This window comes from Leptosomus discolor, chromosome 3 (genome assembly GCF_034619465.1).
Source record: "Leptosomus discolor isolate bLepDis1 chromosome 3, bLepDis1.hap2, whole genome shotgun sequence".
NCBI classification, from domain to species: domain Eukaryota; kingdom Metazoa; phylum Chordata; class Aves; order Leptosomiformes; family Leptosomidae; genus Leptosomus; species Leptosomus discolor.
Window position 1 is genome coordinate 41898411 of NC_141393.1, and position 72089 is coordinate 41970499.

The window sequence follows — 72089 nt, forward strand, 5'->3', positions numbered from 1 at the left end:
TATTTACAAATTTCCTTGGGCTGGGCTGTGTGATACCTTCTCACCGCTTAGGAAGATGAGCATTGCCCTTTTCCCATGCTTACAGTCCTCCACATCTTCTCAAGGGTTATCGTACCTTGGTGATTTTAATCATCCTCGGTAAGGACTGTATTTTACTCAATATCCTGTGTACTGTTGCTCAACGATGTGTTGAGTTTAAGACCAAAGTATACTTTGCTTGACTTTGAACTGAACAGTAACGCCAAATTGAGTATTAGCAGATCTGTGTTTACAGTACTATTAGTTGTTAGAATTTGGACATTCAAAGTAGTTCATAAATACCATGGAGATCAATTTGCTTATTGCAGGAATTGCTCCAGGATTGTTGAGATATTCTTTTGATGAGAAGAAGGTACAACGTCTCGTCTTCAGCATTTTATCGTGGAAAATACATTTAAATGCATTTTTGCCCAAATAGATTTTCTTATGCACTGTTACAGAACCTGGAGAATATATTCTAGTTCTCGTTTCATCAAGACAGCAGTATCTGCAGTTCATCCAGTTCTGCATTAAGCAGTGTGACTGATACTTGTAAGCGGTGATTCATTCTTTCCTGCACCTTCAGAACAGAGACCTGTTTCATTTTTTGCATCTGTGTCCTTTTACACATGTCTAAATGAGTGCTGCTGAGGTGAGCTGTACGTTCAATGCGATAAGGCTTGCGGTACGTCATAGTTCCCATGGAGGTTCAGTCTGAAGAGTCCGAGTAATGCCAAGGAAAGCCTGGCCCACAGGCAAGATTCACAGAGCTTGAGAACTTTTATCAGCGATGGTCTCCAGAGAGGAGCTTCAGAAAGTCCTTTTGCTGAACCTAGGACATTGATTACCTTGTAGATAAGGACCAAGAATCAAGATGTAGTTTGATGTTATGTGGGAGGCCAACGTAAAGTAGAGAGGCTAGATTTAACGTGGCTATGATAGTCCACATTCAGAAAAGACATGTGAGAGTGTCCACATGAGACTACGGCTTCTCTCCCAGGGATTTTGAATGATTGTATCCTCAGCAGCGGCCAATAAAGTAGTGCTCCAGTGGTAGCCAGAGAAAGTCCACTCACAAATGTTAGTACTGGTGTTTGCATTGTGTTCTGCTATTAAATTGCAAATCTTTTTGAATGCCTCCCTGGCAAAGGTGTTAATCTCTTCCTGTTTGTTCAGGACTAATCTTGACTAACTTCTTTTAAAGACTTGCCTTTAGTTCAAGAATAAAAACTAGACAAAAGGGATCTTGGGTATAACTGTTCCTTGTAAGTCAGATATCTCTGTTCTTAATGCCTTCATTCATTCTTACTCACAGGAAAATTGCTGCAGGCTGCTAGATCAGTTGGGAGTCCTGGAGGACTCCAGTCAGAATATGAGTTCATTTAATTTCACTGTGAAAATAGGATTAGTTGTAGTCTTGTGATAAAAGACGGTCTGGAGGCTGTATGTTTTTCTGTGGCTTACTTTGATGTGAGAGAAACCAATGGTGACATCTTTGTAGAAAAGATGTGTAAAAAGCGAAGACTTGGCTGCCAAAAGCAAAGCGCATGTTGGCAGCACATCCGAGTCATAGTATTTATGTCAGGATAAACCATTGCTGCAACGTAAACTTTTAATCCAGGCTGAATGAACGCTCTGCTTAACAAATAAACCGAAATAATCAAAACGTAATCTTCACCTGCGTGTTATGCCCTGTAGGTCCAGAATTTAATTCAGAAAACGATGGCTGAGGTTTACAGGTTTTGGGCGGAATTCTCAGGCACATGAAGAACCATTTACAGTGTGGTGTAAAAATTCTCTTCCAGTGAGTTGTCCCTGTATGTTATGGAGTTATTGAGCAGCATCAACGTCTTTCCTTCAAATTGGCTGCTGTAAACCATCCTATGAGGGAATGAAGCAACTTACTGCACCCTACTTTTGTTGCTTAGTTATACCAATGTGTTTTATTTCTGTGCCGTTTGCTTAGCCATAACTCTTCCGTCCTCACCATAAAAACAAAGAACCTCTACAGGTATCTGTTTTTATTTAGGTGTATATTTAGGCAGTAAATTTGTACAGATTATCAGTGCTAGCTTCTTCCTGAGAGACAGAGACTTTGGGACATTTTTAACCTTAGTCATCATATTTGCAAATATGGGTTTTGAGACATCAGTCCCAGCGAAAGGAGAACACCTCATGTCAGTCAGCTGACCTTGTCCTCACTATTATATTGAGCTACAGATTTTTGGTAGCTCCCCATTCAGTACCAAAGTTTGCTTGAAAGAAAAGATATCTAGGGCAAGTGTCCCTACCATAAAGTTTAGTTATTCAGTAGCAAAATTTTGGTTTCCAAACTCTGAACCTCAGTTGGAAAATCCAAAACAGAATTACTGCTGCAGTTCACTGTCAGTCCTGCAGCTTAATCTCAGTCTCTCTGCAGATTATATCTCCCATGATGTATTGCTCCTGCTTTTTCAGAAAAATCCTGGAGAAGAATGTGAGAAAAAGTACCATAACTACATAAAAAGCGTGCCAGAGGCATTTCTGAGTCGAAATGCCAATGCTTAAGGTGAGGGAGGGGGAAATAGTTTTAGCTAAACATTAAAACCATTTTTGTTTCTATTCCCCCTTCTATTCACTCTATTCTATTGCGTGCATAACTTTCTTGGGAGCACTTTATAAAGAAAGAAAATCCGTGAGTGTTGATTTGCTGGTTCAGCTGCTTCTGGTATTGCTTTTGTTGTCACTCCCATTTTTCTTTGAAATCTGAGGCACTTGCAGCCTGTTTCGAAGTCTGTTTCCATTATGTTTCCCTCTGATAATGGTTTCGTCAGATGCCCAGCAGTTCTAACTACCCACTGTATCTGCATCAACACTGTCAATGTTTGGCCAAGACTTATTTTCAGCTAGTTTATTTTTAAATGGAAGGGAAGGAACTCTCTAAAAAATATTTTCCAGTGATAGGTGTGAGATTGCACAACATACCACTGCAAGAGAGTCTAAGGTTGAACAAAGGAAGCCTGACCTGTTAATAATACCTCTCAGCCAAATATAAACAGCTTTTTGGTTCCTACTGGCTGACACTCTGAGAGTAGGAACAGTGAAACAGTGGCAATGCTTATGAAAAGTTTAAAAATGGATGTACCTATGGAAATACAAGTTTTCTAGTTCCACTCTGCTGAAAGAGAGCATATGTAAAGGTGATCTAATGACATCTGCGCCTCTGTTAGCATGTGACAATCTTGCAAGAACAGCTACATGTACCCAAAATGCCTCTTAGGCTACATAATTTATCCTTTGTTTCTTTACAGAGGAGCTGGGGTGGATGGGAGAAGTTGTAGCACAGCTGTCTGTGGGCTTCTCTGCATTATATTGTTTCCGTTTGATGATTGTATTGGGATGGTACGCAGAGGCTCTAGGTATGCGTTTAGGACTTGTTACTTGGACTTTGTATGTGTTTGGAAAGGAAAGGCGTCAACTTTTCTGATGAACTTACAGTCTCACTTTATACGCGTCGAAGAAGGAGGTTTGAAGTTGTTTTGGAGACAGTGCCCAGATATCTGGGAATTGATCTTTTGGGCTGATGTACAACATAAGGATGTCCTATCGCTTCCTTCCAAGACAGTCAGGGTTGGAAGGGAAACCGGTTAGTTGATTTCCATGCAATATAATTGATGATACGTGATTACCCTGTTTATTTCCTTCCAGCATAAACATAGGCATCACGTGGCGGCAATTCCACATGACACCTTGTAGGCTCACCTGGGCTGCTGCTCTTCTCCTGAAGGAGGACCAAGTTTACCTTGTTTGTCCCTCTTTGATACGTATCTGGGTATCAATACCGTCTGAAACGAGTTACCTAGAAAATTTATAAAATATTTCTCATTAGAGCTAACTCTCTTAGAGCTGGAACAGTTTCCCTAATATTCCTCTTTGTTTATTTCCCTCCGACCAGGCAGAGCCACAGATCATTGTCCTGTTTGTATCGAGCATTGGGACATTACAGAACCGTCGTTTGACAGTCTTTTTTGTTGTTGTTGTTGAAGCAGCAAACTCAATTCTTTCAGCTCTTTCTCATATGCCAGGCTAAGTAAATACTCTTCAATCTGGACCTGTTTCATTTTAACAGCTGTTAACAGTTAAAGCCTTTTATGGTGGAGGGAGGAAGGCAGTGGAAGAGGACTGCAACGTAGAAGACACTGAGCATCCACTTGTTCCTGCCCAGGGCTGGGACTGTATGCAAAGAGATCTCAGTGCTAAATATAATCACCTGCACTTACTTTTAACATTGTGTATTTGGGATCTGGTCCAAAATTTATCTAAATTTGTGCTGTATATATAAGTTATGGTAAGTCCTGCAACATAGTAGTTCTGGAGCATAGTTTCTTATTCTTCCTGCAGTGGTCTGGCTGCAATTGCTTGTTTTCAGATTCAAATATCTTTGCCTCTGCATTCTTGTCTTGGGCTATGTTGAGACTGAGGCCTCACTGGTTGCTAACTAAGCTGGCATTAGATATGGATTAGCAGGTTGCAGGACTTTGGTTTTGCTCTTATTAAGGATGAGCAGCCTTGCTAAAGACTGGACTAACGTCTTAAGTTGGCTATGGGTCTATTGTGTTCAGAGAGGGTGAAGGACTGAACGAAGATCCCACCACAGCTCTCTCTAGACACAAGATTGTAAGTCGCAAGTTTAGAGCTTCTTTAATACTCTGAAAATACTGAATGCCTGTCTTCTAAATCAGGATTCATAGGTAGTATGTACAACAAAGAGATATCCCAGAATGAACAAATTCCCTAAACTACACATGTATCAGTAGTCCATTAGTGACAGACACGGTTGCTGAAGAAACATATTCTTACTCTTACCTGCTTCTCTGGTGTCATCGGAGGAAGTCAATATTATCTTTTTCAAATGTTAAAAATCAATGGAATAATTGTTGAAAATATCGTGGGAGAGAGAGCTAAAGAAACGTTTTTATCACCTCCTTTAACAATAAATTGTTATCTACAGTTACATTGCACATATTCTGCATGTTATAATTGCAGTAGTAAGTCTAAAAATATCCTAATATTACTTGCAAAAATTATAGACATCTGCATTTGCGATGCTGAAGTAATTTCTTCCTTGCTATGGACAGTAACGGAGAAACTATCAAATGCATGCTGGAAAAACTTGGAGATGTTTCATGTTCAGACAAGATCAGAAGATGTGGCAGATAAATTATACATGACCTGATTGCACAGATTGCTTTAAGCAACAGCTATTCATTGCCACACGGGTTACACCACAAGTTTAAATGAAGTGTGGAATGAGAACCAAGAGACTGGTAGAGAAAGAATAACATAATTACTGATAAGGCACTCTCTTCTTGTGGGTCATGTGGAAATACGACCAACAGTAGTTATTTTTTGCATAATGTTTTTAATCATGGGATGTCAAAGCAGATTACAAAAGAGGAAAGGATCTTTATCACTGTTTTATTGATGGGGAAATGCAGACAGAGAAGCAAGATAAATTTTAATGGAAGCAATTGCCCAGAGTCACTTAGCAGCCTGGAGCAGACCCGAGTAGACCCGAGACCGGAGCCAGCACGTCATGAGACCTTTTCCAGCAGTTTACCCACTTGGTCAAGCTGCCTCTCAGCATGCATCCCGCAGTACCAAACTGTCTGTTATGAAACCCAAATCTCACCTGTTACTGTTTCTTCCCTGTCAAGGCTCAGAGTTTAAATCAGTAAGATGAAAGTGCATTGCTCCTTTTTGCATTTTTATTGATGGTGAAGCGCTGTGATCACATGTTGGGTGAGACTGTTGGCTAATTACATAGGCTACAGCTACGTGGAGGCAACAGAGCAGAGAGCAAAGATCCTTCATACCCAGACTCTCTTTAGCACTTCTGTTCCACTCTCAAGAGAAAAGGACAAAGTTAGCCCCGTGTCCAAATGCTCAAAGAATTAAATAAGTATTTTACCCTTTAAGAAGGTTGTCTTAAACTTTAAATCTTTTGCTTCTCCGTTACAGAAATCTGTTGATTTGCAACAAAGAGGGGACATACAAATAATGGGTTTTGTTAAATAACACTAGCTCTGCATATTTTTTTCTTACCAGTTGTACTTAATGCAGTAGCTTCTTTGACTCTCTGTTAACAACCAGAGCTCCCACCTGCAGGAGAGAAGCTGTAGTAGTGAGTGCTATTGAATAAGGACCTGTAAGAAAAGTAACAGAAATAATCTCTCCTTTTTGCAGCTTGCTGTCTATACAGTGATGTTAAGGCTGTGCTCTAATGTATTTATGGTAATTTGTTAATTACAATATACCTTTTCAAATACAGTTAGCCAAACTGATTGCTATGTAAGCCTGTCCTTGCCCACTGCTTCCTCTGAGACTGTCCGGACCAAAACCATCAAGAACTGCAAAGATCCGGTGTGGAATGAAACATTTTGTTTCAGGATACAGAGACAAGTAAAAGTAAGATGCAGAGTGCATTTGTTTTTCTTTGGGGGGGGCAGAGATATCATTGTGTGATTGGTTTGTAGGGCACCATAAAAATAAATACGTGTGAGGGGCTACAAGGCTGAGAGTTAGGCTATAGCATGAATTATGGCATAGCATAAAAGATAGCCAAGGTATTTCACAACTATTCATAGAATGTTCTGTCACTTTTCACTTTCTCTTCTTCCTTTTCAAGAGTAAAGGTGAGAATTTCAGAGTAATTTGAACAGCGTAAAAGAAATGTACGAGCTAAGCAGTGGAAGCATCACAGTGCTGTACTTTTTTTACTATTCCTTTGGAATGACCTGCGACAACAACAACAAAAAGCTAAAGTTTGCAAAAGATTACCAGCTGAGCTTTTATGATGAAGATAAACGTTAGCGCTTAATATTTGCAAGTCCCACCACCCACTCCCTCCAAAACTCAGCATCAACATCAGAGCCCAGAAATCCACAAAGATCAACGACAGGCCAAGTAAGCCAAGCTTACTTCACACCTGGGGCAATCAAACTCTGCTTTAACCTCACACCCTTCGTTTCCTAGTGTTGGTGGCAGAGCAGGACAAGAACACTTCTACCTGGTGCCAGATCAGCAGGCTGGTCCCCTGGCTCTCTTGAGCGTTGATAAACTCCTCCAAAGAGCGTTCAGAATAGCTCAAAGTATTGCTACACCACAGGATCTCCAGTGGAAAAAAAAAATCCCTCTTGCCTTTGTCTGCACAAGTTGCCCATGATACAACTTCTTGGGCTTTCTTCCACAGTGTTAGGCTGTACTGGTGCTCTGGTATGGCTTTCGGCATTAATACGTCTGCGCATCTGTGGCCTACATCCAGCGCTTTCCCTGCACCGGACCTAAAAAAATTCTGACTTCGTTCAAAATATGAGTGAGGCACAATTTCACTGACCCCTGCAGGTTTATCAGTGAGGCAAAAGCCAAGTGACAAACATTGCAGCACGGGAACAAACCCCCACTATTCGGCCACTCTTGCACCGGAACACCTGCTCCTTGCAACGGTTTGTGGCTGACAGGTCTTTCAGAACTGCAATACCACAAGTAAGAGATGAAAACAATCTCTTGGCCACAGGAAGCTGCTTCAACTAGTCCCTCACAGAGTAGTATTTGGGAGGACCTTACACTTACTTTTTTGTGTCATTTCACATCATCTATAATTGGAAAGGTATCGAGGGTAGATTCCTAATCCTAAAACGATGGATGACTAAGGTAATTTTCGTTCAGTGAAAAGCTGTAAGGCCAGAATTAACTCTCTCCAGTGTGTTTTCTGGGGGGGGGGGGGTGTGTGTGTGTAAAGGGAAGACAGGTTGCATGTACTGTGAGTATATAGTATCACCTCCTGCAGTTCTCAAGTGGTCATTTCACATCAGACATCTGGGCTTGTTAGTAGCTGGACCTGTGCAAGGGCTATTCACCTGCATATCTGCTGCTGCACAGTGTTCTGCCAGAAAATGGAAAAGTTCGGTGTCATATCACAATTTGATGACACTGCATCATTTTTAATACTCCTAGATGTTAGCACTTAAGATGAATAAATGTATGCCCTAATTTCGAGGAGAATTTATTCTTTTTGTCTTCGTTTACTCAGTTTTGTGTTTGTGGAAGGGTTCTGAAAGTAGGAAAACATATATCAACCTGACAAGAATACGAATGAAATTGGGGAAACATCTACTGGCAAACAGCACAACCCCCTCTACCTCCAAGAAAAGGAAAACAAATAAAATTTTGTTGAAATAGAAGTTTTAAAGTCATTTCATCCACAATACTTTTGGTTGTTGGTTGGGGTTCTGTCGAGCTGTTGTCCTCCAGCCTACACATAGCTGCTACTATCTTAACTGATCCACGCATTGCTTAGGCTGCCAGATCATAGGTAGCCATGTATAAGTGCTGTGCGTTATCATGCCCTTATCTTGAATTGCTAATAACTCTTGGCACAGCCTTGGTGTGTACAGCCTTCCCCCAACACACCCCTCTGGTGTTTAGCTATCAAATAAACTCAGCATATTCCCTCCCCTTCCCTCTTGATGCTCTCGGGCAAAGAGGAAGGTGGGGCAAGGATAAGCCACTTGCTCCTCAGGAGGTGCCTCCTTAAAGTTTGCAGAGGCACTTTGGGCGTCACTGCCAGCTATTGCCTCTAATAGTGAAGTTGCATCCACACCTGTCTGCAGCTGGGAGCACGATGGGATCATACTGGAGTGTTCGTGAGGTAAGAATGCAAAAATTCAGACCATTAGAAGCTGAAGATGAGCGGAGGTGAGATTGTGGCTGGGATTCTGGTGCCTAAAAGAGGACTTGGGAGCTGTTAGTCCAAATTCACATATGTATTTAGTTATTTATGTCAGGAAGACTGACAGCTTTGCTGGTATTGGCCGTCCTGTGGAGGCACTTTTGGCAGTGGGGGAAGGAAGGCCAGCCGCAGTGGGTGATCCTCGTGGAGGCTGGGAAGCAGTCTGAGGTGCCTCACAGGAGCTTGCTGCGGATTTGAGCTGAGTCTGTGGTTTGATGCAAGCATTAGGTAAGTTTGGGTCTTCCACAGGGCAGCATCTGCCAGCTATGAGTATAGTCACATGCTGTGCCCAGGTAGCTGTGCTAGCAGCCACCTGTTAGTGCTGTACACAGGAGGGTCACTGACTAAAACCAGCTATTATCATGGACACGAAGATGGTCCTAGTTTGGTATTTGTGCATAACTTCACAACCTTTCACCTGTTTGCACTTTGCTATTTCTAGGAAAAGCTCCTGATAAAGATTTTAAAAGGAAAGTTGGAATTTTCACTAAATAAAATTATCTGAAGAAAATATCTGCTTTCTGTGTGAAATTTCAACTGTTCAAGAGAATGAAACATATTTTGCCTTTGTCTACAGGTGTTTAATGGAGGAACTTCTCAAGCATGTTACACTTAAGCTTAATTGTTGATAAAGATTTCTTTTAAATTCAAATGTCCTGTCATGTGATGCAAGAATTAATGTTATTCAAAACTATTTTACTGTGTTATCAATTTCACTGTTATTTCTTCCATCAATGACATATTTACACAGATGACTATTTCTTTCATTTCTTCTTCTTTTTTTAACTCTACGTAGACGTGGTTTTAATTTCCAAAGCAGTGCAAGTAGTTCATCTTCCAATTTTACTGCACAGCTTTGAAAATTGCAACACGCGCTTATGTGAGGTCATTTTTTATGAAGTATGAGCAATTTAATATTAATGTGGGTAATAACTTTGTCATTTTTCTGCAGAGTGAAGAATGCCCATGCTGCTCACTGTCTGTGAAAATCATAAGAATGAGAAATCTGAGAAAGGCAGATCAGTGTGAGTATCACAGTCTTTCCTTGCAGATCCCAGTAGTTCAGTTCTGAAAGCAGAGATCATAAGCAAGCTCTGTAACTTCTATTTGTGTATGAAGTGTCACCATGGTTTCAAATATTGATGTGTATTTGAATTTGGACTATTCTTAGAATATATTTTGGTATAAAAAATATCTTTCAGTTCATAGAATGTTACTATTAGTGAAAATATCAAAGGTCTACAGCAGTATACTGTAACGTATCTTAACTGCTAACAAGCTTCAGAGACAGTTTTGCTGGCTGTTAATTTTCAGTTGCTATTTTTGATGAACTGGGATGCAGGCTGCATTTCTGCTTCTCAACGAAAATGTCAGCACTGATGCAGAGTGGCTGCCAGAGCCTGTAGGGTAACATGGGAGATTTGGTATCATCTTCTGCACCTGTGTGGTTTTTTGTGCACAGTAGAAATACATACAGGCACCTCTGAATTTCTATTTGCTTACGTTAAAAAAAAAAAAGGAGCATTTCTTGACAAACAACTTTTTTTTTTCTGTTAAATGTTAAATGAAATATATTTGAAATACCAGACTTTCAAGGCAAACCAGTACCGTTGAAGTGTCTCTGGGGACTTGGAATGGGTGGAAGTGGAAGTGAAGAGAGGGAAAAAAAAAAAAATCTCAATAATTACTCAGGTAGAAGAAAGCAAGCTGAAGGTCAACTCAAATATCTGCCTCGGATAGAAAGAACAAGGTAGGAATGCAATGGAAAGGAAGTGACTACAAACCCTTGCATATTAAGTGAATTCAGCAAGAGTATTTACCTCCATGGAGATTAGTATGCAATTCTTGCTTTCCTGCTGTGGAGCATAGCACAGGAATATTGCCTTTTCTTGAAAACAGCACGTCTTCAGGTGGGGATGGTTCAGTTCCCTCTCTGCCTTTTTAATCTAAGCTGACCTGTTTTTTGGCATAAATGATACCAGCCCTAGGGAATGCCTAAGTTGTCCTGACAGCCGATAGCATTAATATAAATAACAACCTACAGAGTTGCTAGCCAAGTATCTGCCTCTGGACTTAAAATCGGGAATGTTTATTTCTTTCTCAGCATTTTATGAATGGAATGATTGTAAATGACAGTCTTTACATCCTTAGGACTGAAGACCTTCCAGAAGTCTAGAGCTCTTAGCTATATCTTAGCTCTTTATCTTTTATTAGTCTTTGTCCTGTATCTCAATTTTGAGCAGATGTTTGACTGTCTGATTGCAGGTATGAAGCTATATCACTGGAGATGTGCTTCCAAAGCCGGATGTGGAAGAAGGTCTTTGCTGGCAAGAGCCAAAAGAAACAGGGCTAGGTGCCAGGGTCTGAGAGAAGCAGTCTTGTCCATTCCCCGTCCCAGTCGCCTTTCTTTATTGTGCACCAGAGCACCATATTTTGTTTTCCCTCCCAGAATCAGGAGCAAGATACCTGTGGTACAGCAGCGAGCCAGTGAGATTTTATCTGCACCATACCTGTATGCTCTTTGAGAGTGGAGTCATGCCAGTTGGTGTGATACATATCACAACAAATGAGACTGTGTCAAAAAGTATTAACTGAATTGGCAAAGCGGTGTGAGAGTGCAGTGGGAACCTGTACCTGTTGGCCCTTCCATTCTTGACGAAAACATTGTGCAGAGAGGTTTTAATACCTAAACAATGAGAGAAGTCCTCAAAGGAAGAGATCCAAAGGCACAGGTTAAAAGCCTCTGCCATGGAAGAAGTAGATGTTGGCACGTTCAGCAAAGTTCACTTTGTAGTCTACAGCAACTTTAGAGCGGTTTAGGCTGGAGAGCATTTGTGGGCAGTGAGACAAGTGGAGACTTTGAAAGCAGCTTTGAGACTCCCAACCTACCCATTTCACTGTACGTAGAGGCGCCTGAACATAGCCCAATGATTTAAGAAGAAAGTAAGGATAACTAGTCAGGCTTACATAGCTGTATTTCTGCAGATACTTTCCTAAAATTAGTCTTTGCTCAAAAATTATTTTTTTAAAAATATTTTTGTAGGATTATATTTGGCATGTCATTCATGTATTTATTCAAATATTTCTAAATATTTGAAATATATTTAGCTCAAAATATATTTTAGTGTAAGAATCAGTTGTATTTCCCACTCACAGTTATTTGATTTAGTTAATAGTTCTGTAAAACCTAAAGTTGTTAAGAGAACCAGAGAGCTTAAAGATGGACCAGAAACGATTCAAACTGCAAAGAGCCATCATCGTTTCTCGGCCTTTTGGCTAAGATCAAGTGTAGTGTCTGTTCTTATCAGTTTGATATCTGATACGTCCTCGATGAGGGGACTTTATTTTTGAGGTGGGGTTCAGTCTGCTCTCCCTAGTAACAAGTGATAGAACAAGGGGAAATGGCCTTAAGCTGCACCAGGTGTGGTTCAGGCTGGATATTAGGAAGAATTGCTTGACTGAAAGGGTTGCCAGGCACTGGAACAGCCTGCCCAGGGAGATGCTGGAGCCACTATCCCTAGAGGTGTTTAAGAGAGGGGTAGATGTTGTACTTAGGGACATGGTTTAGTGGTGTTGATAGAGCTAGGACAAAGGTTGGCCTCGATGATCTTGAAGGTCTCTTCCAACCAAAACTCTTCTAGGATTCTATGATCTTTGCTGGAGTCAGCGTCTGATTAGACCAAGACGTGGAAGACTGCCTGTCATAGATGAGCATGCTTTGCTTTTCTTCAGCTGTGTCACTGAGTAGCTAAAGTGTCCTCCTTGTGCAGGAGGACTGCTACCTGCAACCCACAGCATCCATGTCTCTTGGCAGATGTCACATAATACAGGACTTGGTTTTTTCTTGTTAAAGGATAGCTGTGGCAATCATCTATAATCATGGTCTTTTCCCTTTGTGTCAGACAAAAGAGTGTATTTGCACATGATGTGAGCCTAAGAACAAGAATTAGGCTGCTAATGTGTGTTGTAATCTGATACGAAAAAGGCTTACTCATGAATCAGAAGGATTTGTTCCTACATTATGCAGGTTATCAGACAACTTCAATCTGAGTAGTGTATATTATTCTAAAGACACTGCTGTTGCAATTTCCAGGCAAGTTTGAGTTCGGCTAAATTTTCCCTGTCAGAAGTCGTGAGAATAGTGATGCCAGACTGGTCAAAAGGTTCGTCCAGATTGACAGTATATCCCCAGAACTGACCAATAATAAATACTCCCAGGCAAGGCAAACACCAAGTCATGCTTTTCCCTGCCCCGCTCTCCCAGGAGATCTGCAGTTCATGAGGTATGTGGCTGAGAGATCCTGAGTCAAAAAGTCATGTTTGCATTTTATTGCCGTACCTAAAATGCTTGACACTTGGAGGCCACTAAGAGATTTTACTTTGATATCTTCCAGCTCACTTTGCACTGGACAGGAACCCAGATAGTCTTTCTCAGTGTCATAGGAAAACACAAAGCCCAGTTTTAGGGTCTTATTCTTCAGGGCGGTCTATATACTTACATTGCTAATTAAATAGCTACAGATATTTCTTTTTTCTCGTCTTTGACTCGCATGGGCAGCAGAAATGCCCACTTGAGAAGATTTGGCCCTTTTCAGGATGGTGTGAGGAGGCCTTTTCTGCACAATAGTTAGGGTTAGCCCTTGCACAAAGGCAACTGTGCCCTTATATTTAGTCCAAAAGCAGCAGAAAACTTATTATTAACAGCTGCATGACTGCAGCTGTCTCTTGCTTTAAAACCGGAAGCTTTGTGGCTGCCACAAATCATGAATGCATCCACCAGTCCTGAAAAATCTGGATTCATGGCCTGGATGGTGCTGTTTCTCTGCAACTGTACAGGATGGTATGAGGAGATTTTTGGAGAGAAGTGTTTAATGGCCCGTAGTCTGAATGTTGGTTATCCAACCAGACTGCTTTGAGGCATAGACAAAATCGGGAGCTATTGGCAGCCTCACAAGCAAGAGTCACAAGCAGAGGTGACTGGGCTCCCCATGTTCCTGCGTCCCCATTGCAGTGCCCAGGGAAACAAGAATGGCTGTGCTTCATCAGACCAAAGGTCTGTCCTGCCCTGTGCTTGAGAGTGGCCAGAGGCAGGTGCTTGGGGGGAGGAGTATGACAGTAGGGCAAAAACATAAAGTGCTCGCTGCATGATGTGCTCTCCCAGCATTTGATCACTTCAGAGCTGGTAACTTCCCAGGGCAAACAGAGTTTTTCTATGAATGCAGCAACACTTCCAGTCTACTCTGGAACCTACATAAACTGTGCATCAGCAGCAGTCTTCGTCCAGCCTCTGGTTTTCATGTCACAAAAACCTTTGCTGGAACTTCAAGGTCTCATCCTTGTAGTGGCAGAAATCAGTTTTGCCTTCACTGCTGAAAGGCTTTGAATCTATTCTGCCATCCAGTGACTTCCCATGATCTTCCCTTACTTTCCTTGTCAGCTGATGTAGTGGAGATTGACTTTCAGAAGGCTTCCCATATGTGGGAAGAGACTGGTTGTTGCAAGACTCTTGTTTGCTAAGGGCTGGTCCACCAGCCAAGTTCACCGAGAGAGAGAGACTAATTTTTATCTTCAGGGCTCCCCACCCACTTCTTCACAGCTCCCCTTGAAGCCATGGTCATGCAGGGCTCTGCATTTCCACCATTTAACCATGGGAGAATTTCTTTCCTGAGGGACTGCTCTGCTGGCCAAGTACCACGGCGTTTCACCCCCGCCGTGTGCCAATTATGACAAGAACTAGACCAATGCTGTGTAAATTCCCCAGAGCTCCTGTTTTCAACGTGGCTGCCTGGACCTGCCTCGCTGTGCACCCGGCGCTTGCTCTTCCCAGAGGCCGCTGTTGCAGTCACAGAAGGGCGCGGGCTGCCTCACACAGCTGGCAAATCTGGTTTAGCACGGCCCTTTTCTTGATGGCACAGTTCACTGGTCTTGCAGGAGGGAAAATAAGTATCTTCTGCAAATTGGCACCTATGGGAAAGAAACCTGTTTTTTTTCATGGGCTGCAAGTGAAATATAAAGTAACATTTTTCTCCATGCATGTATGTTCACTTCAGGAGACAAAAAAAAAAAAAAAAAGTCTTTAAAAATATTGACTTGCCCTACTTTGTATTTAGCAAAGTCCAAGGCTCCAGAAAGTTTTTCCTCGAATGGCCTACAGCTACTTGTTTGTTTTCTTTAGTATGACAAGCTAGTCTCAATCAACATTCTCATCAGATAAAACCTTAGGCTTGTCTTTAATTACAGTATTAAATATGGTACTTGTTAAATCTGGGCCTTGTTGCTATGTAATTTCATAGCAAACTCCCAGTATTACACTGCCCACTGATTTTAAAGGTTGGAAGGCAGAATTACTGTTTTCCTTGTGTCCCCCTAAATCCTGTGCAACACCATCATAATAATGAATTCCCTTTCATTGCCTTGTTCGCCAAAGGAAACTGTTGTGTGTGGAAAGGACTGATTGAAGAGGGCACACACAGGAAGCCAGGTGTACTTCGCTTCACCTTTGTCACTGACTGTAGCACCAATGTGAGGGATGGCAGGCAGGTAGCATGGGCAGTCCCATCAGGCAGCTGCCGGGGCTGGCTAGGGCTAATGGCATGTTTGCTTTAGGGTGAAAACTTTTCCCTGTTAAAATGACTATGGCCGCTGACTTCTGCCGTGGTTGAGAGAAATCCTGGGACACAGTCCTTCGAAAAAGAGGATCGATGTCTTTTCAGGACATCTCGTCTACTTTCGTGATGCCGTTGGCTGCTCAGGGAGGCTGCCTTTACATTAACGGAGAGAAATTCTGAAAGCAGCCCAGGGCACATGCTTGGCAACACGAATCTGCAGAAGGACAGAGAAGCAGCTATGTGGATAGCTGCCAAGTTGCAACAAGACCTGTAAACAAAGATTTCCTAACTGGTTAAGAAACTGAAACAAACATGTATAAAAGCAACTGTTAATCACCAAAAGCGCCTCCCTGTGATTTCATATCCTGAAATGAGGCTTTTCTTACTCCAATTGTAAGCCGATTAACTCAAGATCTAGTTGCACAACTACTAATATACCTGTCAAAATGGAGCCCTGGTTCTGACCAATGTTTGTTATCACAGTCATAACCGCAGTTAATAATACGAGTAACAAATGAATGGATAAACTCAGTGAATATTATGTGAATCAACTTCACAGCTGCAGTTCTTAACAACCTCTGTTCCTTCCTATTCAATCTTCTTTTTGATTTCATCTACTCATGTTATCCAAGTCTGTCCCTGCTCTTCCTCAGTTCATTGCTACCATCTAAACACACGCCAAAACCTATTTTCCTTCAGGTTGCCCATTTTCTGTTCTCTAGACTAAGAGATTATTTCCAGGGTTTTTTTTCCCCTCTCTCAAGTCTTTGATAGCCATGATGGAGTGCAGTTTACAGAGCATAGTGTAAAGTGTGTTGTATCGCATTATATAGTAGTGGTAAGAAATGTGGAGACGAAAAGCTTATTCTGTGCCTTCATAGCCGCATAAGCCACCACTGAAAAAGACAATGCTACGTCTATCCAAGGAGCTCATTAGTATGTTATTTGCTTAGAGTTCTTGGTCAGGACACCTCCTTACAGCTGTGGAAATAGTTGCATCTCTACCGCTAGGTATCAGTGATTGTATGTAAGTACACCATGCATCTTCTTGCAGCCATGCTGTCTTCTGTGTACAAGAACAGAAAGCTGTTCTGGTGGTGAAAGTTATGATGTGCTATGTCCCCTCATGACTTCCTTCAGATTCTTGGTGTAACCTTGAGGAAGATGAGTTTCCTCAAAACCTTAGCTCCTCATCTCTAAAAGAAGGACTTCAACAAGGTCACTAGGAGCCTCGCAGGGGCATTAGGAGAATGAAGTCATTACGGGCTGAAGGGTTGATAAAAGGAGAAACCAACCTTAGGTAAACGTTAGGCTTATCTCTGCCTCATAGGCAAAGCACAGGTAGTATTGCAGCTATTGTCCTTCATTGAACAGGGATGATGTTTAAAGCCTTTTATGATGGTACTACGTGTTCCTAGCAGACTTCATTAGCCTCTTGTTTGGAGGCTTCCACCTAACAAGTGCTTGAAACAGCTTTTAAAATGTTTCACGATTTTTGAAAATGTCACAACCTGTTTTAAAACAGGTTTGAAAGGATAGAGACAGTGGAAATAACAAGGGAGAAGACGGACTGGAATGAATAGGTGACAATGGCAGCGATGTGGAACCACATGGTGCTTTGAAAGGAGACACGTCCATGTACTAATTCACGATCCTTCACTCCTCTGCCATTTGGCTTGCAGAGTTAAATGGCGGTGACAGCCTCTGCTCAGAGCTGGATGGATGTTTCTGCAAGAGCTGAGATGTGTTTCATGAAGTGCTGTGCCAATAAATAACACAGCACAAGAGTAGCATGCGGTTTTTTCAAATGTATATATAAGCAACTTCAGCAGTTGTCAACAGATAATGATGATGAAGTATGTGTGTTGATTTCTCAATAGGCTTTCTGTATTTACAAATTTCCTTGGGCTGGGCTGTGTGATACCTTCTCACCGCTTAGGAAGATGAGCATTGCCCTTTTCCCATGCTTACAGTCCTCCACATCTTCTCAAGGGTTATCGTACCTTGGTGATTTTAATCATCCTCGGTAAGGACTGTATTTTACTCAATATCCTGTGTACTGTTGCTCAACGATGTGTTGAGTTTAAGACCAAAGTATACTTTGCTTGACTTTGAACTGAACAGTAACGCCAAATTGAGTATTAGCAGATCTGTGTTTACAGTACTATTAGTTGTTAGAATTTGGACATTCAAAGTACTTCATAAATACCATGGAGATCAATTTGCTTATTGCAGGAATTGCTCCAGGATTGTTGAGATATTCTTTTGATGAGAAGAAGGTACAACGTCTCGTCTTCAGCATTTTATCGTGGAAAATACATTTAAATGCATTTTTGCCCAAATAGATTTTCTTATGCACTGTTACAGAACCTGGAGAATATATTCTAGTTCTCGTTTCATCAAGACAGCAGTATCTGCAGTTCATCCAGTTCTGCATTAAGCAGTGTGACTGATACTTGTAAGCGGTGATTCATTCTTTCCTGCACCTTCAGAACAGAGACCTGTTTCATTTTTTGCATCTGTGTCCTTTTACACATGTCTAAATGAGTGCTGCTGAGGTGAGCTGTACGTTCAATGCGATAAGGCTTGCGGTACGTCATAGTTCCCATGGAGGTTCAGTCTGAAGAGTCCGAGTAATGCCAAGGAAAGCCTGGCCCACAGGCAAGATTCACAGAGCTTGAGAACTTTTATCAGCGATGGTCTCCAGAGAGGAGCTTCAGAAAGTCCTTTTGCTGAACCTAGGACATTGATTACCTTGTAGATAAGGACCAAGAATCAAGATGTAGTTTGATGTTATGTGGGAGGCCAACGTAAAGTAGAGAGGCTAGATTTAACGTGGCTATGATAGTCCACATTCAGAAAAGACATGTGAGAGTGTCCACATGAGACTACGGCTTCTCTCCCAGGGATTTTGAATGATTGTATCCTCAGCAGCGGCCAATAAAGTAGTGCTCCAGTGGTAGCCAGAGAAAGTCCACTCACAAATGTTAGTACTGGTGTTTGCATTGTGTTCTGCTATTAAATTGCAAATCTTTTTGAATGCCTCCCTGGCAAAGGTGTTAATCTCTTCCTGTTTGTTCAGGACTAATCTTGACTAACTTCTTTTAAAGACTTGCCTTTAGTTCAAGAATAAAAACTAGACAAAAGGGATCTTGGGTATAACTGTTCCTTGTAAGTCAGATATCTCTGTTCTTAATGCCTTCATTCATTCTTACTCACAGGAAAATTGCTGCAGGCTGCTAGATCAGTTGGGAGTCCTGGAGGACTCCAGTCAGAATATGAGTTCATTTAATTTCACTGTGAAAATAGGATTAGTTGTAGTCTTGTGATAAAAGACGGTCTGGAGGCTGTATGTTTTTCTGTGGCTTACTTTGATGTGAGAGAAACCAATGGTGACATCTTTGTAGAAAAGATGTGTAAAAAGCGAAGACTTGGCTGCCAAAAGCAAAGCGCATGTTGGCAGCACATCCGAGTCATAGTATTTATGTCAGGATAAACCATTGCTGCAATGTAAACTTTTAATCCAGGCTGAATGAACGCTCTGCTTAACAAATAAACCGAAATAATCAAAACGTAATCTTCACCTGCGTGTTATGCCCTGTAGGTCCAGAATTTAATTCAGAAAACGATGGCTGAGGTTTACAGGTTTTGGGCGGAATTCTCAGGCACATGAAGAACCATTTACAGTGTGGTGTAAAAATTCTCTTCCAGTGAGTTGTCCCTGTATGTTATGGAGTTATTGAGCAGCATCAACGTCTTTCCTTCAAATTGGCTGCTGTAAACCATCCTATGAGGGAATGAAGCAACTTACTGCACCCTACTTTTGTTACTTAGTTATACCAATGTGTTTTATTTCTGTGCCGTTTGCTTAGCCATAACTCTTCCGTCCTCACCATAAAAACAAAGAACCTCTACAGGTATCTGTTTTTATTTAGGTGTATATTTAGGCAGTAAATTTGTACAGATTATCAGTGCTAGCTTCTTCCTGAGAGACAGAGACTTTGGGACATTTTTAACCTTAGTCATCATATTTGCAAATATGGGTTTTGAGACATCAGTCCCAGCGAAAGGAGAACACCTCATGTCAGTCAGCTGACCTTGTCCTCACTATTATATTGAGCTACAGATTTTTGGTAGCTCCCCATTCAGTACCAAAGTTTGCTTGAAAGAAAAGATATCTAGGGCAAGTGTCCCTACCATAAAGTTTAGTTATTCAGTAGCAAAATTTTGGTTTCCAAACTCTGAACCTCAGTTGGAAAATCCAAAACAGAATTACTGCTGCAGTTCACTGTCAGTCCTGCAGCTTAATCTCAGTCTCTCTGCAGATTATATCTCCCATGATGTATTGCTCCTGCTTTTTCAGAAAAATCCTGGAGAAGAATGTGAGAAAAAGTACCATAACTACATAAAAAGCGTGCCAGAGGCATTTCTGAGTCGAAATGCCAATGCTTAAGGTGAGGGAGGGGGAAATAGTTTTAGCTAAACATTAAAACCATTTTTGTTTCTATTCCCCCTTCTATTCACTCTATTCTATTGCGTGCATAACTTTCTTGGGAGCACTTTATAAAGAAAGAAAATCCGTGAGTGTTGATTTGCTGGTTCAGCTGCTTCTGGTATTGCTTTTGTTGTCACTCCCATTTTTCTTTGAAATCTGAGGCACTTGCAGCCTGTTTCGAAGTCTGTTTCCATTATGTTTCCCTCTGATAATGGTTTCGTCAGATGCCCAGCAGTTCTAACTACCCACTGTATCTGCATCAACACTGTCAATGTTTGGCCAAGACTTATTTTCAGCTAGTTTATTTTTAAATGGAAGGGAAGGAACTCTCTAAAAAATATTTTCCAGTGATAGGTGTGAGATTGCACAACATACCACTGCAAGAGAGTCTAAGGTTGAACAAAGGAAGCCTGACCTGTTAATAATACCTCTCAGCCAAATATAAACAGCTTTTTGGTTCCTACTGGCTGACACTCTGAGAGTAGGAACAGTGAAACAGTGGCAATGCTTATGAAAAGTTTAAAAATGGATGTACCTATGGAAATACAAGTTTTCTAGTTCCACTCTGCTGAAAGAGAGCATATGTAAAGGTGATCTAATGACATCTGCGCCTCTGTTAGCATGTGACAATCTTGCAAGAACAGCTACATGTACCCAAAATGCCTCTTAGGCTACATAATTTATCCTTTGTTTCTTTACAGAGGAGCTGGGGTGGATGGGAGAAGTTGTAGCACAGCTGTCTGTGGGCTTCTCTGCATTATATTGTTTCCGTTTGATGATTGTATTGGGATGGTACGCAGAGGCTCTAGGTATGCGTTTAGGACTTGTTACTTGGACTTTGTATGTGTTTGGAAAGGAAAGGCGTCAACTTTTCTGATGAACTTACAGTCTCACTTTATACGCGTCGAAGAAGGAGGTTTGAAGTTGTTTTGGAGACAGTGCCCAGATATCTGGGAATTGATCTTTTGGGCTGATGTACAACATAAGGATGTCCTATCGCTTCCTTCCAAGACAGTCAGGGTTGGAAGGGAAACCGGTTAGTTGATTTCCATGCAATATAATTGATGATACGTGATTACCCTGTTTATTTCCTTCCAGCATAAACATAGGCATCACGTGGCGGCAATTCCACATGACACCTTGTAGGCTCACCTGGGCTGCTGCTCTTCTCCTGAAGGAGGACCAAGTTTACCTTGTTTGTCCCTCTTTGATACGTATCTGGGTATCAATACCGTCTGAAACGAGTTACCTAGAAAATTTATAAAATATTTCTCATTAGAGCTAACTCTCTTAGAGCTGGAACAGTTTCCCTAATATTCCTCTTTGTTTATTTCCCTCCGACCAGGCAGAGCCACAGATCATTGTCCTGTTTGTATCGAGCATTGGGACATTACAGAACCGTCGTTTGACAGTCTTTTTTGTTGTTGTTGTTGAAGCAGCAAACTCAATTCTTTCAGCTCTTTCTCATATGCCAGGCTAAGTAAATACTCTTCAATCTGGACCTGTTTCATTTTAACAGCTGTTAACAGTTAAAGCCTTTTATGGTGGAGGGAGGAAGGCAGTGGAAGAGGACTGCAACGTAGAAGACACTGAGCATCCACTTGTTCCTGCCCAGGGCTGGGACTGTATGCAAAGAGATCTCAGTGCTAAATATAATCACCTGCACTTACTTTTAACATTGTGTATTTGGGATCTGGTCCAAAATTTATCTAAATTTGTGCTGTATATATAAGTTATGATAAGTCCTGCAACATAGTAGTTCTGGAGCATAGTTTCTTATTCTTCCTGCAGTGGTCTGGCTGCAATTGCTTGTTTTCAGATTCAAATATCTTTGCCTCTGCATTCTTGTCTTGGGCTATGTTGAGACTGAGGCCTCACTGGTTGCTAACTAAGCTGGCATTAGATATGGATTAGCAGGTTGCAGGACTTTGGTTTTGCTCTTATTAAGGATGAGCAGCCTTGCTAAAGACTGGACTAACGTCTTAAGTTGGCTATGGGTCTATTGTGTTCAGAGAGGGTGAAGGACTGAACGAAGATCCCACCACAGCTCTCTCTAGACACAAGATTATAAGTCGCAAGTTTAGAGCTTCTTTAATACTCTGAAAATACTGAATGCCTGTCTTCTAAATCAGGATTCATAGGTAGTATGTACAACAAAGAGATATCCCAGAATGAACAAATTCCCTAAACTACACATGTATCAGTAGTCCATTAGTGACAGACACGGTTGCTGAAGAAACATATTCTTACTCTCACCTGCTTCTCTGGTATCATCGGAGGAAGTCAATATTATCTTTTTCAAATGTTAAAAATCAATGGAATAATTGTTGAAAATATCGTGGGAGAGAGAGCTAAAGAAACGTTTTTATCACCTCCTTTAACAATAAATTGTTATCTACAGTTACATTGCACATATTCTGCATGTTATAATTGCAGTAGTAAGTCTAAAAATATCCTAATATTACTTGCAAAAATTATAGACATCTGCATTTGCGATGCTGAAGTAATTTCTTCCTTGCTATGGACAGTAACGGAGAAACTATCAAATGCATGCTGGAAAAACTTGGAGATGTTTCATGTTCAGACAAGATCAGAAGATGTGGCAGATAAATTATACATGACCTGATTGCACAGATTGCTTTAAGCAACAGCTATTCATTGCCACACGGGTTACACCACAAGTTTAAATGAAGTGTGGAATGAGAACCAAGAGACTGGTAGAGAAAGAATAACATAATTACTGATAAGGCACTCTCTTCTTGTGGGTCATGTGGAAATACGACCAACAGTAGTTATTTTTTGCATAATGTTTTTAATCATGGGATGTCAAAGCAGATTACAAAAGAGGAAAGGATCTTTATCACTGTTTTATTGATGGGGAAATGCAGACAGAGAAGCAAGATAAATTTTAATGGAAGCAATTGCCCAGAGTCACTTAGCAGCCTGGAGCAGACCCGAGTAGACCCGAGACCGGAGCCAGCACGTCATGAGACCTTTTCCAGCAGTTTACCCACTTGGTCAAGCTGCCTCTCAGCATGCATCCCGCAGTACCAAACTGTCTGTTATGAAACCCAAATCTCACCTGTTACTGTTTCTTCCCTGTCAAGGCTCAGAGTTTAAATCAGTAAGATGAAAGTGCATTGCTCCTTTTTGCATTTTTATTGATGGTGAAGCGCTGTGATCACATGTTGGGTGAGACTGTTGGCTAATTACATAGGCTACAGCTACGTGGAGGCAACAGAGCAGAGAGCAAAGATCCTTCATACCCAGACTCTCTTTAGCACTTCTGTTCCACTCTCAAGAGAAAAGGACAAAGTTAGCCCCGTGTCCAAATGCTCAAAGAATTAAATATTTTACCCTTTAAGAAGGTTGTCTTAAACTTTAAATCTTTTGCTTCTCCGTTACAGAAATCTGTTGATTTGCAACAAAGAGGGGACATACAAATAATGGGTTTTGTTAAATAACACTAGCTCTGCATATTTTTTTCTTACCAGTTGTACTTAATGCAGTAGCTTCTTTGACTCTCTGTTAACAACCAGAGCTCCCACCTGCAGGAGAGAAGCTGTAGTAGTGAGTGCTATTGAATAAGGACCTGTAAGAAAAGTAACAGAAATAATCTCTCCTTTTTGCAGCTTGCTGTCTATACAGTGATGTTAAGGCTGTGCTCTAATGTATTTATGGTAATTTGTTAATTACAATATACCTTTTCAAATACAGTTAGCCAAACTGATTGCTATGTAAGCCTGTCCTTGCCCACTGCTTCCTCTGAGACTGTCCGGACCAAAACCATCAAGAACTGCAAAGATCCGGTGTGGAATGAAACATTTTGTTTCAGGATACAGAGACAAGTAAAAGTAAGATGCAGAGTGCATTTGTTTTTCTTTGGGGGGGGCAGAGATATCATTGTGTGATTGGTTTGTAGGGCACCATAAAAATAAATACGTGTGAGGGGCTACAAGGCTGAGAGTTAGGCTATAGCATGAATTATGGCATAGCATAAAAGATAGCCAAGGTATTTCACAACTATTCATAGAATGTTCTGTCACTTTTCACTTTCTCTTCTTCCTTTTCAAGAGTAAAGGTGAGAATTTCAGAGTAATTTGAACAGCGTAAAAGAAATGTACGAGCTAAGCAGTGGAAGCATCACAGTGCTGTACTTTTTTTACTATTCCTTTGGAATGACCTGCGACAACAACAACAAAAAGCTAAAGTTTGCAAAAGATTACCAGCTGAGCTTTTATGATGAAGATAAACGTTAGCGCTTAATATTTGCAAGTCCCACCACCCACTCCCTCCAAAACTCAGCATCAACATCAGAGCCCAGAAATCCACAAAGATCAACGACAGGCCAAGTAAGCCAAGCTTACTTCACACCTGGGGCAATCAAACTCTGCTTTAACCTCACACCCTTCGTTTCCTAGTGTTGGTGGCAGAGCAGGACAAGAACACTTCTACCTGGTGCCAGATCAGGAGGCTGGTCCCCTGGCTCTCTTGAGCGTTGATAAACTCCTCCAAAGAGCGTTCAGAATAGCTCAAAGTATTGCTACACCACAGGGTCTCCAGTGAAAAAAAAAAAATCCCTCTTGCCTTTGTCTGCACAAGTTGCCCATGATACAACTTCTTGGGCTTTCTTCCACAGTGTTAGGCTGTACTGGTGCTCTGGTATGGCTTTCGGCATTAATACGTCTGCGCATCTGTGGCCTACATCCAGCGCTTTCCCTGCACCGGACCTAAAAAAATTCTGACTTCGTTCAAAATATGAGTGAGGCACAATTTCACTGACCCCTGCAGGTTTATCAGTGAGGCAAAAGCCAAGTGACAAACATTACAGCACGGGAACAAACCCCCACTATTCGGCCACTCTTGCACCGGAACACCTGCTCCTTGCAACGGTTTGTGGCTGACAGGTCTTTCAGAACTGCAATACCACAAGTAAGAGATGAAAACAATCTCTTGGCCACAGGAAGCTGCTTCAACTAGTCCCTCACAGAGTAGTATTTGGGAGGACCTTACACTTACTTTGCAGTAAGTTTGCAGCAGGAGACAAGGCACATGACACTAGCCCAAATAATTTTCACTATGTGGCAATAGCAGCACGGTGGTGGTCACTGTGGCTTCAGTGTGGGCTGCATGAAATGTGCCCCGGGTATCTGGGACAACCAAAGTGCTCTGGCATGTCTGCCACCGCTGTCTCACTGCTGTCTGGGCTCAACAGACTAGGTTAAGGCTCTCACAGGTTTCTCTGCATACTGCTCAGCTCATTGCCATCTGAGCAGAGCCAGAGTCTGCTGGTCTGGTTATTTTCTCCTCAGCTGATCTTATGTATCATTGAGGTATCCATCTTCCCAAATCATGGGAGCCAGAGCTCAGCAAAATATATAATATACACTGTCACTGTGGAAGAGAAAAACTTGCTTGGGTATGTTGGGCTGGTTCCCATCAGGAATGGGAGTGTTTACTGAAAGGCGTCTGTTTCGATGAAGGTTTGACAAAGCAGAGTCGATGAGGAAGGACTTCCCGGGTTGGTGCTGTGGGTAGCATTCTCCTGGCTCCAGGAGAGCCACCCTGCCTGGAGTTGATGACATGCAGCACTGCCGAGGGTCGACTCTGCTCAGCTCTTGGCTCCCAGAGATGCTGCCCTCGTATCCTCTGTCAGGAGCAGATAGAAATGGTGAACTGCCCAGAAAGCCCTGGCTACTTCCCACATAGCATCCCAGTGGTGCAGTCAGAGATACCCCTTAGCCAGCAAGTCCTGACAACTCAGGCAAAAGTGGTAACCTCAAACCAAATTAGAGGTCAAACATATTTTCTAATATGGGAGCTACATATTCAATGTTTCTACTAGCCTTTGTCATTTAAATTACTCGGCAGGGGAAAACAAACCCAACTATGTTAGGTTCAGAGTATCTTTCTTCAGCTCTGTGTGGATGAAAGTGTTGTGCATGCTCTCTCACCTCCCTCCATCCTTTCTCTGTCTTCCTTAACACGCTGAACGCATCATCTTGTTCCTCCGCAAGATCTCAAAATAGAGATGTTCCTAATCCTGTACCTCTGTTCACAGAATATTCTTGAGCTGAAAGTCTATGATGAAAACACCATCACTAAAGACGATCTCCTCTTCACTGTCCTCTTTGATGTTGCTAAAATCCAGCTTGGAGAAATTGTTTGCTTGACTTTTCAGCTAAATCCAAAGGTGAGCAATAAAACTGCCTTAGGCATAGGAAGGAAATACATTTTTTGGTATTACCTCCTACATAACTTCTTAAAAACCAATTGTAGGTGGGAAGGTTTATTTCCTACTAGTTTGCACATGTATCCTGTAAAAATACCTTCCAAACCTTGTTCAATAAAGCAGACGAAGTTTACTTTCCTACCTTGGGCATAATCCTGAAGGTTTTTACTAGCTCCTCAAACCCCCTAGCAGGGGGTTTTCTGACACCAGAGTTTGGTGGGTTTTTTTTCTTTCTTGACTCTGTTTTCCAAATAGGGTTTTTTTGAGACAAAAATACTTCAGCACTGTTGCACGAAATGTATCTGTTAGAATGTCTTTTCCTGGGACCAGTACTTGTGAGTTTGGGCATACTTTGGCACAGCTGTTGGAGTGTTCATTTAAAAACTGATACCCTGCCCTGTAATTCTTTTATGCCTGCCTAAATATAACACAAAGATCCATGCTGAGGTGCTTAAAACCTGTTGCTGGCCAATTACTGTAACTGTCTCATTATTTCAGTGTGACTAAACTTGATGATTTCAACATGGAATTTGGGTGTCCGATCTAGATACTTTTATAGATTTGCTCTTTCACTGACTTTGTTTTTATAGGATATGTACCAGTATTCAGTTCTATGGTGATGTTGGCAGGCAGTCTATATTAACTCGTGTGGTGACTGGTCAATGTATTGTCCATGTTATAAGAGTCCTTTCAATCAGAAGACTTGAAAATGCCTTCTGCTATTCAACAGTATCAATCTTCTGATAATGTTACCCAGTGTGGTGGTTTGGCCCTGGCCAGATGTCAGGTACCCCCCCAAAGCCGCTCTATCACTCTCACCCCCTCAGCTGGACGGGGAGACAAAAATATAACAACAGGCACTTGGGTCAGATAAACACAGTTTAATGAAGAAAAAGCTGCGTGCGGAAGCAAAAGCAAAGCAAAAGATCTTATTCTCTGCTTCCCATCAGCAGGCGATGTCCAGCCACTTGATGGGAAGTAGGGCTCCGGTAAGCGTAGCGGTTGCTCTGGACGACAAACGCGAAACGAATGTGTGTGTGTGTCCCCCCCCTTCCTGTTTTCCCCAGCTTATATTGCTGAGCAGACGTCGTGTGGTATGGAATATCCCTTTGGACAGTCTGGGTCAGCTGTCCTGGCTATATCCCCTCCCAAGTTTTTACCCACCCCCAGCCTACTGGGGAAATGTTGGGGAAGCAGCCTTGGTGCTGTGTGAGCCCGGCTCAGCAGTAGCCAAAACACTGGTGTGTTATCTAGCTACCACTGCACAGCACGGTGAGGGCTGCATCTCAGGCAGACCCATTACACCCAGGAAAAAACAAGGCTTTAGAAAGTTTTAAGCCAACAGTTACTGCAGGTTTAGGAGTGGGGCTTGTCTATGTGACCATTTTACTCTGCCTCACCACTGAACGGACAAGTGCAGTCAGCCTGGGAACTGATCGTCAACAAAAGAGGGAGAATACTTTCCAAAATCCAGTTCAGTCACTTTCACCAATCTGAGCATACCCTAGAGCAGGAGGGAAATTTGATTTTAAGAGCTCTTTCAAGAGCCAGAGTAATCACAACGGTAGCTAGTGAAGAAAGAAACCGAATTCAAAGGCTTATAATGAATTAATCTTTTACAGACACAAGAGACACTGGAGGTTGAGTTTGCATCAGAGAGCATGTGAGTAAAACTGGAGTTTCCCAAGTTAGTTGCATATTGGCTAAAACACTGTATTCCTTATCTACCAAGAATCATCCTGGATACTATTTTATCGTTGAAGACAGAGAAGAATAATAAGAACTGCAGCCACTGTGCTTGTTACTACTATTGTATACCATTAGCATTAAAAAAAAATAAGGAAGACACATTGCAGGCATCTTCCAAAATTAAAAATCAGTGACCTATTTGAGACTACACTGGACAAGGCAACCTTTACGGAAAGTGTTATTCCTTGGTGTTCATTTAAGGACGTATTTAGGTCATATTAGTGCTGATTACACTTTTTTTTTCCCCCCTCTGTTTCAGACCAGTCCCTCCTGAAAAGCTTGTCACTAACGGTGTATTTGTGGTAATTTTAAACTATTTTTGCTTCTACGTGTGTTTTCGTGCTACTGATGGCAGTGGTGAATCTGGCAGGTGCCCCAACACCTCCCTGCAGGCAGGGCTGAAGGCGAGGGAGATAGGGGGCTTGGAGACTGGCAGCCATCCTGTTGTGCTGCTTGCTGTGGGAGGATGTATTAGGAAAGGAGTGAACATAGACTTCAGGGATACCCAGAGGCCTGCCCACCACCACCAGCTAACAGTAAGCCTCTTGATGAAGCCCGAAGGGCTCTTTCCTTGACTTAGTGGCTCTATGCCATTCCTTCTGGGGACTTCTCTTGGGACCCTCTCACAGCCATCCTATTTTCCCTACCTGCATAGGATGACAGGGCAGTTACTTTCTCGACTGCCCCTAAATCACTCTTTAGAGGAGGTAGCACTTGGCTGTCCAACTTCACCAAAGCAGGACTTCAAGGGCAGCCCTGTGGTTTGGCCAGACCCATCAGGCTACCCTCAGGAGGCCTCAGCACACTCTTATTCCCTCCCTTGTTATTTCCCCTCCCTTCCCAGCCCTGTCCCCATGGAGGGACCGCAGCACCACGGCTGTTTTTCTTTCAGCTGAAACCTGGCACATCTTCAGAGTGCCAAGGGCTTCGTCTTATCGGCCTAACAAACACAGGTGGACAGTTTTACAGATCCCAGGGACCCAGGTGACCAGAGACAGGTAGCAGCGAAGTCACTCAGCTATGGCATGTTTTGTACACTTAATTCTCTCATTGTCCATTCCTGCTCCAGTCTCGTGAAATTTCCTGCTTGGAAGTCCTGGTGGACAATCGACGGATGAAGAAAGAACCTTCAGGTTAGACTTTAAACTGAAAACAATAAATATTATTTTATGGTAAACTGAAAATTTATCATTTTTTTGTCATTTTCTTCTCCGGTAATTTTCCTACTTTGTTCTTGCAATTTGAACACAGGAACTGGATTGTTAGGATCGTAGATCCAGCAATTGTTGTGTACCTTTGCTAACTAACTATAAAAACTGGACTTTGAAATTAGCGTGAATGATTACAGTGATAACAAGTCTACTGCTGTTCTAGAAGCTTTTTTTTTTTTTTTTTTTTTTTTTTTTTTTTTTTCCCTCTCCTTCTTCTTCCTATACTGGTTGATAAATAGAGTCTGGGAGCTTTTAAGTATTGTTGAATGTTTTGTATATGAAAATGACAACTTCCGAATGACCATTTAATGGTCTCTTGCTGAGATCATAGTCATTAACGTCTTTGTATGCTTTTCATCTTTTTTTTTTTTTTAGAAAAAGACTTCTTGTTTTCAGTGAAGGGATCCTATGAAGAGACCCAGATCCTGTCAGTGGGCTCTTCCTGGCAACCTGCAGAGCCCCTGGACTTCCATTACATCAAGTACAGCCTGTCAGAGCTGCACGTGGCTCTAACAGACAAGAAGCCTCATTTCCATTCGGTGTGTGATCATTAGCTTGAGTAAGCACAGTAAATGAATGATTTTTTTCCATACTTGCCTGAGGCAAATGGAAAGAATTCCTACTTGTCATTAAAAGAAAACGTCTTTTGCGATCTTCTGCTCTGAAAGAGCACTATACCCCCTAATCACTAAATATTAGAAGTCAACTTGGAAACTGCTTGACAGTGCCCCCCCATCTGAAAAAAATAAGCTGATGACAGGGCTTTTTTGTGGTGTATACACTAAATATTTTTCTACATTATAATTTATTTTTCAGTGTACCTCAGGTGAAGATAAAAAAGACTGCCATGCATCCCTTACTATTCCTCTGGATTCACTTCCCTTCAAGGAGAAAGTAGCAGTAGCAAAGGTGATTTATACCAACTTTTAGAATAAATGTGAAGTTATGCGCAGAAGATCAATGGGCATGAGTTATTTAGATCAGTGTGAGGTAGGAGTTTAGATATATAACTGCTAGTGCCCTTACATTCCTAACAGAGAGTGTTATGAGCCTGTACATTTTCATATGACCCGAGCGGAACCAAAAAGCACTGCCAAACATTTGACAGGGGGAATTTCTGTGACCAGCTGGGGGACTAATGCAGGTCAGAGAAAATGTAACGGGCCACACTGGTAGAGCTGGTGCTGGTTTTTTACTGTATACTGCTCTTTGTATCTTCAGTATAAAACAACCGAAAGAAAACATAGTGGTCTTGGAGGAGTTTTAAAAGTTAGATGGATTTTCTGATTGTTATGGCTTTGTGGCTCCAACATGGCTCTTAGAAAAAGTGAAGGTCTTCAAAGCCGACTGAAAGGAAAAGAAAGGACAAACAAAATCATCTCCAGCGCTTATATTGTGGGTTTTTTTTTTTCTAGGATGAAACAATCAATTTACATGTGACATCAAATAGTTGGTAAGAAATTCTGTCTTTGGGTTTGTGGTTGTAAAAAAAAAAATGCTGTCCATCTTTTTTGCTTTCTTACCTTTTCCTGTAACTAAGGAAGAAAGTATTTAGTCAATGATTATATTTACCCCTATTTATCCCACATTAGTCACCCATGTCCAGAAAGTGAACGTTGTCAACGTGCTGGGTGAAATTTCCTGTTATGCTACTATGCAGGAGGTTCAGTTTGGATGGGGAGAATAATCTTTTCTGGCTGCAAAATCCATGGAGCTATAACTTTAAAAAAAAATGTGTGTTGATACTCCACTTTCCTTACTTGCGAAGAATCCAGAGTATTTGATTTATAAAACCTGGAGGTCTTCAGGCAACAAATCCTAAATATCGCACTGTTTATAGTATCTGTATATGGATTGCAGTATTTATGTTAGACACTTCTTGAAAATCAGTGCAGCAATAAACAATATTTCTTTGTCCTTTTTTTCCCTGTAAGATTTTTACAAAACTTTTTAACTTTCTTGGCCTTTTCTCTATCTTGTCTATACCAGCTGTGATGTGCTTGTGTAGGGCCACAGTAGCAGGTTTTTCCAAGCCTAATAGTAGAGTTTGCAACTTATAAGCATAGGTCCAAACTTTAATTCTAAGTGGTCATGCACATCCTATTTGTCTCTGGGCTTTGTTTGAGGTCAAGAAACTTAGATGTTCGCTTGGAGTTCGATCTGTGTTTGGAGGAGAAAAAATTCCTACAGAAACGGAGGAAATTTGTGGCTTCTGCTCTGAAAAAAGCACTTCATTTAAAGCGAGACCTACAAGACCATGAGGTATGGAGAGCACCATAGGGACTGGACTGTGCTGTGTCCAGGAAGGTGTTATGCTTGTAGCCATTTGTATATTGTTCCGCAACCAGCCCTGATTTATTCGGTGGCCCGTGTAAAGCATCAAGAAATGTTTAGATGAAACGATGCGAGAGCGTGGGTAGTATCAAACCCACTTGCTACACATTTGCTCAGAAAACAGAATGCCACAAATCAGCATTTTTTCCCCTGCCTTATTTCTTTTGCATCTGTGAATTATAGACCTGGATAGTCATAGTCCCTTAGCTGACCATTCAGTTACCAAGACCCCCATAAGGTATTTTGTATTATCAGATTTTGGAGGAAGAAAACTGAACAGTTAAAGCGATACATAACACTGACTGATGAGAATGTTTCTTATCACAGACTCTCTCGTCTGGTGCTCATCGTCTCAGCTGTACTGTCACTCTTAACAGCAAAAAGGAATTCAACATTTTTCCTCTTATCTGTCTGACTGAGTCAGGGTTTGCATTTGTTCATGTCCATGCTGGCATGGGGATAGTTGGTGCTTTAGGGAAGGAACATCATCTGTGATCAGGCACTTCGGCAATTAAGAAGTTTTCATTTTGAGAGGGGTTGTTTGTTTTTTTTTTTAACCTGTATTTTTCCCTTTGTCTAGCACAGCTGGACCAAAGACAAATTAAACATTGTATGACAGAACGGCTTTGGATGTTATGAATGATGTCCCTGCTCACAAACTGATCACATCAGTATATTGTTTCTCATTAGCACACTAGTTTCAGTGCAAAAAAAAACCAAAACAAAACCAAAACAATTTCTTAAGTATGAGAATTTTTTAGGGGAAGTACTTCTAACTGCTGATATCAGATTTTCCAGTAAAAGAATGTTTTATCATAGTCAGGTGAACCCAAATCAGAATACTTTGCTTTGACCTGAAATGTTTGATTTGAATCATGTCACTGCTGATTATTTCCTTGAAGCAATTGCCTGGAAATGTGTATGGGAAATATCATTTGGCTCCTGTTCTCTCAGTGGGTCTCTTGGAGGAATTTCCTGTAACACAGTTTAGAGTTCCATGCAATTAGGCTTTGTGGTTCATCAGTGCAATTATATATTCTATGTAGTTTTTAGGAAACGTAATCTAGTCATTATACTTACAAGAGAGGATGATGTCTGCTTGTTCTCAAAATAGAGCTCTCATGAGATGATGTTATGCTAAGGAAAATGCAGCCTAATATTGACATGCCTTGAAACAGCAAGTTTTCAGCTGTTTTGGTAAATCAGCATAAACCAATTTAGAACCAAAATTGATTCATTTTGCTCAAAAAAAGTCAAAATTATCTAATTACCAAATCTGTCATTATTATTATTTTGTAATAGTATATATAGATATATATACAGATAATATATATATTTTATAATAATATATATAGATTTTCATATAAAGATGAAAAACACCAGGTTTTCATCTTTTTTCTGCCCTGCTTGGGGAAATGTTGGAATTTCTTGTGGGACGGAAACGTTGCAATCCACTCTGCTTTGATCACATGTGCTAGTAAACTAAGTTGTTGCTTACCATTGCTGTGTCGATATTTAAACAGGTACCAGTTGTAGCAGTCATGACAACAGGAGGTGGCACCAGGGCACTGACATCTCTGTTGGGCAACCTATTGGGTCTTCAGAAGCTGGATCTCTTAGATGCTGTTTCATACATCACTGGGTCATCTGGTTCAACATGGTAGGGAGATCCTGAAGGAAGACATCATTTGTCACCTCTATATCCTGCTGTGTGAGAGATTTACTCTCTTCATTTTGGTAGAGCAAGGTGTACTACGTCAGTCTCAAGCTTTTTTATCGCTGCATTAGGAACACACTGTCTGAGGCAGCATATGGCCTAGGCACTGCTTACGAGGAACACCATTTTCCTTGACCCTTTGTTTCACCTCTAGGATCTTTCCTAGTGAGTGACCCTTGCGCATAAACCTACATAGCATGGCCGGCTTTTTGCAAATCCTCAGGTTTCTCTAGTGATTTGTGGGCGGGTCCTCTAAATCAAAAAAAAAAAAATCTTTTCTCTCCAACAGTAAACTGAGCCCAAAAGATGATTTTAATGAACCTCAGGTAGATAATTTGATGTGGTCCTTAAATCCAAGTCTAAAAAGTGAAAGTCTTGAGCATATGACAACACGCTTCCTTTCTTTTCCTCAGGGCCTTGTCACATTTGTATCAGAGTGCTGACTGGTCACACAAGGATCTATCCAGACCGATTGGTGAAGTTCGCAGACATATGACCAAGTGCAAGCTAAGCTGCTTTTCCTTGGAAAGCTTGAAGTACTATGACAAGGAGCTAAAACTGCGGAAGCAAGAGGGATACCAGATATCTAGCATTGATTTTTGGGGGCTTCTGCTGGAAAAAGCATTAAGCGATGGGGTAGAGTGTCGGTGTTTTGCTGAACAGCTACTGAATTCTATTGTATGGAAATGAACATCCAGGGACAAATAGTAGCCTGAGAGCATGCCAGCATTATCCAGCAGACAATTTCTGCTGACTAACAGAGGGCATTTGTCCCCACATATCCCTCCGCACATAATTAGCAGCCCTAAGGGTATTCTGTAGAGCAGAAAACCTATGTCTCTTTGTACCAGTATAAGCATTCGAGTCTTGCTCTGGGTTTCCTTTGCTCTGTTCCTCCCTGTGAAAACTTAAATAATCTGCGTAAAATGGATGCTTTTACCAGGACGAACGAGAGACCGTTGTACTACAAAGTGTCCCACAGCTTACCTGTAATTAAATAAGCTTATGTGTAAATGTTTAGACCACTTCCTGTTAAAAAAAAGTCTGGACACAAGTGACAAGAATAAGAAAATGAAGATGAAAACCGCATTTATTTTGCTGTAATCTTGCAAGTGCATACACTGTGCCAAGGTCCCTTGGTTTGGCTCTTTGTTTCTCCCAATCCACAGAAAAACAACCACAAACTCTCAGATGAGCGACAGGCATTGAGTCAGGGTCTGAATCCCTTACCTATCTACATGGTCCTCAACATCAAAGAAGACTACAGCCTTCCAGAATTCAAAGGTGATGGCAAAACTGAGCTGTATCTGGACTTGGTCGTTGTTCAAATGATCTGCATTATCAGTTACCACACATCCTGCAACCCCTCGCACTGCAGAACCATAGCATTCATAAACAGTTCCTTTTCCTCCTTAACTTCCTCTGTCATTTCCAGGCTTTGCGCCTAGGCTCTGGGAGAAACCTATCTTCTATGGGGCATGAGAAATCTGGGCGAGGTGCTTAAGGACAGCCAAAGTACTCATAAGTCACAGACTTAGCCCCACATGTGAGGTAATTTAGGCTGATCCCTTTTGGTATAAACTTCGCTTATGTCCTATCTGGAGAGGCTCATTGGACTGTTCTGAATGAACAAGCGCAGGAAATGTTACCGAGCGGGTGAAAACAGTTGACTGTAACTCGTTACCCCGAGGAAGGCCAGTCTGTGATCACCCTGCTGATAGGGTTTGTCCTGCAGCTGCTTCCTTGCCATTTCAGAGCCCTTCTTGCAAGGAGGTAGGGACAGGATTGAGATTTAAAAGTTCATTTTGTGCCTCTGCAGAGTGGGTGGAGTTCACTCCTTATGAGGTCGGGTTCTTAAAATACGGCGCCTTCATTCGTGCAGAGGATTTTGGCAGCAAGTTCTTCATGGGTCGCCTGATGAAGAAGCTCCCTGAATCCCGCATCTGTTTCATGAAAGGTGATGTGCTCCGTTGTGAAAATTTGAATTGCATTGTACTTTATAAATTATACTTTATTTTTAATATAATACAGACCTTGCGTATTGCAGCCAGTGTCCTGAAACATGCAGGACTGAAGCAAAGCATACAACATGTTTTCCGCACCTCTGGCTGTATCCCTCAGATACTGGAGATGGGCTAAAAAGTACTTAGAGGGAATGTCAAACAACAGTAGTCACTGTTGCTTTTGTCTTGACTGATGACTCTCATGCCTGAAGTTTCAGGGCTGCTTAAAGAGGCTAGGCTTGTTTTGAACTGATCAGCAGCAGAGTTCCATGTGGAAAACATTTGTATTTTGAAACTGGAATCTTAACTCCAAATTTGTCTATGGATGGCATGATTTTATAATAAAAAGTAATTTTGTTGCTGAGTTTTTTTATAAAAGATGACAATTCTGAATAGTTTTCTGAACAGTTAGTGATATTTTTGCAAGTTTAATAGTATTCTAAATCCTTTGTAATTTTGCTAGCATGATTGAATCAGTGAGTTTTGTCATCCTTATTTCAGCAAAGTGGGTAGCTGCCAGTAATGCATGAAAGACAGCTTTGCAGTCTTTATGCAATTCTTATTTTAATTTTGCATAATGCTAGAACTCTTTGCCACACCCCTTTGTATGCCGGTTCTCTGTGATGAAGTTGTCTGCGGAAGAGTCCAATCTGCTCTTAAACCCTGAGCAACAGATGTGTTACATGTAAGCAAGTACAACACACAACAGCACACCAAGGATGCCAGTAAGAAAGGGTTTACTTATGAACTGGAAAACCCCACACAATCAGCGACACCATACGGTATTTCTTATCTGGTGTGCAGAGAAGTTGTGCACATTGATGTGCGATGCAGGAGGAGTCCAGAAACGTATTGGTTCAATTGTGAGAAAATAACTTGGGTATGAGGAACAGGAAGTTGTGCTTAACCACACAGACACTATATCTCAGAGCTTTAATGGCTACGCTTGGAGCTTTTAGTGATGTCATGAGTTAAGAAAAGAGGTATCTGAGGGAAAAAAAAAAACTCAGGAGATAACACAGGATCCAGGACAATAAATAGGTCTGAAAAGAGGAGGAAAATTCGTGGAAGGCAGTTCCACTGGTGGCTCTGAAACACAGTAGTACAGATGCAGCCACCAGCACTGGAAGTACGAAATCCAGAACCTTGAGATGCTGGAGAGTACACTGGAGAAGAGATCGCCTCATACTTTCCATTTTCTTCTATTCTTCTAATAAGCTTTCTGGTGCTGACAACCAGATTACAGAGCTCAGTGGGACTACGTAGCTGCCTTCTGAGGATGTCGTGCCTCCGTTGTCGCAGTTTTGCAATGACGGTGGTGTAGTGTGTTCATACGCGAGGTGGCCAGGTAGCAAGCACAGCCAACACATCCGGTCTAGGCTGAGCTCTGTGTTCTCAACCCTAGCACCTGAATTAGGCTAGTGACCCCACAGCTGTGGATGTATCTTTAGAAAGGATAAAGTGGAGAGTTAAAGAAATGTTGCCATCTAGTGATACAACATGTAATGCCCTCTTGGGTTGCGATTAAGATGTACTATCAGTTACAGTGTGATAGTGTAAGGATAAAAGCAAGGTGTCATTTGCAGGGAGAGGTAAGGCCTTTTATAACAGCAATGGCTAGAGCTGGAAAGGTTGGATGAGTTTATGGTGATATGAGACCCTCAGGTTTTCAGAAGAAAGGCTAGGGTGCATGAAATCTTGTCTGCTATTTTCAACTCTGTCAGCCTAGTAAAAGATACAATCTCTCCTCATAGTTCTTCCTTCAGCAAATACAGGTACAGTGAAAATTCTGTGCAAGAGGTTAGACAAACAGTGCCATGTAATTATGTCCAAGTTCTTGGAGGACAACAGTCTCTGGAAGATATTGAGATGCATGGGCAACATGTAACTCCTGGGGCTTCGGGAGCTGGAAGAATTGAGAAGGCACCAGGTGAGGGCAGGAGAAATGAGAGGAGTTGCCTTCTCACAGCGGGCCTGGACAGAGGCTTCTCAAGTGGCAGGGAGATGAGGTTGTATTGGTGGAACCCGTCCAGTAATTATCTGTGGATGAACTCTGGTTGCCAGCTTAGTGTAGAGCCAGAACGCCCCTACCTGATTTCTTAACTATGAATTTCGAACATTTCTCAAGCGAGTCCCATTCTTATGGGGACTTGCTGTGAAGTGGGAGACCTTTGATCTTGTCGCACTCTGCAAACAAGCCAGGTTTAAAAGGGAATTGTATTTCTGTTACTAATTTATGGAATGAATAATTATTGTACTGTGCAATTCAAAGTATTGCATCCTTTGTGACGCACGCCTTTTGCAAAACTTTCACTGGTAGGGATTTTCAAGGCAAAGCTCAGCACTGCCTTCTCTGGCAGAGTTCCTCTTAGGGCTTGTCGCAGAGCTGTGGAGGAAGAAATACTTTTCAAGATCCAAGAGGTTTTCGGAGATTTCTGCACTGGGGAGACAATTTTAAATGTTCTTTTAAGTGGGAGGGCAAAAGTGGAGGAAGGATTGTGAGTATGAGACTAACGAGGAGTGGGAGGGGAATCTCAAAAGAACTTGTGACAAGAGAAATCTTACAAGGACCAGTGAAGACGTCTTGTTTTAGAGGACTAGTCTGCAAACTATCCCAAATTGTGCTCTTGAATCTTGGCTGTTCAGGAGCAGCCTCCAAACCTTTAACTGAGTATATGGTTGTATATGCCATACTTTGTAGACTAGTCTCTTATTTTATGGGAAATTGTATTGTTTTACTCTCTGACGACAGTTCCTTATAGGACAGAAAATGTTGGTTTGCAGTGTATCGGCAATAGATCTATGTGAGAATGAATTATGGTGGCTGAAGGCCTGGCACAACGTTTAAAACTATTTAGGTTCCTCTTTGAGGAGAGTGTGAGTTGCCCCAAAAGAACTTCATACAGCTTCTGGTGAGAGTTTGGAAACCTCCCAAGGTTTCCAACAGCCTTTGCAAAGATGAAAGATTGCTTTTTTAAAGTGATATTTTCCACGAAAATGTTTCCAAAGCAGTTTCCCTGTTCTATACCACTGCACAGGCCTGTGGAGCAATGTCTTTTCCTACAACCTCTTGGATGCCTGGCATTCATCAGATCCTACAGAAAGGTTCTCACTGAGGTGTACTCAACACAGGACCGTTGATGTTGGTTGGTTAACATTTCTGTTTCTACTTTACCTGTTGTTTTATGAATCTTTAAATGAATGTTGCATTCAGAGGTGAATAGTGTGAAATCTTTGTGAAGGCTTTTTAAATCTTAAAACTGAGGCCAATGCTGCACAGCTTTTTTTTTTTTTTTTTTTTCTTGAGGTGTCATGTTGCCAGTAAGCGCTAATTAATGTTGCTATGAGAGAAGAAACCCGTTTCCATTAGTCCCCCTTGGACTGAACTTATTCAAGGGATGATTTGACACCAAATACAAAACCACTAAAGGTTTTTAACAGACCATCTTTACCAGGGTCTTTCCAGTGAGCCTACACATTGTAACAAACATCTCAGTGCTGTGTTCTCTGTCTGCCTTGGCAGATGGTACTTTACACATGTTCTTGTTGAAGACTTGGATATATCAATTACGTGGAAATCCATTTAAATTTTCTTCGATCTTCTCATAAACCTGTGATCTGCTTAGAGGCGTTGGCTGTCCTTCCTCTGTTCTAATGTGGTTAGCAATGGGCTTTTCATCACTTTCTCCGTGGAAGTGTTGCAGAACCCTGAGCTCAATAAATGTTTGTGATTGAAAGTCATTGCCTCTCTTTCCCAGTCTCATGAGGTGCCATTTAGCGCAACCTTTTTTCTCTGCTCTTTTCTGGGTGTCTAAATCTCCTGACAGCATATTTTTTTTTTTTCCAAAGCTGATTTGGACTAACATTGAAAGAAACTGGTCCAGATTTCTTCACCAAAATTCTCAGCCTACCCTGACATTCACACTTAGGACTTCTGTCAAGCAGTAGATCACTTTTTCCAGCTTTAGAAAGTTTGTTGCCACTCTGTTTTTCGTGCAATATGCTTTACTGAAGAACGGTTTTCTTCTTGTTCCTATTCTGACGTGGATTTGATTGTATGTTGCCATGTCTTATTAGGATCTTCTTTTCTCTAGCTAATATTAGATGCCTTTCTGCATTTTAAGTATTGCAAAGAACTGTATCAAAACAACAACTTGTTCATCTCCTCTACCCTTCAGAAGGAGATGACGCTTCCCCACCAGACAGGAGCCATGAGTTGGACACTTACTTAATTACCCCTGAATGTGGCATCATGGGCATCATTCGGCAGGTCCTAACTGAGCGCGTGATGGTTTCAAAGTTCTACAACTTCCTGAGTGGGTTCCAGATGCACAATGAATATCTTCAGAGCAAAAGCTTCTGTATATGGAAAGGTAAACAGCCCTGAATATTGCTTTCCGTCTGCTTAGATGGTTGGTGTTTTCATCAGTGAAGAGAAGGTAGAGGATGAACAGGCTTTATTCCTCACTTTGGAAACAAAAATTTCAAGATAACTAGTTATACTTTGTCCTGTCAAACCAGCTTCAAGAAGTCCCCTGATTCCAGGGAAGGGCAACTAGTGCTCATCGGGGATGGAAGGAGAGCAGTATGAGAAGTGAAGGAGCTCTCTCATTCTACCTTGGACAAATCTTTCTTTTCTGTGTCAAGGCTGAGCTTCTGTAGCGTGGCAGGGTCTTGGAAAACAAAAGTAATGGGGAGACAAGAGGCATTTTTTTCCCTCCTTATTAGCCAAACAGACATTTTAGTTCTTCAGTGAATCACTCATCGTAACAAATGTTTCCTTTTAGATACTGTACTTGATAATTTCCCCAACCAGCTGAGAGAAACAGCAGAGTTCATGTGCCTGGCAGACACAGCAGGATACATCGACATCAGCTACCCACCACTCATGAGGCCGGAGAGGAAAGTGGATGTTGTCCTACACTTAAACTATTCTTCTGGATCACAGACATCGGTGCGATGACCGCTCTGTTCTCCTTGATAATGACTGCTGTCTTTTAGCCCTCTCTAGCTCCTAAGGAGTCAGAACAATTTATGTAGAAGAATCCTGGGAGAAAAGGATTCTTGGTGTACAGCTCCCATTAGTAGATGGCTAGGTCTCTCAGTGATCCTGGTATGCCATGGCAAATCCCCTAAGGAAAGCAGAAGTAGAATCTGTTTTCTAAATCTTTTCTTTTAATTAACCCTCTGGTACGTAAATGCTATCTCCTAGACCCGTGTGCTCCTGGGATCTCAACATGGCTATTGAAGCTGTACTCTGCAAGGAGTGTTTTTGTGTTTCTCTGGAACTAGTACCACAAGTGATGAACTCGTTTCATTTGTCTTGTGATAGTCATCTAAAGATATCCACATGCAGTTGAATTAGAAGCAATTTGTCCAGTAATTTTAGAAGAGTAGTTGGATTATATATTTTTTTTAATTTTAAATTGTGGATAAGAATTGTCCTTTGGCACCGTGTCTGCTCTTTCAAATACCAGCTAATGGCCTGGTCTACAATTCCTGTTACTAGATGTGGGTAAGACAGAAGATCTTGGAGACTAAAATTTTCGCACCTGCCAAGCAGAATCAAAAATCCTTTTTTTTTTTTTTTTTTTTCCCAAAAGTTTTCAAAAATGATTTACACACTTGAGGGATTAAATTAACACCTCTGTCAAGATGATGTTTGCTCCCACATGCCTACATCACTTTTCACAACCATCTTAAGGCATCTAGGACAGTTTGGGGTTTTAAATATTTCACAGCAAGTCACAAAATATTTCTATTTTTCTGAATCCGTATGTAAAAACTCTACCATTTCAGATCCCTGTTCATTCTGCTTGTTTCAGGGTTTTCTCGTCAGGGGCATGTTTCCATGTCCTAAGTGGCTAGGCCACCCTTGTCTGCAGCCATGAACGTCTTCTTTATCTTGCAGATAAAGCTGATGTGGAGGAGGAGGTAGGACAACAATCAGGACTGCAAGCTGGAGGCTGTGTCTTGAACCATTTTCCTGTTAATAACTAGTACTTAGCTTCTCAGCAAGAAACAAAGCGCAGAAGAAATACTGACAGCAAATGCTGCTCCGGGATCCTTGTGAAGGGCTCTGATGAATATGTTGTGCATGCGGAAGTGTTGGGGTGGTGGCAGAATTTCTGACTTTTTCTTTTTTTTTTTTTTTCCTGTCTGAATGCAGCCTTTGGAAGAAGCCTCCAAGTACTTCCTAAAGCAGGGAATCCCATTTCCCAAAATCCACTTGAGTGAAGAAGAAAAGAAAAATCTAAAGGAGTGCTACATCTTCGAAGACACAGAAACCCCAGAGGCACCGATCGTGGTGTTTTTCCCGCTAGTGAATGACACCTTCAGAAAATACAAAGAGCCTGGTAAGCTGTGGGACAGATATGGTCCTCCCACCTCCTGGCAGACCTTTGGATGTGTGCTTTTGGGATGGGAGCCATGGCCTAGCGTGGTCCCCTCCCTCTCCTACTGTGGCTCCCATGGGAGAGAATTGTGGGTGTCCTGGTAGTGAGGAGCAATGTCGTGCCCCATCTGGGAAGTGGGACCACACCTATACTCCATTGATTACCTCTCTTTATTTGTCAGGTGTGGAACGCAGCCCTGCTGAGATGGCACAGGGCAACGTGGATGTTTCCAGCATTTTTTCCCCATACAGCTTAAACAGCTTTACCTACACAGAGGAGGACTTTGACAAGCTGGTAGAACTGACTAGCTACAACATTCAGAACAACAAACGGCTGATCCTTCAGGCTTTGAGTTCAGCCATAGGGCAGAAAGAGCACGCTAAATAAATGCCATCATAACTTTCAGAAAGATACCCATCTCATCCTTTTCTTCCCTACAGAACAATCAAGACCTGTTTGTGAATGAGCATGATGGACTTGGGAAAGTACAAAGACTTGTCTCAGCCTGTGGTTCCTCCCCACCACGTGACAATCCTAGATAAACTGATGAAACAAAATAATGAATAGTCTCGGGCTTTATTTATGTTGGATTTCACTGCTGGTGACCATTTTTTTTCATGTACACACGTATATGCGGCAAATCAAAGGTTAGAAAATATAAGGCTTATTGACAGGTCTTTCAGATGTGTGAATGTGGAATAGCAATAGAAATTCTTCCAAAATTTGCTACACTAGTAAAAATTATATGTGAAGCAAAAATTAGCGAGCTACATGTATTTCATTTATTCCAAACCTAGGTGCAACAGAAAAACGCATAATAAATGTGAAGAATATCAAAGGAAAAGAGAATACCTTTTCCTGCAGTGTCAGCAAGAAGTTTTGTTAGAAATAACATGCAAAACTAAGCATAAGAGTTCCAGAAAATTTGAGATTTCACACAGAAAATACGAATTTTCTATACTTCTGCATTTACAACGTTTATTACACCAGCAATATTCAGGTTTGAAAAAAAATCACTCGGAAGTGACTGTTTCAAACCCCGTTGTGAGTCAGGATCAGCTCTTCAGGTGTCTGTATAAGTACCTAACCTGGGGTTGTGCCTTTCACTGAACACTCATGGTATTTAGAGGATCCAGTTCAGCATCCATGTCCCATTGATTTCAACAGGTTTAAGAAGCATTTCTTGTTATTATAGGACAGGACGCTGTGGGAATAAAACCATCAAAAATTACAAGACATTCAGGTTTTGTGGTAAGAAGGCAAGCTAGGTGCTTTACACTGCTATCCATGGGTAACTCACAGGTAACCGCATATCTTTATCAATCTCTGACCATATACAAGCAGCACAATCTCTATGCAACTACTACAAAGAGCACACGGCAATTTGTTGACTCTACTCATTTTTGAGATGAAGACCAAAACAATTATTTGCTTTATGAAGACTTTTAATAATACGACTACTCTGTAAACCTATTTCGTTACAAAAAGGATAATAATCTAAAAAAAAGATATAACACTTCAGTCAGTATTAGCTGCCCTTAATTACTTCAAATTTAAATGAAACACAGTGACTTGTCAGTGCTGAAGTAACATGTATTGGCCACGTGAAAACCATTTGTCTCTACTGCAGCTGTTCTGAAAAAGTGCATGTGTAATAACTAGCACTACATTTCTTTCTTGTATGCTGAAGTCTTTTGGAAATAATTCAAACAAACTGAGGTGGTACTTCAGTGTTTGGTTAGATCATTTAATGAAGTTCGTCGTCACAAATGAGTTTCTGATTAATGCTTTTATTGCTGTATTTTGGGGGTTAAAATATGTTGCCTTGAAATCTCATATTATATCTAAAATTCAAAGTTATAGACGTGGGTAAGTTGGTCTTCAAAATGCTGCTAAAGTCTGTTGAGGTCAACTCACAAGTTATACTGCTATATAAACAGATAATGTGACTGCGAATCTTACTGTCTTGGACGATAAACTTAGTTTTGTTTAGATGTATATTTTTCTGACTTAGCTCTCCCATAATTAATGGTGCTCCACTATGCGCTTTAAATTAGTCTAGTCTGATCCTAAAACACATTCGTATTTTAGACATGTGCCTTGGTATGTATTTACCTTCTTGGTATTATGTGTTTTCCAATAAGATTGTTTCCAAACAGCTCCTCAGGCAAGAGATAAACAGTCCCTGGGGCTGCAGGTGCTCACATTATTGCCAGCTGTCCAGCGCTATCTGTCTATTTTGCCCACCTTGGCATGAATTACCGGGCTTTGGCAGCAGCCTGATCCTGCGTATTTTTTCGATTCCTTGCACTGCTGCTGTTGGGCCATGACCAGCTCCTGGAGCAGGCTTGCAGATACTTCTCGGAGCAGGGATTTCCATTTCCCAGCATTCGGCTGAAGGACGATGAGAAGAACCTGAAAGAGTGCTACATGTTCGATGGTGCAGACACTCCAGGAGCTCCTCTGTTGCTTTATTTTCCTTTAGTGAATGACACCTTCCAAAGATACGTAGCACCTGGTAAGCTAATTGTACGCAGCTAATTTTATTGACCCAATGAACTTTGTCACTCCCTGGGTGTTTGGTTTTTTTTTTTTCCCTCATCCCAGTACAAAAAGTCCTTTGTTTGTTTGCTTGTTCCTACTACAGAATGCATTGCAAAATGGGATGACACAAACCGCTTGCAAAATTAGGTGACATCTGGGGCATTATTTTAGTTTGAGTCTTGGTGCAATTCAGTGAAAGAAGAAATGTGTTCCTCAAGTAGAGGAATGGAAATTAATTTCTTCTTGTAATCGCCAAAACTTACTTCAGTGTGTAGAACAAAGCATGTATTTCAGATCATGTATTTTTATGACAGTCAGATCTAGGGGATAATTACCTGTATAGTATAGAAAGGTTCTATGGAGGGCCACTGTGCTTTCTATTTGGGTTGTTAACGTATGCTGGAAAATCAAAGCAATAGTACATAAACTACTACAGTCACTGTATCCTTTCGGGCTAGTATTTGAGATGTAGACTTTGTTTGTATGATGATTTCCAAGGCTACTAATATTCTGCTTCCTCCTCTCCTATATACGTCTTTATTCTTTTTAACTTAATATGTATTCTGCTCAAGAATGAGCACCTGTGACCACATAAAATGATGTGCCATGAGCTGGCCAGTAGAAGGTGCTGGTTGTAACGGGATGCTGTTGAGTGACAATTTTTTTTTTTTCTTGCTTCCAATAGGCTTTGTTCAAAGTAGATTTTTCAGAGATCATAGCACTGCACTTGTCTTCATAGTAATTGCATCTGTGATCTCTCTAAATGATTCTTGACATAGTCTATCAGAGCACTGTAATTTCCTGGGACTACATACAAACACCTTCCATTTTTTTCCCTTGACAGGCGTGTCACGTAGTGCTGCTGAAATGGAACAGGGCAAGGTTGATATCTCCAGTTTCTGCTCTCCATACTCAACGAGGGAGGTCTCACTGAAAGCAGAAGATTTCAACAAGCTCCTGAAGCTGACTAATTACAATATCATGAACAATGAGGACATGATTCTTCAGGCCTTGCGCATGGCTGTGGCACGGAAGAAACAAGCTCTGAGCCAGCCAGTATCACAAGCACAGACCTCTGCTTGAACAACTTTTTCCTCTCCCTTACTAAGTACTTACCATAAGAGCACATACGTGATAGTTACTTCACTGTTCATGGCAGGTGCTGTCTCTTTCTAAGTAAATTTCTCAAAAAAGAAAACTCGAAGTATTTCTTTCAAATCCACATGGTTCGGTTTACTAAGCAGTAGTTGCTTTTTGATCCGGAGTTGTGACATCAAGCACAACAGTCGGTGTTGTCAACACCATCTCACTGTGATACTCAGGAGGCAAAGAGTCAGCTGTGGTGATAGGGTAATAGTTTTAGCTCTCTATCTCTGCAATCTTTCATTGCCTTGGTGGATAGTCACCGGTATTTTTTCATCTGCAAAATATTCTGGCACTTCATTGGGGCTATTGATAGCAAATCCAAAAAGCCCTCTTCAGACACAGAAGGTGGTGACCATCCACTATCAATTTAAATAATTTTATTTGGTTTTATAAACTTAAATCAAATGGTGTTCTACCTTTTAAGAGTTTTGTTTCCCAGGTGCTTTTTTGTCATGAACTGTCATGAAATATATATGACTTACGAAGCAAATTTGATTTTTTTCAAACTTGTGTTCGGTAACGGACGTACGGATGGGTGGCCTTTCAGGTCTTTGACGACATCTCTTCTTATCAATTAAATCAAGTCTATGAATTTTTTTGAAGGACCATTGCCATTTCCTCTCACAATCAACTGTGTTCTGTCTCAGATTGTGTGCGTGTGCTGCAGTTATCTCCCCAAAATGCAGTTTTGCTTCGGTATGTGAGGGGGGGGGTTGCAGGATGTATGGTAACTGCACACACAGAATCACACTGGAGAAATGGTGTAACACATCAATACTCTGTTCACTGCATCACAGTGGTTAAACAACTATAAAACGTAACATTCAGCTGCTTAGGTCTGCTAGTAAAAATTAAGATGATATGCGTAGTTATTTGGCAAGTACATTGAAGTGCAGTGGCTGAGGGGAAAAAAAAAACAAACAACCTCATTTATACACACAGCACAAAAACGTAACAGCTCTCAAACACCAGTGCAGTTGCCAAAGAACAGAAGTGCCCAACCTGAGAATGCACTAAATGATGCGTGCTCATGTCTGATAAAAGACCTGATGATCAATCTATTAACAAAAAATAGCACTCCTCTTCTGGCTGTACAGGGAACAGTTTGCAATGAAGGAAACAACTGTGTGTCATTCCCAAGAAGCAAGCGTGTTGTCCATCAAAGCATAGATGTTGATCAAGCATCGTTGCGTACTTGAATGTAGATACATAGCAGAATGAACATCTTGCATTTCTTCCTCTTCAGCTAATGAGACATTTTATGAGTAAATCGTCTGCCTCTTAGGACACTTTTTCAGGTGTTATGAAAAAATGTTAACTGTGCAGATTAAAAAAAAAAAAAAAATAGAAAAAGTGCCAGGGTTTTGAGGAGGAGGCCATCTGCTCAAATACACTAAAGGCCATGAAAGTTCCAGCAAAGAGAGACATGTAACTTGTTTCTAGTGTGAATTCTTCTTGAGAGGTGAGTTACTGGAGAAAGACACGTGGCCTTTTCTAGAAGACGAGCTGGTTAAGAAGTTCTTTTTTTTTTTTGTCTTTTTGGTCACAGTCCGACAGAAGCATTGTAAAAGGCAGGCAGGTGCTAGCAGCAGGGAATTTTTCAGCCAGGAAGAGAATTAACAGGAGTCACTCACCTCCTTGTGTAGCCTGGCCTAAAAGAAGCAGGTAAGAGCTAGAGAAGAGTCTTTTTTTTTTTTTTTTTTTTTTTTTTTTTTTTTTTTTTTTTTTTTTCCCCTCCACAAATTTCCCAACGAGGTACAAAGACAATTTCAACTTTGTCTTTTATAAATCCTGTCTTCTGTTTTATCTGAGAAGCCACTGGTGAGCTCAAAATAGGCTACCCGAACTGTTTCTCAGCTCTTTTTGGGTAAGACTGTGATTCCCTACCTCCTTCTCTACCTCAACCAGACACTCCTGTATTGCGTTTGTGTGGAAGGTTCTGGTAGTGGAGAGGCTACAGGGGTGGCTTCTGTGAGAAACTGCTAGAAGTTTCCCCTATGTCTGACACAACCAACACCAGTTGGCGCCAAGACAGACCTACCACTGGCCACGGCTGAGCCCGTCAGCAATGGTGGTAGCCCCTCTGTGATAACCTATTTAAGAAGGGTGGAAGAAAAACCTGTGCAACTGCAGCCAAAGAGAGCAGTGAGGATATGTGAGAGAAACAACTCTGCAGGCACCAAGGTCAGCGAAGAAGGAGGGGGAGGAGGTGCTCCAGGCATCAGAGCAGAAATTCCCCTCCAGCCCGTGGTGAAGACCATGGTGCGGCAGGCTGTCCTCCTTCAGCCCATGGGCAGTGGAGCAGATATCCACCTGCAGCCCGTGAAGGATCCCACATCGAAGAAGGTGAATGCCAAAGGGGGCTGTGACCCTGTAGGGAAGCCGACTCTGGAGCAGGCTCCTGGCAGGACCTGTGTACCCATGGAGAGAGGATCCCACACTGGAGAAGGTTTGCTGCTAGTGACCCCATGGGGAACCACACTAGAACAGTCCATTGCTGAAGGACTGCACCCTGTGGAAGGGACCCACGCTGGAGCAGTTTGTGAAGAACTGTAGCTCGTGGGAAGGACTCATGTTGGAGAAGTTCATGGAGAGCTGTCTCCTTGGGAGAGTGAGGAATCCTCCCCCCCTGAGGAGGAAGGAGCGGCAGAGAGAACGCGTGATGAACTCTCCTCAACAGCTCAGAGGGAGGAGGTAGAGCAATCGGGAATAAAGTTAAACCCGGAAAGAAGGGAGGGGTGGCGAGAAGGTGTTTTAAGATTTGGTTTTATTTCTCATTATCCGTCTCTGCTTTGTTTGGTAATAAATTAAACTATTTTCCCCAAGTTGAGTCTGTTTTGTCTGTGACTGTAACTGCTGAGTGATCTCCCTGTCCTTATATTGATCCACAAGCCTTTCATTGTATTTTCTCTCCCCTGTTCAGCTGAGGAGGGGGAGTCATAGAGCAGCTTTGGTTGGCACCTGGAATCGGACCAAGGTCAAACCACTACAATTCCTCAGTGGTTTTTAGCTAGAGTTGTTGTGTTTTGTCGAGGTTTGGTTGGGTTTCTTTGTCCGCTTAGGTTTTCTTGATTGTGGGCAGACATCATTTTCCATGGTCTTGGTGTTACCATTGCCCTTTATCCACAACTCAAATTTTCCCAGGGGAATGGCTCAGGATACATCAGTTCAGTCACTGCAGAAACTAAGAAAATAGTTTGGGTTTAGTCACTTTCAGATCATTTTTCTCAGTTTTGGGATAAACAGCCAAGGATGCTTCTCTATATGCAGAAAAAAGACCTCAATGTTAATGGGAATATTATTTTGTGTCATTTCACATCATCTATAATTGGAAAGGTATCGAGGGTAGATTCCTAATCCTAAAACGATGGATGACTAAGGTAATTTTCGTTCAGTGAAAAGCTGTAAGGCCAGAATTAACTCTCTCCAGTGTGTTTTCTGGGCGGGGGGGGGGTGTGTGTGTAAAGGGAAGACAGGTTGCATGTACTGAGAGTATATAGTATCACCTCCTGCAGTTCTCAAGTGGTCATTTCACATCAGACATCTGGGCTTGTTAGTAGCTGGACCTGTGCAAGGGCTATTCACCTGCATATCTGCTGCTGCACAGTGTTCTGCCAGAAAATGGAAAAGTTCGGTATCATATCACAATTTGATGACACTGCATCATTTTTAATACTCCTAGATGTTAGCACTTAAGATGAATAAATGTATGCCCTAATTTCGAGGAGAATTTATTCTTTTTGTCTTCGTTTACTCAGTTTTGTGTTTGTGGAAGGGTTCTGAAAGTAGGAAAACATATATCAACCTGACAAGTATACGAATGAAATTGGGGAAACATCTACTGGCAAACAGCACAACCCCCTCTACCTCCAAGAAAAGGAAAACAAATAAAATTTTGTTGAAATAGAAGTTTTAAAGTCATTTCATCCACAATACTTTTGGTTGTTGGTTGGGGTTCTGTCGAGCTGTTGTCCTCCAGCCTACACATAGCTGCTACTATCTTAACTGATCCACGCATTGCTTAGGCTGCCAGATCATAGGTAGCCATGTATAAGTGCTGTGCGTTATCATGCCCTTATCTTGAATTGCTAATAACTCTTGGCACAGCCTTGGTGTGTACAGCCTTCCCCCAACACACCCCTCTGGTGTTTAGCTATCAAATAAACTCAGCATATTCCCTCCCCTTCCCTCTTGATGCTCTCGGGCAAAGAGGAAGGTGGGGCAAGGATAAGCCACTTGCTCCTCAGGAGGTGCCTCCTTAAAGTTTGCAGAGGCACTTTGGGCGTCACTGCCAGCTATTGCCTCTAATAGTGAAGTTGCATCCACACCTGTCTGCAGCTGGGAGCACGATGGGATCATACTGGAGTGTTCGTGAGGTAAGAATGCAAAAATTCAGACCATTAGAAGCTGAAGATGAGCGGAGGTGAGATTGTGGCTGGGATTCTGGTGCCTAAAAGAGGACTTGGGAGCTGTTAGTCCAAATTCACATATGTATTTAGTTATTTATGTCAGGAAGACTGACAGCTTTGCTGGTATTGGCCGTCCTGTGGAGGCACTTTTGGCAGTGGGGGAAGGAAGGCCAGCCGCAGTGGGTGATCCTCGTGGAGGCTGGGAAGCAGTCTGAGGTGCCTCACAGGAGCTTGCTGCGGATTTGAGCTGAGTCTGTGGTTTGATGCAAGCATTAGGTAAGTTTGGGTCTTCCACAGGGCAGCATCTGCCAGCTATGAGTATAGTCACATGCTGTGCCCAGGTAGCTGTGCTAGCAGCCACCTGTTAGTGCTGTACACAGGAGGGTCACTGACTAAAACCAGCTATTATCATGGACACGAAGATGGTCCTAGTTTGGTATTTGTGCATAACTTCACAACCTTTCACCTGTTTGCACTTTGCTATTTCTAGGAAAAGCTCCTGATAAAGATTTTAAAAGGAAAGTTGGAATTTTCACTAAATAAAATTATCTGAAGAAAATATCTGCTTTCTGTGTGAAATTTCAACTGTTCAAGAGAATGAAACATATTTTGCCTTTGTCTACAGGTGTTTAATGGAGGAACTTCTCAAGCATGTTACACTTAAGCTTCATTGTTGATAAAGATTTCTTTTAAATTCAAATGTCCTGTCATGTGATGCAAGAATTAATGTTATTCAAAACTATTTTACTGTGTTATCAATTTCACTGTTATTTCTTCCATCAATGACATATTTACACAGATGACTATTTCTTTCATTTCTTCTTCTTTTTTTAACTCTACGTAGACGTGGTTTTAATTTCCAAAGCAGTGCAAGTAGTTCATCTTCCAATTTTACTGCACAGCTTTGAAAATTGCAACACGCGCTTATGTGAGGTCATTTTTTATGAAGTATGAGCAATTTAATATTAATGTGGGTAATAACTTTGTCATTTTTCTGCAGAGTGAAGAATGCCCATGCTGCTCACTGTCTGTGAAAATCATAAGAATGAGAAATCTGAGAAAGGCAGATCAGTGTGAGTATCACAGTGTTTCCTTGCAGATCCCAGTAGTTCAGTTCTGAAAGCAGAGATCATAAGCAAGCTCTGTAACTTCTATTTGTGTATGAAGTGTCACCATGGTTTCAAATATTGATGTGTATTTGAATTTGGACTATTCTTAGAATATATTTTGGTATAAAAATATCTTTCAGTTTATAGAATGTTACTATTAGTGAAAATATCAAAGGTCTACAGCAGTATACTGTAACGTATCTTAACTGCTAACAAGCTTCAGAGCCAGTTTTGCTGGCTGTTAATTTTCAGTTGCTATTTTTGATGAACTGGGATGCAGGCTGCATTTCTGCTTCTCAACGAAAATGTCAGCACTGATGCAGAGTGGCTGCCAGAGCCTGTAGGGTAACATGGGAGATTTGGTATCATCTTCTGCACCTGTGTGGTTTTTTGTGCACAGTAGAAATACATACAGGCACCTCTGAATTTCTATTTGCTTACGTTAAAAAAAAAAAAAGGAGCATTTCTTGACAAACAACTTTTTTTTTTTCTGTTAAATGTTAAATGAAATATATTTGAAATACCAGACTTTCAAGGCAAACCAGTACCGTTGAAGTGTCTCTGGGGACTTGGAATGGGTGGAAGTGGAAGTGAAGAGAGGGAAAAAAAAAAAAAAAAAAAATCTCAATAATTACTCAGGTAGAAGAAAGCAAGCTGAAGGTCAACTCAAATATCTGCCTCGGATAGAAAGAACAAGGTAGGAATGCAATGGAAAGGAAGTGACTACAAACCCTTGCATATTAAGTGAATTCAGCAAGAGTATTTACCTCCATGGAGATTAGTATGCAATTCTTGCTTTCCTGCTGTGGAGCATAGCACAGGAATATTGCCTTTTCTTGAAAACAGCACGTCTTCAGGTGGGGATGGTTCAGTTCCCTCTCTGCCTTTTTAATCTAAGCTGACCTGTTTTTTGGCATAAATGATACCAGCCCTAGGGAATGCCTAAGTTGTCCTGACAGCCGATAGCATTAATATAAATAACAACCTACAGAGTTGCTAGCCAAGTATCTGCCTCTGGACTTAAAATCGGGAATGTTTATTTCTTTCTCAGCATTTTATGAATGGAATGATTGTAAATGACAGTCTTTACATCCTTAGGACTGAAGACCTTCCAGAAGTCTAGAGCTCTTAGCTATATCTTAGCTCTTTATCTTTTATTAGTCTTTGTCCTGTATCTCAATTTTGAGCAGATGTTTGACTGTCTGATTGCAGGTATGAAGCTATATCACTGGAGATGTGCTTCCAAAGCCGGATGTGGAAGAAGGTCTTTGCTGGCAAGAGCCAAAAGAAACAGGGCTAGGTGCCAGGGTCTGAGAGAAGCAGTCTTGTCCATTCCCCGTCCCAGTCGCCTTTCTTTATTGTGCACCAGAGCACCATATTTTGTTTTCCCTCCCAGAATCAGGAGCAAGATACCTGTGGTACAGCAGCGAGCCAGTGAGATTTTATCTGCACCATACCTGTATGCTCTTTGAGAGTGGAGTCATGCCAGTTGGTGTGATACATATCACAACAAATGAGACTGTGTCAAAAAGTATTAACTGAATTGGCAAAGCGGTGTGAGAGTGCAGTGGGAACCTGTACCTGTTGGCCCTTCCATTCTTGACGAAAACATTGTGCAGAGAGGTTTTAATACCTAAACAATGAGAGAAGTCCTCAAAGGAAGAGATCCAAAGGCACAGGTTAAAAGCCTCTGCCATGGAAGAAGTAGATGTTGGCACGTTCAGCAAAGTTCACTTTGTAGTCTACAGCAACTTTAGAGCGGTTTAGGCTGGAGAGCATTTGTGGGCAGTGAGACAAGTGGAGACTTTGAAAGCAGCTTTGAGACTCCCAACCTACCCATTTCACTGTACGTAGAGGCGCCTGAACATAGCCCAATGATTTAAGAAGAAAGTAAGGATAACTAGTCAGGCTTACATAGCTGTATTTCTGCAGATACTTTCCTAAAATTAGTCTTTGCTCAAAAATTATTTTTTTAAAAATATTTTTGTAGGATTATATTTGGCATGTCATTCATGTATTTATTCAAATATTTCTAAATATTTGAAACATATTTAGCTCAAAATATATTTTAGTGTAAGAATCAGTTGTATTTCCCACTCACAGTTATTTGATTTAGTTAATAGTTCTGTAAAACCTAAAGTTGTTAAGAGAACCAGAGAGCTTAAAGATGGACCAGAAACGATTCAAACTGCAAAGAGCCATCATCGTTTCTCGGCCTTTTGGCTAAGATCAAGTGTAGTGTCTGCTCTTATCAGTTTGATATCTGATACGTCCTCGATGAGGGGACTTTATTTTTGAGGTGGGGTTCAGTCTGCTCTCCCTAGTAACAAGTGATAGAACAAGGGGAAATGGCCTTAAGCTGCACCAGGTGTGGTTCAGGCTGGATATTAGGAAGAATTGCTTGACTGAAAGGGTTGCCAGGCACTGGAACAGCCTGCCCAGGGAGATGCTGGAGCCACTATCCCTAGAGGTGTTTAAGAGAGGGGTAGATGTTGTACTTAGGGACATGGTTTAGTGGTGTTGATAGAGCTAGGACAAAGGTTGGCCTCGATGATCTTGAAGGTCTCTTCCAACCAAAACTCTTCTAGGATTCTATGATCTTTGCTGGAGTCAGCGTCTGATTAGACCAAGACGTGGAAGACTGCCTGTCATAGATGAGCATGCTTTGCTTTTCTTCAGCTGTGTCACTGAGTAGCTAAAGTGTCCTCCTTGTGCAGGAGGACTGCTACCTGCAACCCACAGCATCCATGTCTCTTGGCAGATGTCACATAATACAGGACTTGGTTTTTTCTTGTTAAAGGATAGCTGTGGCAATCATCTATAATCATGGTCTTTTCCCTTTGTGTCAGACAAAAGAGTGTATTTGCACATGATGTGAGCCTAAGAACAAGAATTAGGCTGCTAATGTGTGTTGTAATCTGATACGAAAAAGGCTTACTCATGAATCAGAAGGATTTGTTCCTACATTATGCAGGTTATCAGACAACTTCAATCTGAGTAGTGTATATTATTCTAAAGACACTGCTGTTGCAATTTCCAGGCAAGTTTGAGTTCGGCTAAATTTTCCCTGTCAGAAGTCGTGAGAATAGTGATGCCAGACTGGTCAAAAGGTTCGTCCAGATTGACAGTATATCCCCAGAACTGACCAATAATAAATACTCCCAGGCAAGGCAAACACCAAGTCATGCTTTTCCCTGCCCCGCTCTCCCAGGAGATCTGCAGTTCATGAGGTATGTGGCTGAGAGATCCTGAGTCAAAAAGTCATGTTTGCATTTTATTGCCGTACCTAAAATGCTTGACACTTGGAGGCCACTAAGAGATTTTACTTTGATATCTTCCAGCTCACTTTGCACTGGACAGGAACCCAGATAGTCTTTCTCAGTGTCATAGGAAAACACAAAGCCCAGTTTTAGGGTCTTATTCTTCAGGGCGGTCTATATACTTACATTGCTAATTAAATAGCTACAGATATTTCTTTTTTCTCGTCTTTGACTCGCATGGGCAGCAGAAATGCCCACTTGAGAAGATTTGGCCCTTTTCAGGATGGTGTGAGGAGGCCTTTTCTGCACAATAGTTAGGGTTAGCCCTTGCACAAAGGCAACTGTGCCCTTATATTTAGTCCAAAAGCAGCAGAAAACTTATTATTAACAGCTGCATGACTGCAGCTGTCTCTTGCTTTAAAACCGGAAGCTTTGTGGCTGCCACAAATCATGAATGCATCCACCAGTCCTGAAAAATCTGGATTCATGGCCTGGATGGTGCTGTTTCTCTGCAACTGTACAGGATGGTATGAGGAGATTTTTGGAGAGAAGTGTTTAATGGCCCGTAGTCTGAATGTTGGTTATCCAACCAGACTGCTTTGAGGCATAGACAAAATCGGGAGCTATTGGCAGCCTCACAAGCAAGAGTCACAAGCAGAGGTGACTGGGCTCCCCATGTTCCTGCGTCCCCATTGCAGTGCCCAGGGAAACAAGAATGGCTGTGCTTCATCAGACCAAAGGTCTGTCCTGCCCTGTGCTTGAGAGTGGCCAGAGGCAGGTGCTTGGGGGGAGGAGTATGACAGTAGGGCAAAAACATAAAGTGCTCGCTGCATGATGTGCTCTCCCAGCATTTGATCACTTCAGAGCTGGTAACTTCCCAGGGCAAACAGAGTTTTTCTATGAATGCAGCAACACTTCCAGTCTACTCTGGAACCTACATAAACTGTGCATCAGCAGCAGTCTTCGTCCAGCCTCTGGTTTTCATGTCACAAAAACCTTTGCTGGAACTTCAAGGTCTCATCCTTGTAGTGGCAGAAATCAGTTTTGCCTTCACTGCTGAAAGGCTTTGAATCTATTCTGCCATCCAGTGACTTCCCATGATCTTCCCTTACTTTCCTTGTCAGCTGATGTAGTGGAGATTGACTTTCAGAAGGCTTCCCATATGTGGGAAGAGACTGGTTGTTGCAAGACTCTTGTTTGCTAAGGGCTGGTCCACCAGCCAAGTTCACCGAGAGAGAGAGACTAATTTTTATCTTCAGGGCTCCCCACCCACTTCTTCACAGCTCCCCTTGAAGCCATGGTCATGCAGGGCTCTGCATTTCCACCATTTAACCATGGGAGAATTTCTTTCCTGAGGGACTGCTCTGCTGGCCAAGTACCACGGCGTTTCACCCCCGCCGTGTGCCAATTATGACAAGAACTAGACCAATGCTGTGTAAATTCCCCAGAGCTCCTGTTTTCAACGTGGCTGCCTGGACCTGCTTCGCTGTGCACCCGGCGCTTGCTCTTCCCAGAGGCCGCTGTTGCAGTCACAGAAGGGCGCGGGCTGCCTCACACAGCTGGCAAATCTGGTTTAGCACGGCCCTTTTCTTGATGGCACAGTTCACTGGTCTTGCAGGAGGGAAAATAAGTATCTTCTGCAAATTGGCACCTATGGGAAAGAAACCTGTTTTTTTCATGGGCTGCAAGTGAAATATAAAGTAACATTTTTCTCCATGCATGTATGTTCACTTCAGGAGACAAAAAAAAAAAAAAAAAAGTCTTTAAAAATATTGACTTGCCCTACTTTGTATTTAGCAAAGTCCAAGGCTCCAGAAAGTTTTTCCTCGAATGGCCTACAGCTACTTGTTTGTTTTCTTTAGTATGACAAGCTAGTCTCAATCAACATTCTCATCAGATAAAACCTTAGGCTTGTCTTTAATTACAGTATTAAATATGGTACTTGTTAAATCTGGGCCTTGTTGCTATGTAATTTCATAGCAAACTCCCAGTATTACACTGCCCACTGATTTTAAAGGTTGGAAGGCAGAATTACTGTTTTCCTTGTGTCCCCCTAAATCCTGTGCAACACCATCATAATAATGAATTCCCTTTCATTGCCTTGTTCTCCAAAGGAAACTGTTGTGTGTGGAAAGGACTGATTGAAGAGGGCACACACAGGAAGCCAGGTGTACTTCGCTTCACCTTTGTCACTGACTGTAGCACCAATGTGAGGGATGGCAGGCAGGTAGCATGGGCAGTCCCATCAGGCAGCTGCCGGGGCTGGCTAGGGCTAATGGCATGTTTGCTTTAGGGTGAAAACTTTTCCCTGTTAAAATGACTATGGCCGCTGACTTCTGCCGTGGTTGAGAGAAATCCTGGGACACAGTCCTTCGAAAAAGAGGATCGATGTCTTTTCAGGACATCTCGTCTACTTTCGTGATGCCGTTGGCTGCTCAGGGAGGCTGCCTTTACATTAACGGAGAGACATTCTGAAAGCAGCCCAGGGCACATGCTTGGCAACACGAATCTGCAGAAGGACAGAGAAGCAGCTATGTGGATAGCTGCCAAGTTGCAACAAGACCTGTAAACAAAGATTTCCTAACTGGTTAAGAAACTGAAACAAACATGTATAAAAGCAACTGTTAATCACCAAAAGCGCCTCCCTGTGATTTCATATCCTGAAATGAGGCTTTTCTTACTCCAATTGTAAGCCGATTAACTCAAGATCTAGTTGCACAACTACTAATATACCTGTCAAAATGGAGCCCTGGTTCTGACCAATGTTTGTTATCACAGTCATAACCGCAGTTAATAATACGAGTAACAAATGAATGGATAAACTCAGTGAATATTATGTGAATCAACTTCACAGCTGCAGTTCTTAACAACCTCTGTTCCTTCCTATTCAATCTTCTTTTTGATTTCATCTACTCATGTTATCCAAGTCTGTCCCTGCTCTTCCTCAGTTCATTGCTACCATCTAAACACACGCCAAAACCTATTTTCCTTCAGGTTGCCCATTTTCTGTTCTCTAGACTAAGAGATTATTTCCAGGGTTTTTTTTCCCCTCTCTCAAGTCTTTGATAGCCATGATGGAGTGCAGTTTACAGAGCGTAGTGTAAAGTGTGTTGTATCGCATTATATAGTAGTGGTAAGAAATGTGGAGACGAAAAGCTTATTCTGTGCCTTCATAGCCGCATAAGCCACCACTGAAAAAGACAATGCTACGTCTATCCAAGGAGCTCATTAGTATGTTATTTGCTTAGAGTTCTTGGTCAGGACACCTCCTTACAGCTGTGGAAATAGTTGCATCTCTACCGCTAGGTATCAGTGATTGTATGTAAGTACACCATGCATCTTCTTGCAGCCGTGCTGTCTTCTGTGTACAAGAACAGAAAGCTGTTCTGGTGGTGAAAGTTATGATGTGCTATGTCCCCTCATGACTTCCTTCAGATTCTTGGTGTAACCTTGAGGAAGATGAGTTTCCTCAAAACCTTAGCTCCTCATCTCTAAAAGAAGGACTTCAACAAGGTCACTAGGAGCCTCGCAGGGGCATTAGGAGAATGAAGTCATTACGGGCTGAAGGGTTGATAAAAGGAGAAACCAACCTTAGGTAAACGTTAGGCTTATCTCTGCCTCATAGGCAAAGCACAGGTAGTATTGCAGCTATTGTCCTTCATTGAACAGGGATGATGTTTAAAGCCTTTTATGATGGTACTACGTGTTCCTAGCAGACTTCATTAGCCTCTTGTTTGGAGGCTTCCACCTAACAAGTGCTTGAAACAGCTTTTAAAATGTTTCACGATTTTTGAAAATGTCACAACCTGTTTTAAAACAGGTTTGAAAGGATAGAGACAGTGGAAATAACAAGGGAGAAGACGGACTGGAATGAATAGGTGACAATGGCAGCGATGTGGAACCACATGGTGCTTTGAAAGGAGACACGTCCATGCACTAATTCACGATCCTTCACTCCTCTGCCATTTGGCTTGCAGAGTTAAATGGCGGTGACAGCCTCTGCTCAGAGCTGGATGGATGTTTCTGCAAGAGCTGAGATGTGTTTCATGAAGTGCTGTGCCAATAAATAACACAGCACAAGAGTAGCATGCGGTTTTTTCAAATGTATATATAAGCAACTTCAGCAGTTGTCAACAGATAATGATGATGAAGTATGTGTGTTGATTTCTCAATAGGCTTTCTGTATTTACAAATTTCCTTGGGCTGGGCTGTGTGATACCTTCTCACCGCTTAGGAAGATGAGCATTGCCCTTTTCCCATGCTTACAGTCCTCCACATCTTCTCAAGGGTTATCGTACCTTGGTGATTTTAATCATCCTCGGTAAGGACTGTATTTTACTCAATATCCTGTGTACTGTTGCTCAACGATGTGTTGAGTTTAAGACCAAAGTATACTTTGCTTGACTTTGAACTGAACAGTAACGCCAAATTGAGTATTAGCAGATCTGTGTTTACAGTACTATTAGTTGTTAGAATTTGGACATTCAAAGTAGTTCATAAATACCATGGAGATCAATTTGCTTATTGCAGGAATTGCTCCAGGATTGTTGAGATATTCTTTTGATGAGAAGAAGGTACAACGTCTCGTCTTCAGCATTTTATCGTGGAAAATACATTTAAATGCATTTTTGCCCAAATAGATTTTCTTATGCACTGTTACAGAACCTGGAGAATATATTCTAGTTCTCGTTTCATCAAGACAGCAGTATCTGCAGTTCATCCAGTTCTGCATTAAGCAGTGTGACTGATACTTGTAAGCGGTGATTCATTCTTTCCTGCACCTTCAGAACAGAGACCTGTTTCATTTTTTGCATCTGTGTCCTTTTACACATGTCTAAATGAGTGCTGCTGAGGTGAGCTGTACGTTCAATGCGATAAGGCTTGCGGTACGTCATAGTTCCCATGGAGGTTCAGTCTGAAGAGTCCGAGTAATGCCAAGGAAAGCCTGGCCCACAGGCAAGATTCACAGAGCTTGAGAACTTTTATCAGCGATGGTCTCCAGAGAGGAGCTTCAGAAAGTCCTTTTGCTGAACCTAGGACATTGATTACCTTGTAGATAAGGACCAAGAATCAAGATGTAGTTTGATGTTATGTGGGAGGCCAACGTAAAGTAGAGAGGCTAGATTTAACGTGGCTATGATAGTCCACATTCAGAAAAGACATGTGAGAGTGTCCACATGAGACTACGGCTTCTCTCCCAGGGATTTTGAATGATTGTATCCTCAGCAGCGGCCAATAAAGTAGTGCTCCAGTGGTAGCCAGAGAAAGTCCACTCACAAATGTTAGTACTGGTGTTTGCATTGTGTTCTGCTATTAAATTGCAAATCTTTTTGAATGCCTCCCTGGCAAAGGTGTTAATCTCTTCCTGTTTGTTCAGGACTAATCTTGACTAACTTCTTTTAAAGACTTGCCTTTAGTTCAAGAATAAAAACTAGACAAAAGGGATCTTGGGTATAACTGTTCCTTGTAAGTCAGATATCTCTGTTCTTAATGCCTTCATTCATTCTTACTCACAGGAAAATTGCTGCAGGCTGCTAGATCAGTTGGGAGTCCTGGAGGACTCCAGTCAGAATATGAGTTCATTTAATTTCACTGTGAAAATAGGATTAGTTGTAGTCTTGTGATAAAAGACGGTCTGGAGGCTGTATGTTTTTCTGTGGCTTACTTTGATGTGAGAGAAACCAATGGTGACATCTTTGTAGAAAAGATGTGTAAAAAGCGAAGACTTGGCTGCCAAAAGCAAAGCGCATGTTGGCAGCACATCCGAGTCATAGTATTTATGTCAGGATAAACCATTGCTGCAATGTAAACTTTTAATCCAGGCTGAATGAACGCTCTGCTTAACAAATAAACCGAAATAATCAAAACGTAATCTTCACCTGCGTGTTATGCCCTGTAGGTCCAGAATTTAATTCAGAAAACGATGGCTGAGGTTTACAGGTTTTGGGCGGAATTCTCAGGCACATGAAGAACCATTTACAGTGTGGTGTAAAAATTCTCTTCCAGTGAGTTGTCCCTGTATGTTATGGAGTTATTGAGCAGCATCAACGTCTTTCCTTCAAATTGGCTGCTGTAAACCATCCTATGAGGGAATGAAGCAACTTACTGCACCCTACTTTTGTTACTTAGTTATACCAATGTGTTTTATTTCTGTGCCGTTTGCTTAGCCATAACTCTTCCGTCCTCACCATAAAAACAAAGAACCTCTACAGGTATCTGTTTTTATTTAGGTGTATATTTAGGCAGTAAATTTGTACAGATTATCAGTGCTAGCTTCTTCCTGAGAGACAGAGACTTTGGGACATTTTTAACCTTAGTCATCATATTTGCAAATATGGGTTTTGAGACATCAGTCCCAGCGAAAGGAGAACACCTCATGTCAGTCAGCTGACCTTGTCCTCACTATTATATTGAGCTACAGATTTTTGGTAGCTCCCCATTCAGTACCAAAGTTTGCTTGAAAGAAAAGATATCTAGGGCAAGTGTCCCTACCATAAAGTTTAGTTATTCAGTAGCAAAATTTTGGTTTCCAAACTCTGAACCTCAGTTGGAAAATCCAAAACAGAATTACTGCTGCAGTTCACTGTCAGTCCTGCAGCTTAATCTCAGTCTCTCTGCAGATTATATCTCCCATGATGTATTGCTCCTGCTTTTTCAGAAAAATCCTGGAGAAGAATGTGAGAAAAAGTACCATAACTACATAAAAAGCGTGCCAGAGGCATTTCTGAGTCGAAATGCCAATGCTTAAGGTGAGGGAGGGGGAAATAGTTTTAGCTAAACATTAAAACCATTTTTGTTTCTATTCCCCCTTCTATTCACTCTATTCTATTGCGTGCATAACTTTCTTGGGAGCACTTTATAAAGAAAGAAAATCCGTGAGTGTTGATTTGCTGGTTCAGCTGCTTCTGGTATTGCTTTTGTTGTCACTCCCATTTTTCTTTGAAATCTGAGGCACTTGCAGCCTGTTTCGAAGTCTGTTTCCATTATGTTTCCCTCTGATAATGGTTTCGTCAGATGCCCAGCAGTTCTAACTACCCACTGTATCTGCATCAACACTGTCAATGTTTGGCCAAGACTTATTTTCAGCTAGTTTATTTTTAAATGGAAGGGAAGGAACTCTCTAAAAAATATTTTCCAGTGATAGGTGTGAGATTGCACAACATACCACTGCAAGAGAGTCTAAGGTTGAACAAAGGAAGCCTGACCTGTTAATAATACCTCTCAGCCAAATATAAACAGCTTTTTGGTTCCTACTGGCTGACACTCTGAGAGTAGGAACAGTGAAACAGTGGCAATGCTTATGAAAAGTTTAAAAATGGATGTACCTATGGAAATACAAGTTTTCTAGTTCCACTCTGCTGAAAGAGAGCATATGTAAAGGTGATCTAATGACATCTGCGCCTCTGTTAGCATGTGACAATCTTGCAAGAACAGCTACATGTACCCAAAATGCCTCTTAGGCTACATAATTTATCCTTTGTTTCTTTACAGAGGAGCTGGGGTGGATGGGAGAAGTTGTAGCACAGCTGTCTGTGGGCTTCTCTGCATTATATTGTTTCCGTTTGATGATTGTATTGGGATGGTACGCAGAGGCTCTAGGTATGCGTTTAGGACTTGTTACTTGGACTTTGTATGTGTTTGGAAAGGAAAGGCGTCAACTTTTCTGATGAACTTACAGTCTCACTTTATACGCGTCGAAGAAGGAGGTTTGAAGTTGTTTTGGAGACAGTGCCCAGATATCTGGGAATTGATCTTTTGGGCTGATGTACAACATAAGGATGTCCTATCGCTTCCTTCCAAGACAGTCAGGGTTGGAAGGGAAACCGGTTAGTTGATTTCCATGCAATATAATTGATGATACGTGATTACCCTGTTTATTTCCTTCCAGCATAAACATAGGCATCACGTGGCGGCAATTCCACATGACACCTTGTAGGCTCACCTGGGCTGCTGCTCTTCTCCTGAAGGAGGACCAAGTTTACCTTGTTTGTCCCTCTTTGATACGTATCTGGGTATCAATACCGTCTGAAACGAGTTACCTAGAAAATTTATAAAATATTTCTCATTAGAGCTAACTCTCTTAGAGCTGGAACAGTTTCCCTAATATTCCTCTTTGTTTATTTCCCTCCGACCAGGCAGAGCCACAGATCATTGTCCTGTTTGTATCGAGCATTGGGACATTACAGAACCGTCGTTTGACAGTCTTTTTTGTTGTTGTTGTTGAAGCAGCAAACTCAATTCTTTCAGCTCTTTCTCATATGCCAGGCTAAGTAAATACTCTTCAATCTGGACCTGTTTCATTTTAACAGCTGTTAACAGTTAAAGCCTTTTATGGTGGAGGGAGGAAGGCAGTGGAAGAGGACTGCAACGTAGAAGACACTGAGCATCCACTTGTTCCTGCCCAGGGCTGGGACTGTATGCAAAGAGATCTCAGTGCTAAATATAATCACCTGCACTTACTTTTAACATTGTGTATTTGGGATCTGGTCCAAAATTTATCTAAATTTGTGCTGTATATATAAGTTATGGTAAGTCCTGCAACATAGTAGTTCTGGAGCATAGTTTCTTATTCTTCCTGCAGTGGTCTGGCTGCAATTGCTTGTTTTCAGATTCAAATATCTTTGCCTCTGCATTCTTGTCTTGGGCTATGTTGAGACTGAGGCCTCACTGGTTGCTAACTAAGCTGGCATTAGATATGGATTAGCAGGTTGCAGGACTTTGGTTTTGCTCTTATTAAGGATGAGCAGCCTTGCTAAAGACTGGACTAACGTCTTAAGTTGGCTATGGGTCTATTGTGTTCAGAGAGGGTGAAGGACTGAACGAAGATCCCACCACAGCTCTCTCTAGACACAAGATTGTAAGTCGCAAGTTTAGAGCTTCTTTAATACTCTGAAAATACTGAATGCCTGTCTTCTAAATCAGGATTCATAGGTAGTATGTACAACAAAGAGATATCCCAGAATGAACAAATTCCCTAAACTACACATGTATCAGTAGTCCATTAGTGACAGACACGGTTGCTGAAGAAACATATTCTTACTCTTACCTGCTTCTCTGGTGTCATCGGAGGAAGTCAATATTATCTTTTTCAAATGTTAAAAATCAATGGAATAATTGTTGAAAATATCGTGGGAGAGAGAGCTAAAGAAACGTTTTTATCACCTCCTTTAACAATAAATTGTTATCTACAGTTACATTGCACATATTCTGCATGTTATAATTGCAGTAGTAAGTCTAAAAATATCCTAATATTACTTGCAAAAATTATAGACATCTGCATTTGCGATGCTGAAGTAATTTCTTCCTTGCTATGGACAGTAACGGAGAAACTATCAAATGCATGCTGGAAAAACTTGGAGATGTTTCATGTTCAGACAAGATCAGAAGATGTGGCAGATAAATTATACATGACCTGATTGCACAGATTGCTTTAAGCAACAGCTATTCATTGCCACACGGGTTACACCACAAGTTTAAATGAAGTGTGGAATGAGAACCAAGAGACTGGTAGAGAAAGAATAACATAATTACTGATAAGGCACTCTCTTCTTGTGGGTCATGTGGAAATACGACCAACAGTAGTTATTTTTTGCATAATGTTTTTAATCATGGGATGTCAAAGCAGATTACAAAAGAGGAAAGGATCTTTATCACTGTTTTATTGATGGGGAAATGCAGACAGAGAAGCAAGATAAATTTTAATGGAAGCAATTGCCCAGAGTCACTTAGCAGCCTGGAGCAGACCCGAGTAGACCCGAGACCGGAGCCAGCACGTCATGAGACCTTTTCCAGCAGTTTACCCACTTGGTCAAGCTGCCTCTCAGCATGCATCCCGCAGTACCAAACTGTCTGTTATGAAACCCAAATCTCACCTGTTACTGTTTCTTCCCTGTCAAGGCTCAGAGTTTAAATCAGTAAGATGAAAGTGCATTGCTCCTTTTTGCATTTTTATTGATGGTGAAGCGCTGTGATCACATGTTGGGTGAGACTGTTGGCTAATTACATAGGCTACAGCTACGTGGAGGCAACAGAGCAGAGAGCAAAGATCCTTCATACCCAGACTCTCTTTAGCACTTCTGTTCCACTCTCAAGAGAAAAGGACAAAGTTAGCCCCGTGTCCAAATGCTCAAAGAATTAAATAAGTATTTTACCCTTTAAGAAGGTTGTCTTAAACTTTAAATCTTTTGCTTCTCCGTTACAGAAATCTGTTGATTTGCAACAAAGAGGGGACATACAAATAATGGGTTTTGTTAAATAACACTAGCTCTGCATATTTTTTTCTTACCAGTTGTACTTAATGCAGTAGCTTCTTTGACTCTCTGTTAACAACCAGAGCTCCCACCTGCAGGAGAGAAGCTGTAGTAGTGAGTGCTATTGAATAAGGACCTGTAAGAAAAGTAACAGAAATAATCTCTCCTTTTTGCAGCTTGCTGTCTATACAGTGATGTTAAGGCTGTGCTCTAATGTATTTATGGTAATTTGTTAATTACAATATACCTTTTCAAATACAGTTAGCCAAACTGATTGCTATGTAAGCCTGTCCTTGCCCACTGCTTCCTCTGAGACTGTCCGGACCAAAACCATCAAGAACTGCAAAGATCCGGTGTGGAATGAAACATTTTGTTTCAGGATACAGAGACAAGTAAAAGTAAGATGCAGAGTGCATTTGTTTTTCTTTGGGGGGGGCAGAGATATCATTGTGTGATTGGTTTGTAGGGCACCATAAAAATAAATACGTGTGAGGGGCTACAAGGCTGAGAGTTAGGCTATAGCATGAATTATGGCATAGCATAAAAGATAGCCAAGGTATTTCACAACTATTCATAGAATGTTCTGTCACTTTTCACTTTCTCTTCTTCCTTTTCAAGAGTAAAGGTGAGAATTTCAGAGTAATTTGAACAGCGTAAAAGAAATGTACGAGCTAAGCAGTGGAAGCATCACAGTGCTGTACTTTTTTTACTATTCCTTTGGAATGACCTGCGACAACAACAACAAAAAGCTAAAGTTTGCAAAAGATTACCAGCTGAGCTTTTATGATGAAGATAAACGTTAGCGCTTAATATTTGCAAGTCCCACCACCCACTCCCTCCAAAACTCAGCATCAACATCAGAGCCCAGAAATCCACAAAGATCAACGACAGGCCAAGTAAGCCAAGCTTACTTCACACCTGGGGCAATCAAACTCTGCTTTAACCTCACACCCTTCGTTTCCTAGTGTTGGTGGCAGAGCAGGACAAGAACACTTCTACCTGGTGCCAGATCAGCAGGCTGGTCCCCTGGCTCTCTTGAGCGTTGATAAACTCCTCCAAAGAGCGTTCAGAATAGCTCAAAGTATTGCTACACCACAGGATCTCCAGTGGAAAAAAAAAATCCCTCTTGCCTTTGTCTGCACAAGTTGCCCATGATACAACTTCTTGGGCTTTCTTCCACAGTGTTAGGCTGTACTGGTGCTCTGGTATGGCTTTCGGCATTAATACGTCTGCGCATCTGTGGCCTACATCCAGCGCTTTCCCTGCACCGGACCTAAAAAAATTCTGACTTCGTTCAAAATATGAGTGAGGCACAATTTCACTGACCCCTGCAGGTTTATCAGTGAGGCAAAAGCCAAGTGACAAACATTGCAGCACGGGAACAAACCCCCACTATTCGGCCACTCTTGCACCGGAACACCTGCTCCTTGCAACGGTTTGTGGCTGACAGGTCTTTCAGAACTGCAATACCACAAGTAAGAGATGAAAACAATCTCTTGGCCACAGGAAGCTGCTTCAACTAGTCCCTCACAGAGTAGTATTTGGGAGGACCTTACACTTACTTTTTTGTGTCATTTCACATCATCTATAATTGGAAAGGTATCGAGGGTAGATTCCTAATCCTAAAACGATGGATGACTAAGGTAATTTTCGTTCAGTGAAAAGCTGTAAGGCCAGAATTAACTCTCTCCAGTGTGTTTTCTGGGCGGGGGGGGGGTGTGTGTGTAAAGGGAAGACAGGTTGCATGTACTGAGAGTATATAGTATCACCTCCTGCAGTTCTCAAGTGGTCATTTCACATCAGACATCTGGGCTTGTTAGTAGCTGGACCTGTGCAAGGGCTATTCACCTGCATATCTGCTGCTGCACAGTGTTCTGCCAGAAAATGGAAAAGTTCGGTATCATATCACAATTTGATGACACTGCATCATTTTTAATACTCCTAGATGTTAGCACTTAAGATGAATAAATGTATGCCCTAATTTCGAGGAGAATTTATTCTTTTTGTCTTCGTTTACTCAGTTTTGTGTTTGTGGAAGGGTTCTGAAAGTAGGAAAACATATATCAACCTGACAAGTATACGAATGAAATTGGGGAAACATCTACTGGCAAACAGCACAACCCCCTCTACCTCCAAGAAAAGGAAAACAAATAAAATTTTGTTGAAATAGAAGTTTTAAAGTCATTTCATCCACAATACTTTTGGTTGTTGGTTGGGGTTCTGTCGAGCTGTTGTCCTCCAGCCTACACATAGCTGCTACTATCTTAACTGATCCACGCATTGCTTAGGCTGCCAGATCATAGGTAGCCATGTATAAGTGCTGTGCGTTATCATGCCCTTATCTTGAATTGCTAATAACTCTTGGCACAGCCTTGGTGTGTACAGCCTTCCCCCAACACACCCCTCTGGTGTTTAGCTATCAAATAAACTCAGCATATTCCCTCCCCTTCCCTCTTGATGCTCTCGGGCAAAGAGGAAGGTGGGGCAAGGATAAGCCACTTGCTCCTCAGGAGGTGCCTCCTTAAAGTTTGCAGAGGCACTTTGGGCGTCACTGCCAGCTATTGCCTCTAATAGTGAAGTTGCATCCACACCTGTCTGCAGCTGGGAGCACGATGGGATCATACTGGAGTGTTCGTGAGGTAAGAATGCAAAAATTCAGACCATTAGAAGCTGAAGATGAGCGGAGGTGAGATTGTGGCTGGGATTCTGGTGCCTAAAAGAGGACTTGGGAGCTGTTAGTCCAAATTCACATATGTATTTAGTTATTTATGTCAGGAAGACTGACAGCTTTGCTGGTATTGGCCGTCCTGTGGAGGCACTTTTGGCAGTGGGGGAAGGAAGGCCAGCCGCAGTGGGTGATCCTCGTGGAGGCTGGGAAGCAGTCTGAGGTGCCTCACAGGAGCTTGCTGCGGATTTGAGCTGAGTCTGTGGTTTGATGCAAGCATTAGGTAAGTTTGGGTCTTCCACAGGGCAGCATCTGCCAGCTATGAGTATAGTCACATGCTGTGCCCAGGTAGCTGTGCTAGCAGCCACCTGTTAGTGCTGTACACAGGAGGGTCACTGACTAAAACCAGCTATTATCATGGACACGAAGATGGTCCTAGTTTGGTATTTGTGCATAACTTCACAACCTTTCACCTGTTTGCACTTTGCTATTTCTAGGAAAAGCTCCTGATAAAGATTTTAAAAGGAAAGTTGGAATTTTCACTAAATAAAATTATCTGAAGAAAATATCTGCTTTCTGTGTGAAATTTCAACTGTTCAAGAGAATGAAACATATTTTGCCTTTGTCTACAGGTGTTTAATGGAGGAACTTCTCAAGCATGTTACACTTAAGCTTCATTGTTGATAAAGATTTCTTTTAAATTCAAATGTCCTGTCATGTGATGCAAGAATTAATGTTATTCAAAACTATTTTACTGTGTTATCAATTTCACTGTTATTTCTTCCATCAATGACATATTTACACAGATGACTATTTCTTTCATTTCTTCTTCTTTTTTTAACTCTACGTAGACGTGGTTTTAATTTCCAAAGCAGTGCAAGTAGTTCATCTTCCAATTTTACTGCACAGCTTTGAAAATTGCAACACGCGCTTATGTGAGGTCATTTTTTATGAAGTATGAGCAATTTAATATTAATGTGGGTAATAACTTTGTCATTTTTCTGCAGAGTGAAGAATGCCCATGCTGCTCACTGTCTGTGAAAATCATAAGAATGAGAAATCTGAGAAAGGCAGATCAGTGTGAGTATCACAGTCTTTCCTTGCAGATCCCAGTAGTTCAGTTCTGAAAGCAGAGATCATAAGCAAGCTCTGTAACTTCTATTTGTGTATGAAGTGTCACCATGGTTTCAAATATTGATGTGTATTTGAATTTGGACTATTCTTAGAATATATTTTGGTATAAAAATATCTTTCAGTTTATAGAATGTTACTATTAGTGAAAATATCAAAGGTCTACAGCAGTATACTGTAACGTATCTTAACTGCTAACAAGCTTCAGAGCCAGTTTTGCTGGCTGTTAATTTTCAGTTGCTATTTTTGATGAACTGGGATGCAGGCTGCATTTCTGCTTCTCAACGAAAATGTCAGCACTGATGCAGAGTGGCTGCCAGAGCCTGTAGGGTAACATGGGAGATTTGGTATCATCTTCTGCACCTGTGTGGTTTTTTGTGCACAGTAGAAATACATACAGGCACCTCTGAATTTCTATTTGCTTACGTTAAAAAAAAAAAGAGCATTATAGCTCTTCTTGACAAACAACTTTTTTTTTTTTCTGTTAAATGTTAAATGAAATATATTTGAAATACCAGACTTTCAAGGCAAACCAGTACCGTTGAAGTGTCTCTGGGGACTTGGAATGGGTGGAAGTGGAAGTGAAGAGAGGGAAAAAAAAAAAAATCTCAATAATTACTCAGGTAGAAGAAAGCAAGCTGAAGGTCAACTCAAATATCTGCCTCGGATAGAAAGAACAAGGTAGGAATGCAATGGAAAGGAAGTGACTACAAACCCTTGCATATTAAGTGAATTCAGCAAGAGTATTTACCTCCATGGAGATTAGTATGCAATTCTTGCTTTCCTGCTGTGGAGCATAGCACAGGAATATTGCCTTTTCTTGAAAACAGCACGTCTTCAGGTGGGGATGGTTCAGTTCCCTCTCTGCCTTTTTAATCTAAGCTGACCTGTTTTTTGGCATAAATGATACCAGCCCTAGGGAATGCCTAAGTTGTCCTGACAGCCGATAGCATTAATATAAATAACAACCTACAGAGTTGCTAGCCAAGTATCTGCCTCTGGACTTAAAATCGGGAATGTTTATTTCTTTCTCAGCATTTTATGAATGGAATGATTGTAAATGACAGTCTTTACATCCTTAGGACTGAAGACCTTCCAGAAGTCTAGAGCTCTTAGCTATATCTTAGCTCTTTATCTTTTATTAGTCTTTGTCCTGTATCTCAATTTTGAGCAGATGTTTGACTGTCTGATTGCAGGTATGAAGCTATATCACTGGAGATGTGCTTCCAAAGCCGGATGTGGAAGAAGGTCTTTGCTGGCAAGAGCCAAAAGAAACAGGGCTAGGTGCCAGGGTCTGAGAGAAGCAGTCTTGTCCATTCCCCGTCCCAGTCGCCTTTCTTTATTGTGCACCAGAGCACCATATTTTGTTTTCCCTCCCAGAATCAGGAGCAAGATACCTGTGGTACAGCAGCGAGCCAGTGAGATTTTATCTGCACCATACCTGTATGCTCTTTGAGAGTGGAGTCATGCCAGTTGGTGTGATACATATCACAACAAATGAGACTGTGTCAAAAAGTATTAACTGAATTGGCAAAGCGGTGTGAGAGTGCAGTGGGAACCTATACCTGTTGGCCCTTCCATTCTTGACGAAAACATTGTGCAGAGAGGTTTTAATACCTAAACAATGAGAGAAGTCCTCAAAGGAAGAGATCCAAAGGCACAGGTTAAAAGCCTCTGCCATGGAAGAAGTAGATGTTGGCACGTTCAGCAAAGTTCACTTTGTAGTCTACAGCAACTTTAGAGCGGTTTAGGCTGGAGAGCATTTGTGGGCAGTGAGACAAGTGGAGACTTTGAAAGCAGCTTTGAGACTCCCAACCTACCCATTTCACTGTACGTAGAGGCGCCTGAACATAGCCCAATGATTTAAGAAGAAAGTAAGGATAACTAGTCAGGCTTACATAGCTGTATTTCTGCAGATACTTTCCTAAAATTAGTCTTTGCTCAAAAATTATTTTTTTAAAAATATTTTTGTAGGATTATATTTGGCATGTCATTCATGTATTTATTCAAATATTTCTAAATATTTGAAACATATTTAGCTCAAAATATATTTTAGTGTAAGAATCAGTTGTATTTCCCACTCACAGTTATTTGATTTAGTTAATAGTTCTGTAAAACCTAAAGTTGTTAAGAGAACCAGAGAGCTTAAAGATGGACCAGAAACGATTCAAACTGCAAAGAGCCATCATCGTTTCTCGGCCTTTTGGCTAAGATCAAGTGTAGTGTCTGCTCTTATCAGTTTGATATCTGATACGTCCTCGATGAGGGGACTTTATTTTTGAGGTGGGGTTCAGTCTGCTCACCCTAGTAACAAGTGATAGAACAAGGGGAAATGGCCTTAAGCTGCACCAGGTGTGGTTCAGGCTGGATATTAGGAAGAATTGCTTGACTGAAAGGGTTGCCAGGCACTGGAACAGCCTGCCCAGGGAGATGCTGGAGCCACTATCCCTAGAGGTGTTTAAGAGAGGGGTAGATGTTGTACTTAGGGACATGGTTTAGTGGTGTTGATAGAGCTAGGACAAAGGTTGGCCTCGATGATCTTGAAGGTCTCTTCCAACCAAAACTCTTCTAGGATTCTATGATCTTTGCTGGAGTCAGCGTCTGATTAGACCAAGACGTGGAAGACTGCCTGTCATAGATGAGCATGCTTTGCTTTTCTTCAGCTGTGTCACTGAGTAGCTAAAGTGTCCTCCTTGTGCAGGAGGACTGCTACCTGCAACCCACAGCATCCATGTCTCTTGGCAGATGTCACATAATACAGGACTTGGTTTTTTCTTGTTAAAGGATAGCTGTGGCAATCATCTATAATCATGGTCTTTTCCCTTTGTGTCAGACAAAAGAGTGTATTTGCACATGATGTGAGCCTAAGAACAAGAATTAGGCTGCTAATGTGTGTTGTAATCTGATACGAAAAAGGCTTACTCATGAATCAGAAGGATTTGTTCCTACATTATGCAGGTTATCAGACAACTTCAATCTGAGTAGTGTATATTATTCTAAAGACACTGCTGTTGCAATTTCCAGGCAAGTTTGAGTTCGGCTAAATTTTCCCTGTCAGAAGTCGTGAGAATAGTGATGCCAGACTGGTCAAAAGGTTCGTCCAGATTGACAGTATATCCCCAGAACTGACCAATAATAAATACTCCCAGGCAAGGCAAACACCAAGTCATGCTTTTCCCTGCCCCGCTCTCCCAGGAGATCTGCAGTTCATGAGGTATGTGGCTGAGAGATCCTGAGTCAAAAAGTCATGTTTGCATTTTATTGCCGTACCTAAAATGCTTGACACTTGGAGGCCACTAAGAGATTTTACTTTGATATCTTCCAGCTCACTTTGCACTGGACAGGAACCCAGATAGTCTTTCTCAGTGTCATAGGAAAACACAAAGCCCAGTTTTAGGGTCTTATTCTTCAGGGCGGTCTATATACTTACATTGCTAATTAAATAGCTACAGATATTTCTTTTTTCTCGTCTTTGACTCGCATGGGCAGCAGAAATGCCCACTTGAGAAGATTTGGCCCTTTTCAGGATGGTGTGAGGAGGCCTTTTCTGCACAATAGTTAGGGTTAGCCCTTGCACAAAGGCAACTGTGCCCTTATATTTAGTCCAAAAGCAGCAGAAAACTTATTATTAACAGCTGCATGACTGCAGCTGTCTCTTGCTTTAAAACCGGAAGCTTTGTGGCTGCCACAAATCATGAATGCATCCACCAGTCCTGAAAAATCTGGATTCATGGCCTGGATGGTGCTGTTTCTCTGCAACTGTACAGGATGGTATGAGGAGATTTTTGGAGAGAAGTGTTTAATGGCCCGTAGTCTGAATGTTGGTTATCCAACCAGACTGCTTTGAGGCATAGACAAAATCGGGAGCTATTGGCAGCCTCACAAGCAAGAGTCACAAGCAGAGGTGACTGGGCTCCCCATGTTCCTGCGTCCCCATTGCAGTGCCCAGGGAAACAAGAATGGCTGTGCTTCATCAGACCAAAGGTCTGTCCTGCCCTGTGCTTGAGAGTGGCCAGAGGCAGGTGCTTGGGGGGAGGAGTATG

General features: G+C 41.6%; 1 protein-coding gene and 3 pseudogenes across 1 annotated transcript; all 4 read left to right on the plus strand.

Annotated features, from left to right (window-relative positions):
• Positions 1–8680: 8680 nt before the first annotated feature.
• LOC147415825 (cytosolic phospholipase A2 epsilon-like) lies at positions 8681–41919 on the plus strand. Its single transcript, XM_086463506.1, has 20 exons — positions 8681–8707; positions 9741–9813; positions 23609–23745; positions 25953–26084; positions 27746–27786; positions 28132–28174; positions 28942–29005; positions 29459–29622; positions 29900–29992; positions 30499–30536; positions 31210–31345; positions 32941–33077; positions 33548–33770; positions 34304–34418; positions 34954–35091; positions 38176–38283; positions 39319–39510; positions 39925–40091; positions 41307–41493; positions 41714–41919. The coding sequence occupies exons 1-20, from the start codon at positions 8681–8683 to the stop codon at positions 41917–41919; spliced, it is 2421 nt and encodes an 806-aa protein (XP_086319632.1).
• LOC147415826 (U2 spliceosomal RNA) lies at positions 12045–12156 on the plus strand (annotated as a pseudogene).
• Positions 41920–52943: 11024 nt separating the features above from the next.
• Positions 52944–53055, plus strand: LOC147415827 (U2 spliceosomal RNA; annotated as a pseudogene).
• Positions 53056–70233: 17178 nt separating this feature from the next.
• LOC147415828 (U2 spliceosomal RNA) lies at positions 70234–70354 on the plus strand (annotated as a pseudogene).
• The last annotated feature ends 1735 nt before the right edge of the window (positions 70355–72089 follow it).

What these genes read in the sequence shown, in the direction of transcription:
- LOC147415825 (XM_086463506.1), top strand. Translation starts at nt 8,681, where the DNA reads ATGGGATCATACTGGAGTGTTCGTGAG. An exon ending in ACACAGGACCGTTGATGTTG is followed by an intron (nt 38,284 to 39,318) that starts GTTGGTTAACAT and finishes ACCCTTCAGAAG; the next exon opens with GAGATGACGCTTCCCCACCA. An exon ending in AAGCTTCTGTATATGGAAAG is followed by an intron (nt 39,511 to 39,924) that starts GTAAACAGCCCT and finishes GTTTCCTTTTAG; the next exon opens with ATACTGTACTTGATAATTTC.